The following is a 72,089-nucleotide window of genomic DNA, read 5'->3' as shown; positions in this document are numbered from 1 at the left end:
TGGCCTGTTCGAGAGCATTAAATCCATGCTGCGTTGTGGGTAAACGGTGACTGGCTGACTGATTTATAAATAATAATGATTAGTTATTTATGATGCAAGGTGATTTGTAAATTAGTCAGTCAGCAGTCAGCAGCCACCTGCACTGTCGGCTGCAATGTTGAACGAGCCCAATACCAAACCAATCAGGTGTTCGACGAAATTATTATTCAGACGTCGTTGATTACGTGCTGCTGATAAAGTGACACTGCTTTGAATTATACGTAGCGACTTCAGGACATGCCTCATAGCTCCAGTCTCAAACTTAACCCCGTTCCTGCTGAAGAAGAGGAGGGCTGCTGGATGGAGAAAGAAGCTCTCGTGAAAGAGGAGGAGGAGGAGGAAGAAGAAGAAGAGGAAGAAGAGGAAGAGGAGGCTGTTACAATACAAAAACAAGTAGAGGTTGAGGCTGTTACCGTGAAAGAAGAAGAGAAAGAGGTCTCAGTTAAAGAGGAGGACGACGACGTTTCAGTGAAAGAAGAAGAAGAAGAAGAAGAGGAGGGGGAGGTGACTGTCACATCGAACAATGAAGAAGAGGAGGAAACTGGATATCTGGGGCCGGTTTCCCAAACGCATTTTAAGGCGGTCGATGGTTCTAACGATGAATGTGCCCTGATTAACACTAGTAAGTACTGTCTTAACAGAAGCACAAACTCTGCGGTTGTTGAACTTATGTGTGGTGTTAAAGGGGAAATTTGCTATGGCTACATCTATATATTTAGACTTAAGTTATTCATTTATAGGCATTGATTCTTGAATAATATAACGCATGCCTCATGAACTTAGTTCAACTGTTATCAAAACACCAAATAAGCTTTTTTTTACTCCAATGTTTAGAATGTAAACCAACACTGTATAGCCTCAAAACATGGTTAAAACTAATGTTGATATCATGGATGGTGAGTCCTTGCATCCATAGGTCTGTCTATGAATTTGAGAGTAGTTACATTTCTCCAGCCCCATCCATCTTATTACCAAAACAGTGGTGGAATTACAGCTTTGTTATTGGTTGAACTGCAGATTGGTTGATCGATTGTGTGGCTTTTTTCAAGGGGCAACCTAGTTTTTAAACAAACAAAATGGCTGCCCAGAGACCTGAGCTGTGTTAGAATACTCATACTAATGTTAATTGAGTATATAGTTTGCTTATTATATTATGATGTAGTTAGTATGCCAAAAGTTCCCGGATGTCGTACTAAATTCTCCAAAATATGACACATACAGGCAGTACTTTAGGGCCTATAATGCAATTCTTCAGGAAATGGGCGTGGCTTCATATCGTTTTCAGATTTGAAGAAAATGGAGGAAAATATTCAGCCGAAGTCCAACGAGAGCGGATACAAATGAACTGCTTTAAATAATTATGACAAATGTTGAGCAATGTAATAAAGTAATGACTTCTCAAATAAGTTACGTTACACTTTGTTAAATACACTCCTTACTTGACGCATAGCAGTACGTATCGGTATGTAAACTAGCTACCTAACGTTAGTTGGCTTCTTATACACCAAACAGGCCAGTTTAGTAACTATATTCTAACTAACTACCCAATGTTTGACTTGATTAGAGAGCACAATAACTGATGAATTTAATAACGTTCAACACCCGTTGAATATGTCCAGGTGTCAGTAAACATCTGCAAAAAAAGCTCAAATTAAATTGTTGCCAGCAGCACAGTTAGTCACCAACGCTCTGGATAACATGAAAACAGCCTAACCAGCTCTGCTGGGGAAAGTAAAATGGTGAGTGAGGTTTTCCCTGATTTGTGTCTAGCAAGCTATCCAACGTTAGCCATTTAGCTTGGGTGCTTTACTGTCATTGTGAGGTCAGAACTCTTGGATCGACCCTACTCCTCAGCCATATAGTATTAGTTTACAAACAGTGGCGTTATGAGCTCATGTTTTGGTTTCTGGTGGGGTAATACGGTTGAAACATTTGAGGCATTGCTAAGTTATATTCTTCAAGAATCAGTGGAATCAATGGTTATATAGTAAATGTGTCTTTCTATAAACTGCCAGTGTAGATTTCCTGTTGGGGTCAAATTGTTAGAGCTGTTGATAAGTCATTATATAATATTCTGGCAGTTATTTTCATGCCATTACATTAAAGGCAAAATATTGTATTTTCTTAGCAAGGTGTTGCTCAAATAATGTTAGCAGCTAATCGCTAGTTAGCGGGCTAGCTAGCTTGCTAAATGTATTAAGAGTCAGAGCAAACAAAGCTAGCTAATACTGCCTGGTACCAGTGCTGTTGTCGGCCTAGATAAGCATGTTTGTGCAGCTATATCTTATCAGAGAGGAGTAAGCGAAGTATGAATATGTTGGCTAGCTAGCAGGCTACATGAAGTAAGAAAACAACATGTAATGTAACATCTAATTAGGGTCAACTGGAAACACTGACAACACTTTGGTTCCTACCATGTCTTCTTCGCTGAGGTTTATTGTCAGACTACACTCATCAGGTGTATTGCTGCCACCTACTGTACAGGGTTGTAAAAAAATAACCAAAACGCAAAATAAATTGCAATTAACAAATCATACTAATTACGTAAAATAAAAAATAAACACGAACCAAATCCACTCCAGTACCCTGAATTTTAAAAAAAATGGCACTATTCAGATCCCTACACAGGTTCAGGAACCTGGGAGGGGGGAACGTCTTCATTCAGTACTCCCTGTAACATTTCGTCTGAAGTCCTGGAATTCCAGAAATCTATTTGCTGCCTTCACAATGATGTCTAGCTTCTTAGATGTTTACCTTCTCCTGCATGGCTTCACTGCAGACTGTGGGACATGAGCTACCTTCTCCTCTCAACTCCTTCAGCTATTTTCACTGCCTTCACTTAGGACAACTGCTGGATGGGCCTGATCATCCTAGCTACTGTGATATCCTTCATCCGTGCAGGGCACTCCGGGAACTCGGGAACGTGATTCCCATCACAATTACAACATGCTTCATCTGACTACGACATATTTATTCCTTCAACAAACACTTGCCACATGTCCAAACTTTTTTACAATTGTAACACTGCAGCGGCTTCTGTATATCTCACTTACCCAGGTTTTACATAAGATGGAAGAACCACTTCACCAAACCACAGTAAAACCTTCCGTCTATCAGTCATTTTAATCAACGTGCGTCTACCTGAAATGTTTAACCTAAACCACACAAAGCTTTCTCCTTTTGCGCTGTTGACACACAATCATTATCATACCTCTCCTGGACACTCAAACCGATTCCACTTTACCCAATTCATCCTTCACCATCTTTGAGACCGTTAACAGGTCACCCACAAAAACATCCTTGCTGATGATTCCCACTCCGACCCTAAACTGCTGTTCATTTCCAACTTTAGCCCTTTTCACTCCACTGTTCTTCACCATTGTCCACTCAGTCTCAAACTGTACTCACGCTAAAATAATCCCTCAATGCTTCCTCCATTGCTCCTCCAGTCATCCCCCGGACTCCCTAGCTCTGTGCTGTGAAAGATGTGAGTTTGTGTTCTCAAAGTAGCATCTATATTGTTCTCATTCGATCTATATTGTTTTCATTCCTGTTGCTTCACCAACTTGTTATCCCTTTTGTCTGCACTACTTGCTGTCATTTCCCTTCCTGATTTTCCTCTCTTGGATGTCTCCACCACGCTCCTACTCTGAAAACAGAGTTTTAGTTATATAGTAAGCATAATCAAACTGCCTTACTGTGTTTGAGAACTGTACTAAAAGAATAGCCTCTTTACTTTAATTTCTCCCTGGTTTATTAATTAGTAGTCAAACAACAATATATTAAAGGTGCTGCACATTCTATTCCAAATCTAGAATTAGAATTGTCATTATGTTTCCATGATTTCAACAGTTCACCAGTTAACTAAGCCTATAATGTGGACACCAAGGATGTGGTTACCAAGGAACTTGAAGCTCTCAACCTGCTCCACTTCAACCCCTTCGATGAGAATGGGGGCGTGCTCAGTGTTTAGTCCCAGGGTCCTTAACTTAGTGATGAGCTTTGAGTGTACTATGGTGTTGAACGCTGAGCTGTAGTCGATGAATAGCATTCTCACATGGGTGTTCCTTTTGTCCAGGTGGGAAAATGCAGTGTGGAGTGCAATAGAGATTGCATCATCTGTTGGGGCGGTATGCAAATTGGAGTGGGTCTAGGGTTTCTGGGATAATGGTGTGGGATAATGACCAGCCTTACAAAGCACTTCATGGCTACAGATGTGAGTGCTATGGGTCGGTAGTCATTTAGGCAGGTTACCTTAGTCCCTGTGCCCAAGAACACTATGGTGGTCTGCTTGAAACATCTTGGTATTACAGACTCCGACAGGGGATGAAAATGTCAGTGAAGACCCTTGCCAGTTGGTCAGCGCATGCTTGGAGTACATGTCCTGGTAATCCGTTTGGCCCTGTGGCTTTGTGTATGTTAACCTGTTTTAAAAGTCTTGCTCACATCGGCAGCGGAGAGCGTGATCACAAAGTCGTCCAGAAAAGCTGATGCTGTCATGCATGTTTCAGTGTTACTTTCCTCGAAGCGAGCATAGAAGTAATTTAGCTTGTCTTGTAGGCTCGTGTCACTGGGCATGAAGTGTCTATTGATAAAGGTAAAGGGCCCTGTTGGAGATTGGTGGTTGGTAGCATATTCGAGGGAACAAGCAGGGTTGGACATGGCCATGTTATTATCCCACACAGTCTCTGTGGTTCATATGAACCACGTTCCTGGGAATTAGATTTGATTAGAAATCGTCCCAGTCTGTTTCCACAGAAGGGGTCCGTTTGTCCCATTTCCAGCTAGGTTACGAGGCGCTTTGTCATTTCCAGAGTCAGTTTATTTTGGTACTGTCCATATGTAGCTTGTTTTTGGTCACAGAATGGCTGAATAAGTGCAACATTTTACCTGGAGGTAACTATGCAGAGCATAGCGCATGTCGAATGACTTTAGCTTCCCTCCAGGCCTGAGGGCACACGCTCTCTACTAGGCTTAAATTAAAGATACAGAAAATAGGAGTGGCAATATAGTCTGCTATTATCCTCAGTAATTTTCCATCTAGATTGTCAGACCCCGGTGGCTTGTCATTGTTGATAGACAACAATAATATTTTCACCCATTCCACACTGACTTTACGGAATTCTAAATTACAATGATTGTCTTTCATAATTTGGTCAGATATACTTGGATGTGTAGTGTCAGCGTTTGTTGCTGGTATGTCATGCATACGTTTGCTTATCTTGCCAATGAAAAAATCATAAAAGTAGTGCGCTTTGTGATGAATGAGCCATCTGATTCAGTAAAAAAAAATAATCCCCAAAATTGTATGTAAGGTTCTAAAAAGCCTTTTACTATTATTCTTTGTCATTTATCTTTGTTTCATTGTTGTTTTTTTTATTGTTTTCCTTCAGTTTGTCACATGATTTCTCAATTTGCAGGATATTTGCCAATCGGTTTTACAGCCAGACTTACCAGACCAGCCATTCCTTTTGCCTCATCCCTCTCGACCATAACATTTTTCAATTCCTCATCAATCCAAGGAGATTTTAGTTTCTACAGTCATTTTCTTAATGGGTGCATGCTTATTAGTAACTGGAATAAGCAATTTCATAAATGTGTGCAGCGTCTGGTTGCTCCTCATTACACACCACAGAGCAGCAAATATTCTTTACATCATCAACATAGGAATCACGTGTTTTATTAAATAATTGAGACACACAAATGACTCGAGGAAACCAGAGATCAAGATAGCCTAACCATAAGAAAAAAACTCTTCCTCCTCCCGCTGCTGATGGCCTTTGTAAATTCTGATGTTTTGCTCCTGAAGTTTTCAGTAATAGACTACAACAGCAGTCAGCAACATTTTTTGGAGTGCAAATTTATCTGACCATTTCTACTCAACTGGTGCCAGTGATGATTTTCATATTCACATTTTACTGGAACGATTATAAAATAAACTATCTCCAAATCATTGTCTGTGATTAATCTACATTCTACAGTGGGGCAAACAAGTATTTAGTCAGCCACCAATTGTGCAAGTTCTTCCACTTAATGATGAGAGAGGCCAGTAATTTTCATCATAGGTACACTTCAACTATGACAGACAAAATGAGAAAAGAAATCCAGAAAATCACATTGTAGGATTGTTAATGAATTTATTTGCAAATTATGGTGGAAAATAAGTATTTGGTCAATAACAAAAGTTTATCTCAATACTTTGTTATATACCCTTTGTTGGCAATGACAGAGGTCAAACGTTTTCTGTAAGTCTTCACAAGGTTTTCACACACTGTTGCTGGTATTTTGGCCCATTCCTCCATGCAGATCTCCTCTAGAGCAGTGATGTTTTGGGTCTGTTGCTAGGCAACACGGACTTTCCAAAGATTTTCTATGGAGTTGAGATCTGGAGACTGGCTAGGCCACTCCAGGACCATGAAATGCTTCTTACGAAGCCACTCCTTCGTTGCCCGGGCGGTGTGTTGTGGATCATTGTCATGCTGAAAGACCCAGCCACGTTCCATCTTAAATGCCATTGCTGATGGAAGGAGGTTTTCACTCAAAATCCAACCCCATGCTTCACAGTAGGTATGGTGTTCTTTGGATGCAACTCAGCATTCTTTGTCCTCCAAACACGACGAGTTGCGTTTTTACCAAAAAGTTATATTTTGGTTTCATCTGACCATATGACATTCTCCCAAGCTTCTTCTGGATCATCCAAATGCTCTCTAGCAAACTTCAGACGGGCCTGGACATGTACTGGCTTAAGCAGGGGGACACGTCTGGCACTGCATGATTTGAGTCCCTGGCGGCGTAGTGTGTTACTGATGGTAGGCTTTGTTACTTTGGTCCCAGCTCTCTGCAGGTTATTCACTAGGTCCCCCCCGTGTGGTTCTGGGATTTTTGCTCATCGAACGGTGATCATTGTGATCATTTTGACCCCACGGGGTGAGATCTTGCGTGGAGCCCCAGATCGAGGGAGATTATCAGTGGTCTTGTATGTCTTCCATTTCCTAATAATTGCTCCCACAGTTGATTTCTTCAAACCAAGCTCCTTACCTATTGCAGATTCAATCTTCCCAGCCTGGTGCAGGTCTACAATTTTGTTTCTGATGTCCTTTGACAGCTCTTTGGTCTTGGCCATAGTGGAGTTTGGAGTGTGACTGTTTGAGGTTGTGGACAGGTGTCTTTTATACTGATAACAAGTTCAAACAGGTGCCATTAATACAGGTAACAAGTGGAGGACAGAGGAGCCTCTTAAAGAAGAAGTTACAGGTCTGTGAGAGCCAGAAATCTTGCTTGTTTGTAGGTGACCAAATACTTATTTTCCACCATAATTTGTAAATAAATTCATTAAATCCTATAATGTGATTTTCTGGGAAAAAAAATATTCTCATTTTGTCTGTCATAGTTGAAGTGTACCTATGATGAAAATTACAGGCCTCATCTTTTTAATTGGGAGAACTTGCACAATTGGTGGCAGACTAAATACTTTTTTGCCCCACTGTATATAAATAGAAATGAAAATAATGCAAATCTAAACTTTTATTGCCATTGCCAACTATGTAAAATAGCATACATAAAGCCAACAAATAAAAACAGCTAGAAAATATCCAGATAAAAATAAATCACATTGGCTGAGCATGGCCTGTCTACATAGTGGATATAATGTTTCAAGTTCTATCACCTGGGTCAGTCTGAAACTTGATATAAAATATTCTGGGCTCACAGTTTCCCGCGCCAGTGAGTTTGGGACAGACACAGCTGTAGGCTTTTGTGAAAGAGATGAGAAGTAATCAGGTATTGTATGACATTTCCACTGCATCAGAGCATTACATTGTTCCCTTTCATGTTGAGTGGTTATCAAGAGTGAGAGCTGGAAATATTTTACTAAAATCAATAGTTCCTCAAAGTATTTGTAAGACTTTGTTTACTTGCTGTTTGAGGTGAGGGAAAAAAAAATATTGCGTAAATACTATCAGACATCCCCAAATACGTGCATCGCTCTCTGCATCACTCTCTGCCCTCTGTTTGCTAAAATGCAATTTGGTTGCAGAAACTCTTCCATGCTAATGCAGAAATCTTTAGTTATACCAATACCATAGACCCACTGTAGGACCCATAACTTCACCTAACAACAACATAGACCCACTGTAGGACCCATAACTTCACCTAACAACAACATAGACCCACTGTAGGACCCATAACGTCACCTAACAACAACAACAACAGACCCACTGTAGGACCCATAACGTCACCTAACAACAACAACATAGACCTACAGAAAGGTGCCTATATTGGAGACCAAAAGTTGTTTGGCACACTGCTTAGGATTTCATCAACTTTAAAAACGTATTTCTAGCATACAATCGTCGATCTTACTACTAACGTGAAAACAAGACAAAATATGACTGTTGTTCACTTGACTGTCTTAAGACAAATGTCAAATAATTAACATTCATTACAGATGGCATTGTTTGTACAACATCATGGCTAGGCTGTTGGCATAAACTTTTTACAGTGGATTTATGCTGTTGTGGGCCTTAAACCATCTGTCTGACTTTGTTGTTCACACAGGAGAGAGACGTGACTATCCTGGATCCTCTGGGGGGCCTCAACAACCTCATGATGCTGAAGAGGCAGAGAAGAGTCTCTCCACATCAAAACACCCCAAGAAACATCAGCTGAGACCCACAGGAGAGAAACCATACTACTGCTCTGACTGCGGGAAGAGTTTCTTAAGATCACATTCACTAAAAATACACATGAGAATTCACACTGGAGAGAAATCTTATAGCTGCTCTAACTGCAGGAAGAGTTTCTTAAGATCAGATTCACTAATAATACACATGAGAATTCACACTGGAGAGAAACCTTATAGCTGTGATCAATGTGGGAAGAGATTTACTACATCTAGCACTCTGATTCGACACCAGAGAACACACACAGGAGAGAAGCCTTATAGCTGTGATCGATGTGGGAAGAGTTTTCCTACATCTAGCACTCTGATTCGACACCAGAAAACACACACAGGAGATAAACCTTTTAGCTGTAATCAATGTGACAAGCGATACTCTGATAAAAGATCTCTGATTAAACATCAGAAAATACATGAAGGAGTTGTTTCATGAAATCGATGAAATGATGTGACAATGTAGAATGTTTTATCATTGTAGTAGAAGTATTTTAATGATGTTCTACCTTACCATTTGCCCTGTTTAATTGATTGCATAATGATATGGATATTAGCCTCAGGGGAAAATCCAGGCTCTGAATTGAAAGAGTATTATTTAACAAAAAGTGACTAACAACAAAAAAAAAAGAGCTGTGTTACACTTACTGCGTTGGTGACCCACTTTAATCAAAATGCAGCACTTCAAAATGTAGCTAGCTGTTTTCTACAAGTTGAAAAAGCTGCTTGTTTAAAAAAAATACATGTAATATGATAATTGTTGCAGATGTTTGTGTACATACACACATGAAAGCAGTATAATAAATTGGTCTGTAATAAATTTTATTAACAATCTGACATCACTCCAGTATTTCTTGACAACATTCAAATGCTAATTGTCTTTATTCCACTACTGAAGAAGCATGACTCAAATCACCTACTCATATTTCAAACCTTCAGCCTGACAAAAGATAAATATTTTTTTTATATTGCCAACACATATTAACAAAGGGGTGAACATTTGGTTTTGATTTTCATATTTACAGTTTGTAACATTTAGTAATAATTATTTATGCAACCAGCTGACCATTTTTGGGTACAATTATATTGACAATGTTGCCCTGCTTTTAGAATATCAGGATTCATCCTCAGATGTGCCAACCCAAATGCATGACATTGGGGACTGGGCCCCGATCCAACAACATGCCTATCGAGTGAACCCTGAAAAGAGAAGCTCCACAGTGAGGTGGAAAGTTACTACGGATATTGCAGGAGTGTTAAGGACAACTTGGTTGCTGATCGTCTCAAGGGTAGGCAGTCAAAAATGTTTGCGTTTAGTCAGTGAGTTGCCATGGATCACAATTTATTTTGACTGCATGTTTATCCGTTTTGGAGATGAGTTTTGTTTTGGTTCGTTCCAAGGGGACCAGAGTTCTAGAAGCTAGTGTGTTTTAGGAAGACGAGAGTTCTAGAAGCTAGTGAGTTTTAGGAAGACGACAGTTCTAGAAGCTAGTGAGTTTTAGGATTCTATAGAAAGAAAAATGAGAAAAGATACGATTGTATATTATTTAGAAATACGTGTTTTTCTTGTTTTTAATTGTTGACAGCCAGACAGCATGTTTATATTGGAGAAGGTGAAGCATTGTAGTTGATTATAATGTCAAATGGAAGTTGTTTTCTGGTGGTGAGCAAACTTGTCTTAAGGGGGAAGGTGTTACTGGCTTTGGTTTTTCCATTTATGTTTTGAGGTTGGACTTTAGCACGTATAGCTCGTTAGCACGTAGGACGCACAGATTGGTGTCACCTCGTTAGTCAGTAAGTGTTACACCTGTGCTGGCTTGTCCATCTCGTTAGTGGGAAGGTGTTTCACCTGAGCTGGTCCAGGTTCTATTTAAGAGTGTCTGGCCCAGTGCTCCAGTTGTCTTGGTAGATGTGGAGAGTCAACACCTTTAGTTGCTTTTCTTTTGTTTGCCGCTTGGGCAGATTTAGTGAGTCTCATGGTGGGTGTCTTCTAGGTTCCAGTTGTTATTACTAGTCAACTTTCAGTGCCCCTCCTAAAAAACAAAGTTACATTTTGGATTGGATATTGCATCTGATTTAATAGTTTTAATCAATGGCATTTCCTTAGGATGCTCATTATTCTTTCAGTTGTTCGTCTTCTATTTGTTATGTACTAAGTATTTCTGTTTTATTTTCATTTTTTTAAATTAGTTTTTTTCCCCCTATGAAGCCTTTATTTCGCATCCATGTCTGAAATGTGCTGTATAAATGAAGATTTGATTTCAGGTCTTGATAGATGTGGAGAGTCAACACCTTTAGTTGCGCCACCTTTTTGGTTTAAGATGTTTTTCATTTCAGGTTGAAGCTTCTTTCTGAAGAGAGCTTTTTTTTTTGAAGAAAAATGAACACAAACAAGCAAACCTGGTCGGTTCCGGGGATTGGTATAGCAAATACCGTAAGATTTTCATGGACTGAAAAGGAGATGGAACCTTGGGGCAGGGAAACTTTTGAAAGGACCATATTGATGGGATGCCTCAGGATAGAGGTGAAGGAAGTACTCTGCCTTCAAGGCAACCCAAATGAAAAGGGTTTTGATCTGACGTTTCACAAGCAAGAGAAACATGATGATGTATTGAAGATGGCAAAGGAAGCGGAAAGAAAAGGACCCCTGTGCCATTATGCGGTGACCAGCCTGGCAAAGAACAACTTCAGGGTGGTCACAGTAAACATGTACAATCCGCACGTGAAGGATGAAGAAGTGAGGGCCTTTCTGGGGAGATACATGGACAATGTCTCCTCAGCGAGGTACCTCAGGGACTCCCTGGGTTTCTGGAACGGGAGGAGAGGGTTCCAGGCATTACTCAGGGAGTCCCCGAAGAGTGTGGATGGCTACCTCCATCCTCCGGCGATGTTCTCCCTGGGGGCTGACAGGGGAACACTCTACTATGCACGTCAGCCCCCGTTCTGCAGGCGTTGTATGGCCTACGGCCATATCCTGGCCTCGTGCAGCGCCAAGAGGTGTCGTTTTTGTGGGTCAGAAGAGCACGAGGCCAAGGAGTGTGACGAGCCCAAGGCTTGCCACGGGTGTGGCTCAAGAGCACACCTGTGGCGTGATTGCCCGGCTCGTCACAGGTCATACGTGTCTGCAGCTGGGGGGGGAGCGGGGGATGGGGGGAGGAAAGAAAGGATGCGTGCGGATTGCATGGATGGCACAGGAGAAAAGACGGCACAGGAGAAAAGACGGCGCAGGAAGAAGATGGGAAGAAGAAAGAGGCGAGGAGAAGAAAAGAATGGAACAGAAGGAGAGAAGAAAAAGGGGACGGAAGAAGGTGGAGGAGCTGAGAAGAGGGAGAAGGGGACAGTGGTACGAGAAGGAGTGGAAGAGGGAAGGGGGACAGTGGTACGAGAAGGAGTGGAAGAGGGAAGGGGGACAGTGACGGAGAAGGAGGGAGGAGTGGATGTGGGAGGGGGGGAGATGGGGGGGAAGGAGTGGGGGGACAGCCTGCCAGACTTCCTCGAGGTCGAAATGAGGGATTTGGTGGAGGGGTTAGCGGGGATGGGAGGTTGTGTCTCCCCGCTACCTCCTTCACCAAAGAAGAAAGGGATAAAGAGGGGGAGCTTGGCAGGAAGTGAGAGGGAGGGGGGTGTGGAGGGGGAGGGGGCGGTTAAGAGAGTGGCGGGGGGGGGGGGGGGGGGGGGTAATTTGTCCTCCCGGTTTGCCTCAGCCCCTTGCATTTTAGTGGATGACTCCAGTGAGGGGTCGGTGGGTTGTTTGCTGGAGGGATCCCAACTCCTGTTTGGTGAGATGGGGTCCCCTACATGCAGCCCCGAGGCAAACAGGGAGGGGGGGATGGTGGGTGGGGAGGGAGGACCCAACACACTGCCTGGATCATGGGTTGGGATGGAGGACGGGGGGGCGTCAGGAGAGGAGAGGACGTCCCCGCCGGTGGAGATGGACCAGGGGAGCATCGGGTGAGTCTCCTGGTTTTTTTGGGGGTTTTGAGGTTTTTATTTGTTGTAAATAATTAAATGAATAGTTCTGTTTCTTTTTTAGTCTAAATGTTAGGGGGTTAAGGGATAATGTTAAAAGGAGGGCGGATGTGTGTAGATTTAAGAGGGAGTGGGATAAGGGGGAATCTTTTTTGGGGCATAGGAGGGGTGCACTCAACAGGAGTAGGGATTTTGTATGGGCATAGAGAGGTTAAAATAGAGAACACTTTTGTAATAATGCAGGGTAGAGTTTTGGGGATAGATGTTAAGTTTAAAGAAGCTAGATATAGGTTAATTGGGGTGTATGGGCCACAGGTGGCGGCAGACAGGAGGGAGATGGTGGACTGTCTGGCGCCCCTGTGTGTTACAAACAGGCACTTGGTGATAGGAGGACTTTAATATAGATTTAGGGGTAGGCGGTGATAGCAGTGCAGGTGCCATCTCTGGGCTAATGGCTTGCCATGGTCTGGTTGATGGTGGCCTGCACACTACTCCGGCAATGGTCGGTCCTACATGGCGCAACTCCAGGGGGGTTGCGCGGAGGCTCGACTACATTTTTGTATCCAGGTCTTTGGGTCAGTTGTCTGGGCGGCTGTTGCCTGTTTTCTTCACGGATCACGACGGGGTGTTCCTGCAGGTGGGGTCGCCAGTCTGCCTCTTCGGTAGGGGGTACTGGAAGTTAGATCGGGATATACTGGAGGAGCAGGCTTTCGTTGACGCATTTTTTTGTTTCTTTCGGAGGCTTGACGGCCTCCGGTCCATGTGCGAGGGGGTGTTAGAGTGATGGGATTTAGTCAAGGGGAGGATAAGGGCTTTTATAATAGGATATTGTAGAAGGAAAAAAAGGGAGGAAAGGAGGGAGGTGGATCGTATCCAAAGGTTAATTGAACTCGAGTACGAGGCAGGCAACCTCGGCGGGTCAATTGACTGGGAGAGATTCGCAGCCCTAAAGGCGCAGCTCAGGGTGCTGCAGGAGCAGAAGGCTCGAGCTTTCCTGGAGCGTGCGCATAGTGGCTTTCTAGAACATAATGAGACTTGTTCCGCTATGTTCTTTAAGTCGGTTAGGGCCAGACAGAGTAGGAAGGTAATGAAGGGAGTTAGGGAAGAAAATGGTAGTATAGTAAGTACACCAGAGGAAATGGTCAGGGTGACAACTGATCATTTCCAAGGTTTATTTAAGGAAAGGGAAATAGATGTAGAGCAGGGAAACGTGTTTTTAGAACACTTGTCCCGGCGGTTGCCAGAGGACATTAGAGACGTGATGGAGGCCCAGATCTCACTAGAAGAGGTTAAGAGCGCTCTTAGGAGGATGGGAAAAGGGAAGGTGCCTGGGATGGATGGGCTACCGGCTGAGTTTTACCTCAAGTTTTGGGGTATACTTGGACCAGTGGTTCTCGAAGTCTTGAAGGCCATCCTTGAGACGGGGGTCCCGGGGGGATCAATGGCTGTTGGTGTGCTGTCACTTCTTTATAAGAAGGGGGAAGCAACTGACCTTGTCAACTGGCGGCCATTGACCATGCTGTGCGTAGATTACAAGATTCTTGCAAAGGTTTTAGCAGACCGGTTGCGCACATCCCTTCCCTACGTCGTCCACGAGGATCAGACGTGCGGGGTAGAGGGCCGCTCTATAAGATGGAACCTACAGTTGATCAGGGATTCCATCGCTTGGGTTGAAGATAGAGGGCTGCCTTTAATGGTAGCAGCGCTAGATCAGGCGAAAGCTTTTGATCGCGTGAATAGATCTTTTCTATTCAGGGTGTTAGGTAGATTAGGATTTGGGGAGAAGTTTATAGGATGGATCCGTACTTTATATGTCGGAGCGGGGTGTCGAGTTAGTGTAAATAGTCACTTAGGTGACGTTTTTGACCTCTCGTCTGGGATCAGGCAGGGATGCCCACTCTCGGCTCTCCTCTTCGTTCTGTACATGGAGCCTCTGGGGGCTGCCATTAGGGCAGACACAGGGGTGGAAGGCTTGTTGATCCCTGGAAGCGGTGGGCTGCGTGTTAAGATGACGCAGTACGCCGACGACACTTCCTTGCTGTTGTGCAAGGACTCGTGCCTGACAAGGTCCCTTGCCATCTTTGGGGATTTCACCCGAGCCTCGGGAGCGGTTCTGAACCATGCAAAGTCTTCCGTCAAGTTTTTCGGAAGATGGCGCGGTAGAACGGATGTGCCTGGGGGGTTATCTCTCTGTGAAGGGGCCCTGAGGATTCTCGGGGTTCATTTTGAGACCTCCGGCTCAGCGACGCTAAACTGGAACATGCGTATCGCAGTGGTACAGAGAAAGCTAGCAATGTAGAAGGCTAGGTATTTGTCTTTTATGGGCAAAGTCCTGGTCCTAAAGGTGGATGTGTTGCCGTCTCTTTTGTACGTGGCATACATCTATCCATTGCCGGCTTGTCTGAGGAGGCCTCTAGTGAGGCTTGTGTTTCAGTTTATGTGGAGTGGCAGGTGCGAGTGGGTCGCCAGGGCACGCATGATCTGTCCCATCGGGGAGGGAGGTTTGGGGGGTACCACATTTCCCCCTCAAGCTGGACGCCATTTTTGTTTCTTTCTTGTTGACGGAGCTTGCTCGTCCGGTTATACACCCGTCCGGTTACCTCCTGCGGGTGTTCTTCTCGTATAAGGCGAGAAGCGTAATGGTGTGGTCTAACGCGGGTCCTCGGGCGGAACAGCTGCCGTGGCATTTTGGCCATGCGGCCAAGTGGCTGCGTGCGCACCCCGAGGTTGAAGTTGCCCGAGTAGGTTTAGACCACAGGCACCTGTACGAGGAGGTCAGGCAGGCAGGGAGTCCTGCGCCTGTAGCGGGCATCTCGTCAGTGGTCTGGGAGGGAGTGCAGGCGCGGGGCCTGGACAATAGGCTCAAGGACCTGATTTGGTTGGGCCTCCATAAGTGCTTGCCGGTACGTGCCATCTTGTACCGGTATAGTTTGGTGCAATCCCCCTCCTGTCCAAGATCCTCTTGTGGCAGGGAGGAGACTGTGCGCCATGCCTTTTGGGACTGTGCCTTTGCCGGACTAGTCTGGGCTAGGGCACGAGTAATGCTAGGTGTGGTTAGGAGTGATTTTGTTTTGACATGGGCTAGGCTAGAGAGAGGCGTAGGGAGAGCAAAGGGAACGGATAGGGACAGGTTTCTGCTGTGGCTTCTCATGAGTCTCTTTACAAAGGGACTGTGGGAAGCCAGGCAGAATTTAGTCAAGACAGGGAGAGATTGGGGGGTGGAAGGGATAGTGAGAAGGGTGGAAGGTGATTTGAGGGGGAAGATGAAGAGGGAGGAGAGGAAGTGGGGGAAGCATGCGGCACGGGAGAGGTGGAAAGGGGGTTTAGGGCTGGGAGTGTTAGAGTGAGTTTGGTAAGGGGATAGATTAGGGAAGGGGAGATAGGGAAAGGGTTAGGTATTGGTTAGGTATGACGGGGAGGGACGATGCTCCCCTGAGGTTTGTTTTTGTTTGATGTTTTTGTAAATAGAATTAATTAAGAATGAATGAGAAATGATTTTGTAATAGTATGAATGGTATTGATTGTAATAAATTATTTTAACCACCTTTTTGGTTTGCTTCCTGTCTTTAAGTTTGGTGTGTTTTTCTTTTGTTTTCCTCTTCTTGGGCAGATTTAGTGGGTCTCATGGTGGGTGTATTTTAGGTACCAGTTGTTGTTACTAGTCAACTTTCATTGGATACCCCTATAGTGTCTTTCAGAGCCCATCCAAACAAAAGAAGCTTATATTTTGGGTTGGATATTTTTAACATTTCAATCAATGGTATTTCCTTAGGATGCTCATTAGTCTTTAAGTTATTGTTTTTTTTATCCTCTTATGTTTGTGTACTAAATATTTCTGTTTATTTTAATAGTTTTTTCCTGTGAAGCCATTGTGTTGCATCCATGTCTGAAATGTGCTGTATAAATAAAGCTTGATTTGATTTGAACATATTGCAAAACAAATTATCCCAATGACTGACCAATCAACAGACTCTTGGTCCATCTTAATATGAAAAACAGTATAAATCCCACTTTTCCAGCCCGCTGAAGGAGTGGTGGAGTGGTCAACACAACCCCCGGCTCTACCAGGGGCTTGAGGTGGTCTCCCACAGCTCTGCTTCTGTCATGTTCCAATTCTTGACTGCCCCTGCAACACAGAAACACATTTAGTCATATTATCTAGAACACTCAAAGTAATGGATATGGAGAATCTATGGCCTCAGTTAAACCTGGCACCTAAATGTGACTTCTGTCATCCGATCACTCCAAGCTGCATTAGGTTCAGATCGACCAGGATGGGTCTTTGACATAGTCTGGAAGTAGCCAGGCCACTGAATATGCAAAATGCAATGTCAAAAGATGAGTGGGGAAAAGTACAATTTACACAAGTGACCTTCATAAATCAAATGTTTTGTCACATTCATATGTTATTGCGGGTGTGGCGAAATGCTTGTGTTCCTAGCTCCAACAGTGCAGTAATATCTAACTAAATGCTTGTGTTCCTAGCTCCAACAGTGCAGTAATATCTAACTAAATGCTTGTGTTCCTAGCTCCAACAGTGCAGTAATATCTAACTAAATGCTTGTGTTCCTAGCTCCAACAGTGCAGTAATATCTAACTAAATGCTTGTGTTCCTAGCTCCAACAGTGCAGTAATATCTAACTAAATGCTTGTGTTCCTAGCTCCAACAGTGCAGTGATATTTAACAATTTCACAACAAATACCTAGTAATGGAATAAGAATATATAAATATATTGAGGAGCGATGTCAGAGTGGCATACAGTAGAATAGAATACAATATACATATGAGATGAGTAATGCATAGACATAGGATAGAAACCGATTATGTTCGTTATATACATCTACATGATGTATTGTTACACCATGTAGGAGCAGTATAGACCTAGTCTGTTCATTATATACATCTACATGATGTATTGTTACACCATGTAGGAGCAGTATAGACTTAGTCTGTTAATGATATACATCTGCATGATGTATTGTTACACCAACAAATAAAGGGAAATTATATTGTTTTATACTGATACAATTGCTCAGAGAAAGAGATTTAGTTTAACATGTAATTCTAAAAAGGTAGGGGTCTGAATTATTGCCACCCATGTTTTCAATACTCTAGCACCCTCCCCTTGTGAGGATAACGACACTGAAATGTTTTATGAGATTAGAGAACACATTGGGTGGGATCTTAGACCATTCCTCCATACAGAATCTCTCCAGGTCCTTGATTTATTTTGTCTGCGCTTATGGACTGCCCTGTTCAATTCAAACCACAGGTTTTCAATGGAGTTGAAGTCCGAAGACTGAGATGGCCGTTGAAAATGTTGATTTTGTGCCCAATTAACCGTTTCTTCGTGGGTGTTGATGTGTCTTGCTGGAAGATCCACTTCTGGCCAAGTTTCAGCCTCCTAGCAGAGAGGTAACCAGGTTTTGGGCTAAAATATCCTGGTAGTGGGTAAAGTAAAGTTTATTTATTTTATACAGTCATTTTTGCTCATCTTTATCAAGGGTATCAATAACTAGGTGCTTACTTTGATATCTAGTCATTTGACTGAATCAGAAATACACATGTGGAGTAGATGTAAGAGTCGGTTTTAAATTCTCGTAAAAAATGTTGTTGCTCTTTGTGCGTGTTGATATATTATTATTTTTTAATGGAGAGAAAAAAACGTTTCCCTAAACTGCTTTATAATATTATAATTAATTGAAGATAAAAAAAATACGTTTTCCCTCCAGACAGCAGATGGCGATATGTGTCTTTCAGGCGATGTTTCTACTGAGATGTATAATCTAGTGGACGGAACGCTTCTTCAACAACTGCAGCCACCTCGGTAGCTCGCTGGACAACAAAGTCGGAACATTCAAGTTCTTTAGACAATTTCGTGGTTTATTTGCCACTATGATTGTGGAAACAACTAGCTACCCCATTTAGTTGTAAGTCAACTTGCTGGCTGGTTAAGTTAGCACTAGTCTAGTCGCTAATGCTAACTAGCTAACATCTCCGACCATGAGTTCACTAAGCTACTCTCCTGCTGAAGAAAAGGAGGTCTGCTGGACGGAGGAAGAAGCTCTCGTGAAAGAGGAGGAGGAAGAAGAGGCTATTACAATACAAAAACAGGTAGAGGTTGAGGCTGTTACCGTGAAAGAAGAAGAGAAAGACGCCTTCAGAGTGAAAGAGGAGGAGGATGTTATTGTGAAAGAAGGGGAGGAAGATTCGGTTTTTGGAGTGGAGGATGAAGTGAAAGAAGATGAAGTTTTTGGGATGAAGGATGAAGAGGGGGAGATTACTGTCACAGAGGAGGACGAAGAAGAGAGGACTGGAGATCTGATTAACACCAGTAAATACAGTGAGTACTATTTTATAAAACAGGGACATTGATCTGATTAACACCAGTAAATATAGTTTTTATTTATCCTTTATTTTACCAGATAAGTTGACTGAGAACATGTTCTCATTTGCAGCAGCGACCTGGGGAATAGTTGCAGGGGAGAGATGAGCCAATTGTAAACTGGGGATTATTAGGTGACTGTGATGGTTTGAGGGCCAGATTGGGAATTTAGCCAGGACACTGGGGTTAACACCCCTACTCTTACAATAAGTGCCATGGGATCTTTAGAGACCTCAGAGAGTCAGGACACCCATTTAACGTCCCATCCAAAAGACAGCACCCTACAGAGGGCAGTGACCCCAATTACTGCCCTGGGGCATTGGGATATTTTTTTAGACCAGAGGAAAGAGTGCTAATGTGCAATTTTTAAAAGGGCGTTCTACACTTAGATATGTTTTTGTACTGTCGGAATTGTTCATGACGTCCTCCAGTGATTTAAAAAAACTTTTCCTGTTGAAAAGTGATACATTAAAGTATAAACACACTAAAAATAAACAAATAAATGTTTTGAGCAAAATAGTGTTTTTTTTTAGACAACTGCAAACTAGAAGGAGTGAGTGATGTCACAGTAAGGCATTCAAGGAGTTGGCTTGATGGGAAGTCGTGATGTCATCCAATAGGCGACTGATCTTCATGTGAATATTCATTATTCTTTATAAAATCCTTCATGTTCTGTCAATTTGGTTGTAGATCTAGAAATCAATTTTCAAGTCTTGCCATAGACCTACTGTAGGACCCATAACAATAACATAGACCCCCTGTAGGACCCATAACTTCACATAACAATAACATAGACCTTCAGAAAGGGGCCTATATTGGAGACCAAAAGTCGTCTGGCACACTGCTTTGAATTTCAACAACTTTAAAAACGTATTTCTAGCCTACAATCATTGATGTTACTACTATGTGAAAACAAGACAAAATATAACTTTTGTTGCATACTTGACTGTCTTAAGACAAATGTCAAATAATTTTAACATTCATTACAGATGTCATTGTTTGTACAACATCATGGCTACGCTGTTGGCATCACCTTTTACAGTGGATTTCTGCTGTTGTGGGCCTTTAACCATCTGTCTTTCTTTGTTGTTCACACAGGAGAGAGAATTGACTACTGTGGATCCTCTGGTGAGGCTCAACAACATCATGATGCTGACAGGGCAGAGAAGAGTCTCTCCACATCAGAACACCTCAAAAAACACCTGCGGAGATCCACAAGGAAGAGATCTCACTGCTGTTCTGATTGTGGGAAATGTTTAAAATCTTCATCAGAACTTAAAATACACCTGAGAAATCACACGGGAGAGAAACCTTTCTGCTGCTCTTACTGTGGGAAGAGTTTTACTCTGTCAACCCGCCTGATATCACACCAGAGAACACACACAAGAGAGAAACCTTATAGCTGTGATCAATGTGGGAAGAGTTTTACTCTGGTAATCAGCCTGATATCACACCAGAGAACACACACAGGAGAGAAATCTTATAGCTGTTACCAATGTGGGAAGAGTTTTGTTTCATCTGGTGGCCTGACAGCACACCAGAGAACACACACAGGAGAGAAGTCTTATAGCTGTGCTCAATGTGGGAAGACCTTTGCTTCATGTAGAGTTCTGACTGTACACCAGAGAACACACACAGGAGAGAAACCTTATAGTTGTGCTCAATGTGGGAAGAGTTTTACTATGTCTAGCAGTCGGACTAGACACCAAAGAACACACACAGGAGAGAGACCTCATGGCTGTATTCAATGTGGGAAGAGTTTTACTACATCCTGCTATCTAACTATACACCAGAGAACACACACAGGAGAGAAACCTCATAGCTGTGATCAATGTGGGAAGAGTTTTACTCAGTCAAGTAACCTGGTATCACACCAGAAAACACACACAGGAGAGAAACCTCATAGCTGTGATCAATGTGGGAAGAGTTTCACTACATGGAATTATCTGAAGATACACCATAGAATACACACAGGAGAGAAACCTTTCAGCTGTGTTCAATGTGGGAAGAGTTTTGTTTCATCTAGCCATCTGACTGCACACCAGAGAACACACACAGGAGATAAATCTTATAGCTGTGATCAATGTGGGAAGAGATACTCTTGTAAAAGATCTCTGATTAAACATCAGAAAATTCACACATGAAGGAGTTGTTTCATGACATCAATGAAATAATGTCACAATATAGAATGTTTAACATTGTAGTAGGAGTATTGTAATGGTGTCATAATGTACAACCCTATTCTATTGATTTCAGTTTGTTATGGATATGAGCTTCATCTGTAGAAACATCTTTGTACTTTGCTCTGTTCATCTTACCCTCAATCCTGACTAGTCTCCAGTCTCTGCCACTCAAAAACATCCCCACAGCATGATGCTGCCACCACCGTGCTTCACCGTAGGGATGGTGCCTGGTTTTATCCAGACGTGATGCTTTGAATTCAGGCCAAAGAGTTAAATCTTGGTTTCATTAGACCAAGGAATCTTGTTTCTCATGGTCTCAGAGTCCTCTAGGTGCCTTTTGGCAAACTCCAAGCGTGCTGTCATATGCCTCTATCCTAAAGGCCTGATTGGCGGAGTGTTGTATAGATGGTTGTCCTTCTGGAAGGTTCTCACATCGCCATAAAGAAACTCTGGAGCTCTGTCAGAGTGACCAGCGGGTTCTTGGTCACCTCCCTGACCAAGGCCCATTTTTTGGTACCCTTCCCCAGATCTGTGCCTCTACAGAATCCTGTCTCGGAGCTCTACGGACAATTCCTTCAACCTCGTGGCTTGGTTTTTGCTCTGACATGCACTGTCAACTGTGGGACCTTATATAGACAGGTGTGTGCCCAAATCATGTCCAATCAATTTAATTTACCGCAGGTGGACTCCAATCAAGTTGTAGGAACATCTCAAGGATGATCAATGGAAATAAGATGCACCTGAGCTCAATTTCGAGTCTCATAGCAAAGGGTCTGAATACTTATGTAAATAAGGTATTTCTGTGTTTCGCTTTGCCATTATGGGGTATTGTGTGTAGATTAATGAGGAACACACTATTATTTAATACATTTTAGAATAAGGGTGTAATGTAAAAAAATGTGGGAAAAAGTCAAGGGGTCTGAATACTTTCTAAATGCTCTGAATATGCTGTTGGTTTACTGTTATAATAAGTTGTATGACTACACCAATACTGTTCCACGATTCACAGACCTAGAAAATACATGGCCAACCTTGCTGCTAGAGATCTAGCTACTGGGTGTGCAGGTTTCTGTTCCAGCCCTGCACTAACATCTGCCATTGTGCTGATTATTTGGATTAGACACTATTCAACTATTCAATCTTGTCTTGTTTTGGAGTCAGATGGATGCCTAAACCCACTGCCCATTTCCACATGTGTTCTTTATGATAGGAAATAAAGGGCTGATTCACAGAACGAACTATAGTGGCCTTTTTGAGTCATTGAACATTCCCTGTTTGTCTATTTTATTGGGTTGTTACTCTAATTTAGTCTGATGATATTGCACAATCATTATTTAATTCTGCTACGTTTAAAAAATATTTTATTAATTTAAACTTTAAAGACAGTTAAGAACCAGTTCTTTACAATGGTGGCCTACCGGGGAACAATGCCTTGTTCAGGGGCAGAACGACAGATTTTTACCTTGTCAGCTCGGGATTCGAGCCACCAACCTTTTGGTTTCTGGCCCAATGCTCTAACCACTAGGCGACCTGCTGGCCCATAGACATGTCCAATGCAGACATGATGGATTAGTATTGACCTCATAGACGTGTCCAATGCAGACATGATGGATTAGTATTGACCTCATAGGCGTGTCCAATGCAGACATGATGGATTAGTATTGACCTCATAGACGTGTCCAATGCAGACATGATGGATTAGTATTGACCTCATAGACGTGTCCAATGCAGACATGATGGATTAGTATTGACCTCATAGACGTGTCCAATGCAGACAAGATGGATTAGTATTGACCTCATAGACGTGTCCAATGCAGACATGATGGATTAGTATTGACCTCATAGACGTGTCCAATGCAGACATGATGGATTAGTATTGACCTCATAGACGTATCCAATGCAGACATGATGAGATTAGTTTTGGCTTCATAGACGTGTCCAATGCACTTGTTCATGTGGTTTGTAATTTCGATACTGAAACAGGATTTGCTAATCCTCCCACATTGTTTCCATGTTGCTGAGTTGTTTTCTCCATTTAAAATGATACTGTTAGAAATAGGTAAAGCGCTCACACATCTGAGAACTTGTGTGTGCTAATCATTAGTTAATAACTTGAAAGAAAACAAAAGGCTGATTGATACTGATCAGTGTGTGGGTTTTCTTTTTCATCAGACAATTAACGAGGCTCATAATGAGGCTGACCATGTTGAAGGAGAGCAGTTAAGACTCATAATGAGGCTGACCATGTTGAAGGAGACCAGATTAGACTCATAATGAGGCTAACCATGTTGAAGCAGACCAGATTAGACTCATAATGAGGCTGGCCATGTTGAAGGAGAGCAGATTAGACTCATAATGAGGCTGCCCATGTTGAAGGAGACCAGATTGGACTCATGTTGAGCCTCACCATGTTGAAGGAGAGCAGATTAGACTCATGTTGAGGCTCATCATGTTGAAGGAGAGCAGATTAGACTCATAATGAGGCTCACCATGTTGAAGGATACCAGAATAGACTCATGATCAGTGGTGGAGAAAGTACCAAATTGTCATGCTTGAGTAAAAGTATAGATACCTTAACAGAAAGTTACCCAGTAAAATACCACTTGAGTAAAAGTCTACAAGTATTTGGTTTTAAATATACTTAAGTATCAAAAGTAAAAGTATGAATAATTTCAAATTCCTTATATTAACCAAACCAGACGGAACCATTTTATTTTTTTTATTTACGGATAGCCAGGGGCACACTCCTACACTCAGACATATTTACAAACAAAGCATTTGTGTTTAGTGAGTCCGTCAGATTAGAGGCAGTAGGGACGACCAGGGATGTTCTCTTGATAAGTGCTGAATTGGACCATTTTTTTGTCCTGCTAAGCATTCAAAATGTAACTAGTACTTTTGGGTGTCAACGAAAATGTATTAAAAAGTACATTATTTTCATTTAGAAATGTAGTGAAGTAAAAGTAAAAGTTGTCAAAAATAAATAATAAATACAGATACTACTTCAATAGTACTTGAAAGTACTTTTACTCAAGTACTTTACACCACTGGTACTGTGTTACAGCTGCCCTCTCCTCCTCAATGTTGTGAACTAGAGCAGGTACTGTGTTACAGCTGCTCTGTCCTCCTCAATGTCATGAACTAGACCAGGTAACACTAAACCATATTTAGATGTATTAATGTCATGTATTGTCATGTTGTGTCTTGTTTCTGTCCTTTCCTTTCACCCTGTCTCCCTCTGCTGGTCGTACTAGGTTACCGTTTCTGTCCCTCTTTCCCCCAGCTGTTCCTTGTCTTCTCTGACTACCTCATTCACCCCTTTTCCCACCTGTTCCCTTTTTCCCTCTGATTAGGTCCCTATATCTCTCTCTGTTTCTGCTCCTGTCTTTGTCGGATTCTTGTTTGTGTGTCTCATGCCTGAACCAGACTATCATCGTGTTTGCTGCAACCTTGTCCTGTCCTGTCGGAATCTACCTGTCCATCTGAGCCCACGTGTGTTCATCATTAAAGAAACTCTGTTTGTTAATTCGCTTTTGGGTCCTCATTCACGCACCTGACAGAAGAATCCGACCAAGAATGGACCCAGCGACTTCGGATCCTCTCCACTCAGCCGTCGAGATCCAGGGAGCGATGCTAGGCAGACACGAGCAGGAATTGTCTGCTGCTCGACATGCCGTTGAGACCCTGGCCACCCAAGTCTCCAACCTCACAGAACAGGTTCACCATCTCCGCCTCGATCCACCGGCCACTTCCAGGGCTTTCGAATCTCCGGAGCCCAGAATCAATAACCCGCCGTGTTACTCTGGGGAGCCCACTGAATGCCGCTCGTTCCTCACCCAGTGTGATATTGTGTTTTCTCTCCAGCCCAGCACTGCTCGTGTCGCCTACGTCATATCTCTCCTTACTGGACGGGCTCGTGAGTGGGGCACGGCAATCTGGGAGGCAAGGGCTGAGTGTACTAACCAGTATCAGGACTTTAAGGAGGAGATGATACGGGTTTTTGATCGATCTGTTTTTGGGGAGGAGGCTTCCAGGGCCCTGTCTTCCCTATGTCAAGGCAATCGATCCATAACAGACTACTCTATTGAGTTTCGCACTCTTGCTGCCTCCAGTGGCTGGAACGAGCCGGCTTTGCTCGCTCGTCTTCTGGAGGGTCTCCGCGCAGAGGTAAAGGATGAGATTCTCTCCCGGGAGGTTCCTTCCAGCGTGGATTCCTTGATTGAACTCGCTATTCGCATTGAGCGACGGGTTGATCTTCGTCACCGAGCTCGTGGAAAGGAGCTCGCGTTCTCCGTTGCCCCCCTCTCCGCATCACTACCATCTTCCTCTGCCGGCTCGGGAGCTGAGCCTATGCAGCTGGGAGGTATCCGCATCTCGACTAAGGAGAGGGAACGGAGAATCACCAACCGCCTCTGTCTCTATTGCGGTTCTGCTGGTCATTTTGTCACTTCATGTCCAGTAAAAGCCAGAGCTCATCAGTAAGCGGAGGGCTACTGGTGAGCGCTACTACTCCTGTCTCTCCTTCAAGATCCTGCACTACCTTGTCGGTCCATCTACGCTGGACCGGTTCGTCAGCTTCCTGCAGTGCCTTAATAGACTCTGGGGCGGAGGGCTGTTTTATGGACGAGACCTGGGCTCGGGAACATGACATTCCTCTCAGACAGTTAAGGGAGTCCACGGCCTTGTTCGCCCTGGATGGTAGTCCTCTCCCCAGGATTCAGCGTGAGACGCTACCTTTAACCCTCACTGTTTCTGGTAATCATAGCGAAACCATTTATTTTTTAATTTTTCGTTCACCTTTTACACCTGTTGTTTTGGGCCATCCCTGGCTAGTTTGTCATAATCCTTCCATTAATTGGTCTAGTAATTCTATCCTCTCCTGGAACGTCTCTTGTCATGTGAAATGTTTAATGTCTGCTATCCCTCCTGTTTCCTCTGTCTCTTCTTCACAGGAGGAGCCTGGTGATTTGACAGGGGTGCCGGAGGAATATCACGATCTGCGCACGGTGTTCAGTCGGTCCAGGGCCACCTCTCTTCCTCCACACCGGTCGTATGATTGTAGTATTGATCTCCTTCCGGGAACCACTCCCCCCCGGGGTAGACTATACTCTCTGTCGGCTCCCGAACGTAAGGCTCTCAAGGATTATTTGTCTGTAGCTCTTGACGCCGGTACCATAGTCCCCTCCTCCTCTCCCGCCGGAGCGGGGGTTTTTTTTGTCAAGAAGAAGGACGGGTCTCTGCGCCCCTGCATAGATTATCGAGGGCTGAATGACATAACAGTGAAGAATCGTTATCCGCTTCCTCTTATGTCTTCAGCCTTCGAGATCCTGCAGGGAGCCAGGTTTTTCACTAAGTTGGACCTTCGTAACGCTTACCATCTCGTGCGCATCAGGGAGGGGGACGAGTGGAAGACGGCGTTTAACACTCCGTTAGGGCACTTTGAATACCGGGTTCTTCCTTTCGGCCTCGCTAACGCTCCAGCTGTCTTTCAGGCATTAGTCAATGATGTCCTGAGAGACATGCTGAACATCTTTGTTTTCGTTTACCTTTCACCGTCACTCCAGATTCATGTTCAGCACGTTCGACGTGTCCTCCAGCGCCTTTTAGAGAATTGTCTTTTTGTGAAGGCTGAGAAGTGCACTTTTCATGCCTCCTCCGTCACATTTCTCGGTTCTGTTATTTCCGCTGAAGGCATTAAGATGGATCCCGCTAAGGTCCAAGCTGTCATTGATTGGCCCGCCCCTAAGTCACGCGTCGAGCTGCAGCGCTTTCTCGGCTTCGCGAACTTCTATCGTCGTTTCATCCGTAATTTCGGTCAGGTGGCAGCTCCTCTCACAGCCCTTACTTCTGTCAAGACGTGCTTTAAGTGGTCCGTTTCCGCCCAGGGAGCTTTTGATCTCCTCAAGAATCGTTTTACATCCGCTCCTATCCTTGTTACACCTGACGTCTCTAGACAGTTCGTTGTCGAGGTTGACGCGTCAGAGGTGGGCGTGGGAGCCATTCTTTCTCAGCGCTCCCTCTCTGACGACAAGGTCCACCCATGCGCGTATTTTTCTCATCGCCTGTCGCCGTCGGAACGTAACTATGATGTGGGAAACCGCGAACTGCTCGCCATCCGGTTAGCCCTAGGCGAATGGCGACAGTGGTTGGAGGGGGCGACCGTTCCTTTTGTCGTTTGGACTGACCATAGGAACCTTGAGTACATCCGTTCTGCCAAACGACTTAATGCGCGTCAGGCGCGTTGGGCGCTGTTTTTCGCTCGTTTCGAGTTCGTGATTTCTTATCGTCCGGGCTCTAAGAACACCAAGCCTGATGCTTTATCTCGTCTCTTCAGTTCTTCAGTAGCCTCCACTGACCCCGAGGGGATTCTCCCTGAGGGGCGTGTTGTCGGGTTGACTGTCTGGGGAATTGAGAGGCAGGTAAAGCAAGCGCTCACTCACACTCCGTCGCCGCGCGCTTGTCCTAGGAACCTTCTTTTCGTTCCCGTTCCTACTCGTCTGGCCGTTCTTCAGTGGGCTCACTCTGCCAAGTTAGCCGGCCACCCTGGCGTTCGGGGTACGCTTGCTTCCATTCGCCAGCGTTTTTGGTGGCCCACCCGGGAGCATGACACGCGTCGTTTCGTGGCTGCTTGTTCGGTCTGCGCGCAGACTAAGTCCGGTAACTCCCCTCCTGCCGGCCGTCTCAGGCCGCTTCCCATTCCCTCTCGACCGTGGTCTCACATCGCCTTAGATTTTGTCACCGGACTGCCTTCGTCAGCGGGGAAGACTGTTATTCTTACGGTTGTCGATAGGTTCTCTAAGGCGGCTCATTTCATTCCCCTTGCTAAGCTTCCTTCTGCTAAAGAGACGGCACAAATCATCATCGAGAATGTTTTCAGAATTCATGGCCTTCCGTCAGACGTCGTTTCGGACAGAGGTCCGCAATTCACGTCTCAATTTTGGAGGGAGTTTTGCCGTTTGATTGGGGCTTCCGTCAGTCTCTCTTCCGGCTTTCACCCCCAGTCTAACGGTCAAGCAGAACGGGCCAATCAGACTATTGGTCGCATCTTACGCAGTCTTTCTTTTCGCAACCCTGCGTCTTGGTCAGAACAGCTCCCCTGGGCAGAATACGCCCACAACTCGCTTCCTTCGTCTGCGACCGGGCTATCTCCTTTTCAGAGTAGCCTCGGGTACCAGCCTCCGCTGTTCTCATCTCAGTTCGCCGAGTCCAGCGTCCCCTCCGCTCAGGCTTTTGTCCAACGTTGCGAGCACACCTGGAAGAGGGTCAGGTCTGCACTTTGCCGTTATAGGACGCAGACTGTGAGGGCTGCTAATAAGCGTAGAACTAAGAGTCCTAGATATTGTCGCGGTCAGAGAGTTTGGCTCTCCACTCAGAACCTTCCCCTTAAGACGGCTTCTCGCAAGTTGACCCCGCGGTTCATTGGTCCGTTCCGTATTTCTCGGGTCATTAATCCTGTCGCAGTTCGACTTCTTCTTCCGCGATACCTTCGTCGCGTCCACCCGGTCTTCCATGTCTCCTGTATCAAGCCCGTTCTTCGCGCCCCCGCTCGTCTTCCCCCCCCCCCCCCCCATCCTTGTCGAGGGCGTACCCATCTACAGGGTCCGTAGGATTTTGGACATGCGTCCTCGGGGCCGTGGTCACCAGTACCTCGTAGATTGGGAGGGGTACGGTCCTGAGGAGAGGAGTTGGGTTCCCTCTCGGGACGTGCTGGACCGTGCGCTGATCGAGGATTTCCTCCGTTGCCGCCAGGTTTCCTCCTCGAGTGCGCCAGGAGGCGCTCGGTGAGTGGGGGGGTACTGTCATGCATTGTCATGTTGTGTCTTGTTTCTGTCCTTTCCTTTCACCCTGTCTCCCTCTGCTGGTCGTACTAGGTTACCGTTTCTGTCCCTCTTTCCCCCAGCTGTTCCTTGTCTTCTCTGACTACCTCATTCACCCCTTTTCCCACCTGTTCCCTTTTTCCCTCTGATTAGGTCCCTATATCTCTCTCTGTTTCTGCTCCTGTCTTTGTCGGATTCTTGTTTGTGTGTCTCATGCCTGAACCAGACTATCATCGTGTTTGCTGCAACCTTGTCCTGTCCTGTCGGAATCTACCTGTCCATCTGAGCCCACGTGTGTTCATCATTAAAGAAACTCTGTTTGTTAATTCGCTTTTGGGTCCTCATTCACGCACCTGACAATTAAGAACAAGTTGATTGACAAAGTCATGAAAAATTGGAAGAATTAAATAAACCACATTTTGGCAATGATAAAAGATATGCCTCTGGGGTCAAAATGATCCATGTCAGAAGTATGGTTCAATAAAAATATGTAGTGGTGTGTAAAGTTTGTTTTAAATTCTCACTCATTAAAAACGAATCAATCAACACATGCTTCTCTTTAAACGACTTAATATAATAATCAACGTTTATGAAATAAATGAAAAATAAACGTTTGGTTCCTCAACTGCGTTGCCCACTCCAGTCAGCAGATGGCGATGTGCATTTTTTTTTTATTCCGGCGACGTTGCCAGTGTGACGTATAATCTAGTGGACGGGACGCTCCTTCAACAACAACAGCTAGTCAGACACCTCGGTAGCTTTCTAGCAAACACAACTACAACACTCACGCTCTTTACACTGTTGTTGGTCTATCTTAGTCGCTGTGTATTAAACGGTGGTCTAAGGCACTACATCTCAGTGCAAGAGGTGTCACTACAGTCCCTGGTTCGAATCCAGGCTGAATCACATCTGGTCGTGATTGGGAAGCGCACAATTGGCCTGGGTTTGGACAGGGTTGGCCGTCATTGTAAATAAGAATTTGTTCTTAACTGACTTGCCTAGTTAAACAAAGGTTAAATAAAAATATATATTGGGTACAGGAACAATGGCGGACATTTTGAAGCATGTGGGGACAGTAGACTGGGATAGAGAGAGATTGAATATGTCTGTAATATTTTTCATAGCAACTTATGTAAAGAAGGTCATTCTGTTTTTTATTTGTATTTTCCGATAATTTCGAAAAACCTTTCACTTTGTAAAACAAGAAGTTGAGGGTGAGGCTATTACAGTGAAAGAAGAGGAGGATGCAGTTATTGGAGTGAAGGTGGAAGCGGAGATTACTGTCACATTGAAAGATGAAGAGGTGGAGATAGGAGATCAGATTAACACCAGTAAGAACCGCCTTAAATAGTTTTTTAACTTTGGCTCGTCAATACCTCTTAGACGGAGGGCCCTGGGATGATGACTGATATGTCTAGAATCAGACGACGTAGAGAGCAAGCTACCCCTTGTTTTCTCTGTTCCGTTTCCAAAAAGTGACTTAACATATATATTTGAGAAGGGTCTATCTGCTGACCGCAGACTGGGGGGCACGGCTTGTTGGGATTTTCATGTTGTGATGATTTACTACACACCGAGCCCCCCAATAGTGCCATGTGAGAGTTGGGTTGACTACACCAACGATTATGGATATACTGACAAAAACAGTTAACAAAAAGTTATGGGTCCTACAGTCTGTCTATGTTACCATTAGGTGAAGTTATGGGTCCTACAGTAGGTCTATGTTATTGTTAGGTGAAGTTATGGCTGATGTTAAAGCTAGCCAAAGAGCATTTTACTGGTTGTGTTTAAGTATTTAGCAGTTGATTTGCGACAGTAACACAAACATATTAACCAGGACATTCAAGCGAGCCTTACAATTATAATCCAAAAGTAATGTGAAATACACTCATACGCAACCTGTAAATGAAGGCTATTTTTGCAATCAGCCTATGAGAACTCCCCTGAGTTTTCCCCCACGGTGGTGAATTAGTGAATAGACACAGAGCTTAATGTGAGTTTCCTTGAGTAGCACTCCTGATCTTGCACTGATAGTGCACTGTAATATTCAGAATACATTGTGAAAATAACATCTTTGCGGTTTCCTCATTAGCAGATATACACTGCTCAAAAAAATAAAGGGAACACTTAAACAACACAATGTAACTCCAAGTCAATCACACTTCTGTGAAATCCAACTGTCCACTTAGGAAGCAACACTGATTGACAATACATTTCACATGCTGTTGTGCAAATGGAATAGACAACAGGTGGAAATTATAGGCAATTAGCAAGACACCCCCAATAAAGGAGTGGTTCTGCAGGTGGTGACCACAGACCACTTCTCAGTTCCTATGCTTCCTGGCTGATGTTTTGGTCACTTTTGAATGCTGCCGGTGCTTTCACTCTAGTGGTAGCATGAGACGGAGTCTACAACCCACACAAGTGGCTCAGGTAGTGCATCTCATCCAGGATGGCACATCAATGCGAGCTGTGGCAAGAAGGTTTGCTGTGTCTGTCAGCGTACTGTCCAGAGCATGGAGGCGCTACCAGGAGACAGGCCAGTACATCAGGAGACGTGGAGGTGGCCGTAGGAGGGCAACAACCCAGCAGCAGGACCGCTACCTCCGCCTTTGTGCAAGGAGGAGCAGGAGGAGCACTGCCAGAGCCTTGCAAAATGACCTCCAGCAGGCCACAAATGTGCATGTGTCTGCTCAAACGGTCAGAAACAGACTCCATGAGGGTGGTAATGAGGGCCCGACGTCCACAGGTGGGGGTTGTGCTTACAGCCCAACACCGTGCAGGACGTTTGGCATTTGCCAGAGAACACCAAGATTGGCAAATTCCCCACTGGCCCTGTGCTCTTCAAAGATGAAAGTAGGTTCACACTGAGCACATGTGACAGACGTGACAGTCTGGAGACGCCGTGGAGAACGTTCTGCTGCCTGCAACATCCTCCAGCATGACCGGTTTGGCGGTGGGTCAGTCATGGTGTGGGGTGGCATTTCTTTGGGGGGCCGCACAGCCATGTGCTCGCCAGAGATAGTCTGACTGCCATTAGGTACCGAGATGAGATCCTCAGACCCCTTGTGAGACCATATGCTGGTGCGGTTGGCCCTGGGTTCCTCCAAATGCAAGACAATGCTAGACCTCATGTGGCTGGAGTGTGTCAGCAGTTGCTGCAAGAGGAAGGCATTGATGCTATGGACTGGCCCGCCCATTCCCCAGACCTGAATCCAATTGAGCACATCTGGGACATCATGTCTCGCTCCATCCACAGACTGCCCAGGAGTTGGCGGATGCTTTAGTCCAGGTCTGGGAGGAGATCCCTCAGGAGACCATCCGCCACCTCATCAGGAGCATGCCCAGGCGTTGTAGGGAGGTCATACAGGCACGTGGAGGCAACACACACTACTGAGCCTAATTTTGACTTGTTTTAAGGACATTACATCAAAGTTGGATCAGCCTGTAGTGTGGTTTTCCACATTAATTTTGAGTGTGACTCCAAATCCAGACCTCCATGGGTTGATAAATTTGATTTCCATTGATCATTTTTGTGTGATTTTGTTGTCAGCACATTCAACTATGTAAAGAAAAAAGTATTTAATAAGAATATTTCATTCACTGAGATCTAGGATGTGTTATTTTAGTGTTCCCTTTATTTTTATGAGCAGTGTACTACATCCATAACTAGTGGTTTCCTCATTACCAGATATACTACATCCATAACTAGTGGTTACCTCATTACCAGATATACTACATCCATAACTAGTGGTTTCCTCATGACCAGATATACTACATCCATAACTAGTGGTTTCCTCATTACCAGATATACTATATCCATAACTAGTGGTTTCCTCATTACCAGATATACTACATCCATAACTAGTGGTTTCCTCATGACCAGATATACTACATCCATAACTAGTGGTTACCTCATTACCAAATATACTACATCCATAACTAGTGGTTTCCTCATGACCAGATATACTACATCCATAACTAGTGGTTTCCTCATTACCAGATATACTACATCCATAACTAGTGGTTTCCTTATTACCAGATATACTACATCCATAACTAGTGGTTTCCTCATTACCAGATATACTACATCCATAACTAGTGGTTACCTCATTACCAGATATACTACATCCATAACTAGTGGTTTCCTCATGACCAGATATACTACATCCATAACTAGTGGTTTCCTCATTACCAGATATACTATATCCATAACTAGTGGTTTCCTCATTACCAGATATACTACATCCATAACTAGTGGTTTCCTCATGACCAGATATACTACATCCATAACTAGTGGTTACCTCATTACCAAATATACTACATCCATAACTAGTGGTCACTGTGGGAAGAGTTTTACTACATCTAGCAATCTAACTATACACCAGAGAACACACACAGGAGAGAAATCTTATAGCTGTAATAAATGTGTGAAGAGTTTCTCTTCATCTAGCTCTCTAACGATACACCAGAGAACAAACACAAGAGAGAAATCTTATAGTTGTAGTCAATGTGGGAAGAGTTTTTGTGCAACTTGGTTTCTGATTGTCTCAAGGTTGGCAGTCAAAAAGTTTTGTGTTTTGCGTTTAGCCAGTGCGTTACCATGGATCTTATTTTGACTGCATGTTTTTCAGTATTGGAGATGAGTTTTGTTTGGGCTCATTCCAAGGGGACGAGAGTTCTAGAAGCTAGTGAGTTTTAGGAAGACGAGAGTTCTAGAAACTAGTGGGGGGAAAATATAGTTTAGCACGTCTAGCTCGTTAGCATGTATGACGCACTGTTTGGTGTCACCTCGTTAGTCAGTATGTGTTACACCTGTGCTGGCTTTTCCATCTCGTTAGTGTGAAGGTGTTTCACCTGAGCTGGTCCAGGTTCGATTTAAGAGTGTCTGGCCCAGTGCTCCAGTTGTCTTGATAGATGTGGAGAGTCAACAACATTAGTTGCGCTATCGTTTTGTTTTGTGTCCTGTTTTTAAGTTTGTTGTGGGGTTTTCCTCTTCTTGGGCAGATTTAGTGGGTCTCATGGTGGATGTCTTTTAGGTCCCAGTTGTGGACACTGAGAGCGAAATTGCAAGAGTATATTATAATACTTTTATTGCATTAAATGGTTGTTTTATGCAACAGAATAGAGGGTTCTTATAACTATTGTGTCTGTGTTCTACTGAGGATGGGCCTCTGGGAGATAACACTGACAGGAGATTTACAATGTCTTTTGGGTGATGAAACCTAAAGAGACCACATTCCAGAGCATGAGTTAATGTTTCTGTTCTATATGGTACCAGGGAGAGATTACCCCAGGGCCAGACCCTGGTCTCTACACAAAGTACTGTTTTTACAGCAGATACTGTCTGCTGAGAATTGTATGTATCTTTCATACATCTTATCCTTGTGACCCGTTATATACATCTGTTGTTCGTCATGTAGGTTGAAAGGAGAGTATCTTGGCTATAAAAGACCTTTGTACTTTTGTCCTGTGGGTCGACCAGCCATCATTATCGTAGAGACTCAATTGATTCACTTTATATGTGCACGTTGTATTGACCTGCTCCCTTATTAAGCGAATAAAGATTTAGGCATAACTCTGACTTGTGTGATATGTTTCTCTCCTCATTTGATATTAAAGAAGTTAACCACCACATTTGGCGATGGGGATGTTATTCTTCACTTGCTGACCGCTCCCGACGACCTGGGTAAATGGTACACGAGGGATTCCTCTAACTTGGAATCTCAGGGAGACCACACTTAAAGAACGGAGCAGATGGACCCACCTTTGATCTGAGAGGCAGCGAGCCGAGTGGATACCACACCTCGGAAGTATATATTTTTTAAATTAAGAGGTGAGAGCAAACTCGTTCCTGATAAATGGTGCTCAAACTTGGGATCTCAGGGAAAACATCCGGAATCTGTGCGAACTGTTTACCGGTTATGACCATTTATGATTTAGTATGAGCTAGTAAGGTGCACCTGTAATTGTTTTAAACCTGAACCCCATTTTAGAAGTATTGTAATATGTAAATGTATGAGTTGCATTATCCTAGGATCTAACCATGACATAGAAATGTGAAAATATTTCTGCAGGTTAAAATATTGTTGAAAAACAATGAATTGATTAGGTATGTTTGAAAATAGCATTGTGTGACTGAGATATGAGAGTTGCGTGACTGAGATATGAGAGTTGCGTGACTGAGATACAGTGCCTTGCGAAAGTATTCGCCCCCCCCCCTTGAACTTTGCGACCTTTTGCCACATTTCAGGCTTCAAACATAAAGATATAAAACTGTATTTTTTGTGAAGAATCAACAACAAGTGGGACACAATCATGAAGTGGAACGACATTTATTGGATATTTCAAACTTTTTTAACAAATCAAAAACTGAAAAATTGGGCGTGCAAAATTATTCAGCCCCTTTACTTTCAGTGCAGCAAACTCTCTCCAGAAGTTCAGTGAGGATCTCTGAATGATCCAATTTTGACCTAAATGACTAATGATGATAAATACAATCCACCTGTATGTAATCAAGTCTCCGTATAAATGCACCTGCACTGTGATAGTCTCAGAGGTCCGTTAAAAGCGCAGAGAGCATCATGAAGAACAAGGAACACACCAGGCAGGTCCGAGATACTGTTGTGAAGAAGTTTAATGCCGGATTTGGATACAAAAATATTTCCCAAGCTTTAAACATCCCAAGGAGCACTGTGCAAGCGATAATATTGAAATGGAAGGAGTATCAGACCACTGCAAATCTACCAAGACCTGGCCGTCCCTCTAAACTTTCAGCTCATACAAGGAGAAGACTGAACAGAGATGCAGCCAAGAGGCCCATGATCACTCTGGATGAACTGCAGAGATCTACAGCTGAGGTGGGAGACTCTGTCCATAGGACAACAATCAGTCGTATATTGCACAAATCTGGCCTTTATGGAAGAGTGGCAAGAAGAAAGCCATTTCTTAAAGATATCCATAAAAAGTGTTGTTTAAAGTTTGCCACAAGCCACCTGGGAGACACACCAAACATGTGGAAGAAGGTGCTCTGGTCAGATGAAACCAAAATTGAACTTTTTGGCAACAATGCAAAACGTTATGTTTGGTGTAAAAGCAACACAGCTCATCACCCTGAACACACCATCCCCACTGTCAAACATGGTGGTGGCAGCATCATGGTTTGGGCCTGCTTTTCTTCAGCAGGGACAGGGAAGATGGTTAAAATTGATGGGAAGATGGATGGAGCCAAATACAGGACCATTCTGGAAGAAAACCTGATGGAGTCTGCAAAAGACCTGAGACTGGGACGGAGATTTGTCTTCCAACAAGACAATGATCCAAAACATAAAGCAAAATCTACAATGGAATGGTTCAAAAATAAACATATCCAGGTGTTAGAATGGCCAAGTCAAAGTCCAGACCTGAATCCAATCGAGAATCTGTGGAAAGAACTGAAAACTGCTGTTCACAAATGCTCTCCATCCAACCTCACTGAGCTCGAGCTGTTTTGAAAGGAAGAATGGGAAAAAATTTCAGTCTCTCGATGTGCAAAACTGATAGAGACATACCCCAAGCGACTTACAGCTGTAATCACAGCAGAAGGTGGCGCTACAAATAATTAACTTAAGGGGGCTGAATAATTTTGCACGCCCAATTTTTCAGTTTTTGATTTGTTAAAAAAGTTTGAAATATCCAATAAATGTCCTTCCACTTCATGATTGTGTCCCACTTGTTGTTGATTCTTCACAAAAAAATACAGTTTTATATCTTTATGTTTGAAGCCTGAAATGTGGCAAAAGGTCGCAAAGTTCAAGGGGGCCGAATACTTTCGCAAGGCACTGTATGAGAGTTGCGTGACTGAGATATGAGAGTTGCGTGACTGAGATATGAGAGTTGCGTGACTGAGACATGAGAGTTGCGTGACTGAGATATGAGAGTTGTGTGACTGAGATATGAGAGTTGTGTGACTGAGATGAGAGTTGTGTGACTGTGGTATGAGAGTTGTGTGACTGAATCTTAATCTGAAGTTTGGATAGTAACATCATAAAATATCGCATGGTGGTTTTGAGAGCAGGATGATATTTTAGAAAGCAACGGAAGGTCTATAGTTCCTGGGAGGCTTGATTTTTGCCGTGGTCTCTGGGAGGTTAGAGACGATCTGGTCATTGACGATCTGGTCATTGTCCGGGAAATAAACGTTTATTTTTTGTTCTGCTGGGAGTATGTTTGGAGAGTTGCTTTGTAGCTGTGGAGAGTCCTTAAAAAAGCAAATAGATTGTTTGCCGTGAGTACCTGAGAATTTCTTACGTTTTATATGGATTTGTGAATAGATGAAAATATGATGAATTGTACGTGTTTTATGATTACTAGAGATTTGATAAAGTAATACTGGGAATATAATTAGACACAATTTAAACAACCCATCTGTTGACGAACGTAGGTTTTGAGTTGGTTTAAGCATTATTAAACAGTCTACAAAGTCTGGGCAGTTGTCTCAGAAACTGATGGGAGTGTGTCCACTTTAGGGGAAATTACCCTAAGGATGAAACTATAAAACGCTTATTGTATTTTCCCCACCCGGGTACTAAATTTGAAATAAACCTGCCCTTAAGGCCTGGGTGGGGGGTCTTCCCAGTATGACAGGAGTTGCTAGATGTATTGAATAAACCTTTTTCCATAAAGTTAGAGTGAACCAAGGTGGCTGACTAGCTGCTGATGTTGAAGAAGCGTCCCGTCCACTAGATTATACGTCACAGTGGCAGAATAACCTGAAAGACGCATATCGCCATCTGCTGACTGGAGTTGGTATTGTAGCTGAGAAATACTTTCAGACAAAAAGCTAAAAAAGCGACTGCCCCTAAAAACCAACGACTCCCTTTGAAAACGGGCGATGTGGCATCAGAAACATGTATCATCGTGTAAAAATGTACTACAAAGTGTAGCAAAATATAATAACTTTGGTCATACCCACTCAGCACGTGATGTCAATGGACGTCGAATTATGGGCGATATCAGGTCTGTCTGTTGTGGCCGCTACTTCACCCTAAAATAGTCATCCTAAATTGGCATGTGTATAACTCTACATAAATGTCTCTCAGACAAGGTGACTTTGACCAATATACACTCTAAAAAGTAAAGGTTCCTGGAGTATCCTTTAGGGTTTCTTCAAATGTAAACTGTGGGGGAACCCCTAAAAGTTATTAAAATAACCTTTTGTAGGATCCCCTATAAGTTCTTTGAAGAACCCCTTATCATGGTTCCTCAAAGAACCTTTTGGGGTTAATTTTTTTAACTCCCTGTCCTCCCTCCCTCCATTATTAAAAAAATATATTTCAATAATAATAATAACAATATTGATTTAAATAATTCATTGTTTATTTAGTGGCACCACAAATGTGAATTAATATTTACAAAACAATTTACAAAATTGCAACATTTCTGCAGACATGTCAGACCATAATAATTAATACATTTACTTTGTATGGTGCTTTCCATGACATTTAAAAAATATATAATTAATGATGTACAATAAAAACAACATACATTAAAAATTAATCATAGGTAAATATTGTAGACTTGATGCTAAATACAGATTTTTTTTAGCGTTTTTAGTGTGTATATCATATCCACTTAGTTATGTTAGGAAGTTTGCCATCTTTATGACCGGCCCTGGTAACTTCACCCCAACTTCACCCCAACTTCTCTTATCCCCAGAACACAGTAACTTAACAACATGTGTTTTTCTGACATTTTTGAGAAATTTAAGGGAAAATAAAAAATACAGCCCTAGCAGAGCCCCAAGTCCCATGGAGACGTCCTCGAGGACGTGGATGTTCTCCCCATCAAAGGCCAGTGGGATTTCACTCTCATGGTGAAATGGATTTCCGCTGATGTGCAGTAAAGGAGTGAAGAGCGGTGAAATCTGTGTCAACAAAAGTAAGAAAAGATTAATACACATACAATTAACAAATAACATAAATGTTCAGCTGTAGTTTTATATAAGCATGCACACCTATGTTTATGAAGAAACAGATGATTGGTGCATAGGCATACCTTGTCACGGACATAAAGGCCACTCGGGTCCTCATTGAAGAGGTTGGGCAAGAGCAGAATCGCTGCTGTGGTCTCCAGTCCTAGTAAAGTAAAGCAATGATCTTACTACACTTGCTAATTTTATTACAAAATACACTAGAGAAAGGGAAGGAATAAGAGCAAACACCTCTTCTGTATTGTCCTTCAGGGACTGTCAAAATAGTAGGACGATGTCCTCACCCCTGCCTCGCCTCTCTACCTCTGATAGTCCTTGAATTATCTTTTTGTCTATATCCATTCCATGGACTTGATTTATTTCTAAATAGATCTGAAAAGATCATTTGCACCCATTTGTATGCTAATAGATGTCAGTTTGTTTTGACTGCTATGTAGGTTAAATGTACACTTTGAATGCAGCTCTCCTACAACATATATTTTTATTTATTTTTTTCAATTGAAAGTTTTATTAAGTTCTTGTTTTTCAATCAACCAACAAAACACATTCCACATTCACAGATGTGACAGGCTTAAAAAAATGCATTTTAAAAATTGCACAGAATCTGGCAATCTCTCTATAGCTCCAAAATACATGCATATAGGTTCCACTTTCAGAGGTACATCTTTTACAGTTGGGAGACATATCTGTTTTCATTCTATGGAGTCTCAAAGGAGTATAATATAATTTGTACAAAAATGTGTAATTAGATTCTTTCATTTTTACATTGGTAGAGGAGCAGTATACCCTGTCGCAAACCTCCGCCCATAACTCATCACTGACAGTCAGACCAAGGTCATTTTCCCAGATTATTTTCAAAGGAGTAAAGGAGGAGCCTCCTTTCTCAGAAAGGAGTCTATAGATGTAAGATATTTTGCCTTTAATGGATTGTGCTGTGACAAGAAGGGTTTCAACTTCATTCAACTGAGTTCTAAACCTCCTCTTGGAGGTAAATGTGGAAATGACGTCTAATTTGAAGATATTTTTTTTTTTAAATGGATCTTGGCACATCAAATTCACTTCAGGGCTCTTGAAAGGATTTCAGTGTAGTGGTTTTCTGATGAAATAGGTCTAAAAAGGTCCTGATTCCTAGAGTATGCCAAAGATTAAAGTTGGCATCCCTCAGGGCTTTTGGCAAGTCTGGGTTGCCTACTATAGGCGAGTGAGAACATATTTGGGAGGAAATGCCCAGGTATTTCTTACAGTCCCTCCACGCTAGTAGGGTGCTGTAAATCACAAAGGTTTTGGCTATGTTGCCCACTTCACTAAAGTTATTAATGAATATAATTGAGCTTAAGGGCAATGAACCACAGGATTGGGCTTCTATCTGAATCCACGTTGACTCTTGTCTGTTTGTGATCCATGTTAGCATGTTGCGGATTTGGGCAGACCAGTAGTACAATTGAAGGGAGGGAAGGGCAAGATCACCCTTAGATTCAGGTTTCGATAGAGTGGATAACTTGATCCTAGGTTTTTTATTGCCCCATATAAATTTGGTGATGCTTTGGTTAGTTGTTTTGAAGAAGGAAACTGGGAGATAGCATGGGAGCATCTGAAATAAGTAGTTCAGTCTAGGGAGGACGTTCATACGGATGACATTAATTATTCCTACTAAGCTAATTGGGAGGGAGATCCAGGTTTGGAGATCGTTCTTGATTCGATCCAGGAGTGGAAGATAATTTTCCTTAAAAAGGCTATTCAGATCTGGTGTTATGAAGATCCCGAGGTATTGAAACCCCTGTGTTTTCCATTGGAAAGGACATAGTGTCTTCATAGAGCTGGTGAGTGTAATATTGAGAGGGCAGACAGTGGATTTGTTAAAATTGATCTTATAACCTGAAAATTTGCCATACTGAGCAATTGTGTCTAAAATGAGAGGGAGGGATTTCTCAGGGTTGGATATGTAGAGCAAGACATCATCCGCGTAAAGCGAAATCTTGTGCTGCAGGCCGCCTGCAGAAACACCCATAATACTTGGATTGCTCCTTATCAGCTCTGCCAGAGGCTCCGCCCCCAACAAGTAGAGCAGGGGGGACAGCGAGCACCCTTATCTTGTGCCCCGTTCCAGAGGGAATCTGTCAGAGTTCAGTCCATTAGTAGTCACCATGGCATTTGGATGAGAGTTTGATCCACCTGATTGATCCACCTGATTGAATTTGATCCATTTAATAAAATTTGGGCCCATATTGAACTTTTCTAAGACTGAAAACAGAAAGCTCCACTCCATCCTGTCAAACGCCTTCTCAGCCTCCAGTGAAGCCAGCAGGACAGGGGTCTTCTGTGCGTTTACTTGATCAATAATATCAAAAAGACGGCGAATGTTCTCAGAGTATCTGTCTCTAATAAATCCAGTTTGGTCCACTTTTATTATTTTGGGAAGAAGAGTGTTTAGTCTTTTGGCGAGCAATTTGGTAATTATTTTATAGTCAAAATCCAACAAGCTTATGGGCCGGAAGGACGAGCAGGATAGGGGGTCCTTGTCCTTTTTTAGCAACACTAATGCGGGCTGTGTGCATTGAGTCTGGGAGAACTCAGTTTTTGCAAAAAATCCTCCAGCATTGGCATGAAGATAGGGCGGAGCTGGGGCCAAAAAGCTTTGTAGAACTCTCTGGGGAATCCATCTGGGCCTGGGGACTTATTAGGTGGCATGGAGGTAATTGCCTCCAGGATCTCCTCAGGAGTGAAGGGGGAGTTGAGATCTTCTTGGTCGGTCTCTGATAGTTTAGGTAGCGAGATTCCCTTTAGGAAAGAGTGGAGTTCTGCTTCCGTGTGTTCTCTCTCAGAGGTGTATAGTTTGCAGTAAAAATCATGAAAAGTTAAATTGATATTTTTGGGGTTGTATGTGACCTCGTCCTCTGCTGTTCAGATAGCCATGATTGTATGCTCTGACTGCTCCTTTTTTAATTGGTAAGCAAGCAATCTACTGGGCCTATTGCTATACTCATGGTATTTCTGTTTAGTAGTCCAAATTCAATTTGGCTTTGGCTGCTTTAAGATGACTCCAGGAGGTGCTGTCTGGGGATTGTTTATGTATTCTTTCACAGCATTCCAGCTCCCTCTCAAGATCTAGCCTGTGTGCTTCCATTGCTTTTTTCTTAGAGGAAGCATATGCGATTAGATGACCTCTTAGTGTGGCTTTAGCAGCGTCCCACATTGTGGCCGGAGAAACAGGAGAATCTTTGTTGTCTTGTGTGTAGTTGTCTATCCATGTAGTTACCAATGTATGGAACGCTTCGTTTGATAGCATGGAGGTGTTGAATTTCCAGCTCTTTGATCTCGGGATGTTTTTGCAGAGGTCAAAGCGGAGGTGGTCAAAGCGGAGGTGGACAAAGGCGTGATCTGAAAGTGCTATGGGTCCGATTGTACATGTGGCTGAATTTATGAAACTCTTTGGGATAAAAATGTAATCTATACGGGAGTAGGTGTTAGTATGTAGTATGTGTAGTCCATAGATGAGCTATTAGTCTCTCTCCAGATATCTATCAGTCCCATCTCTTTAGTAAGACAGTTCAACATCTTTGCAGATCTAGGATTTGTGGTGGGGACTTGAGATGATTTGTCTAGGGTTGGGTTAAGGGTACAATTAAAATCTCCAGCCACCATGCCAAAGGAGACACAATGCTCATTGAACAGGGTTATAATTTTTGACATGAAGGCAGGAGTATCTGTGTTAGGGGCGTATATGTTTAATATAGTAATTGGTTGACCATATAGTGACCCAGTTATCAAAATAAATCTCCCCTCCGGATCAGATATGTTTTTGTCAATTATGAATGGAACATTTTTATGTATAAGTATGGCTGTGCCTCTACTGTTTGATTTGAAAGATGAGAAATACACCTGTCCCACCCAAGCTCTGCGGAGTTTGGCATGTTCAGCATCACAGATGTGTGTATCTTCTAATAGCGTGATGTCTTCTTTTTCCTTTTTTAGAGCACATAGTATCTTTTTCCGCTTTATTGCATGCCCTAGACCATGGCAGTTCCATGTCAATAGATTTAAGGTACTAGTCATCGTCATCGAACAGTAATCGAACTTTAGTGCAAGTCATCGCTGGGTAAAAATGGATAGTAATTACAGCTGCGTTCACATAAAAGGAAAATAAATGGTGTACATAAAATAATAATCTCTGAACACCCCAGCCGAGTTCCCAAACAACTCGACACATCCCGTTGGATCTATTACCACCCCCCCCCCCCCCCCCCCCCCCGCTCAGTCTCAATTCTGTGTTCCGAATAAAACAAAAACCGGGAACAGTTAGCAACGCACAACGTCTCCCTCTCCCCACCAAAGAAATGCCTCATCCTCTCCACCCCGCATTGAGTAAATGACACAGTTGCCCTTGTCCAGACCACAGTAAAAGAGGGGAGAAAAATAAAATCAATAGCCCAGCCTACATATACCTCCCCCAAGGGACATAGGGAACCCCAAGTAATAATGTCAACAAAAAAACAGGGAAATAAAAGTAGGCTGAAACATTAGTAGGCCTAGGTTACGCTATACAGCCCATCCCTCTCAGTTAAAGGAAAATAAATATAAATTGGACGGCTATAATGACATTTAGGGGGTGGGTCTCTGGATATCGGTTATATGTTGTCTTACCTCCTTTAGTAATGGCATTAATCGCATTTAGTCATTGGTCTGTTTCTCATTTACCAGGATTGTCTTTCAAAAAACGTTTTGCCTCTTCGGGAGTTTTGAAGTATCGCAAGGCTCTTTGGTGAAGAATCCTGAGCTCGTTTGGGTATTTGAATCCCCTGAAGATGCCTCGGTCAATTGAGTATTTCTTCACTTCGTCAAACTCTCGACGTATTCCAGCTGACAGGTCCTGGTGTAAATCGAGTTTGGCGTTTCCCACTGTGATGGTGTTGTTTTTCGCCGCCTGTAGGACTCGTTCCTTGTCGGTGAATCTCAGGAAACGTATGGTGATTGGGCGCGGTGGTTGTCTGGCTGCTGGTGGGGGCCTCAGTGCTCGGTGAGCTCTCTCGAGTTCTATGGGCCGGTCGGTGGACAGGTGGAGCCACTCGGGAAGTTTGTCTTGCAGGTAGCGGATCAGTGGCATGTTTCCCTCTTCTTTTTCGCCCAGATTGAATAGAACACAATTAATCCTTCGCCCCCTGTTTTCCAGGTCCTCTGTTTTCTCTTCCAGATGCTCAATTTTCTTTTTAGCATATGCTATTGTTTCCATGGCATCTGTCAATAAGTTTTCCATGGATAGGATTCGCCCCTCTGCCTCGTCCAGGCGCCCCGCGTTTATGATTATCTTGTTGTTGATGTCAGGCAAAGCGTTTTCCATGATTGTCACCTTCCCACCTATCGCACTGAGCTGACAGTTAATGGCATCCAATTTAGTGTTTAGTTCTGTACGTTGGGATTTCAACTCAGAAAGGATGTCTTCGACAGAGTGCGAGGTTGGCATTCGTTGTGCCTCGGGGGGGAGCGGGTTCTCTTGCTCCTGGCTAATGGCGCTAGTTTTTTCTGAAGCTAGCTTCTTCTTGGAGGCTTTTTCCGTCGCTAATACTCGAGTCCGGGTAAAAATGTCACCTGTTTGTCGCCTTTTGTAGCCGCCATTACTTTTTCTTACTAAAGCTAAATGAGTTTGAACTTGGAGTGGAGGTAAGATTAGGAATTGGAAACTACTTGTGCGGAGCTCTTAGTTCATGCGGCCATCTCGTTCAAGGGTCACGTGATCTCCCCCCCCCAATCCCCCCCCCCAAAATGGGATAGTATTGTACACGTAACATTATGCCCCCTTGTGAGTTAATAGTATTGCATGCAGCAGCAGGCTATTTAAAGACGAAGACCTCCATTGACGATTCAGTTCGTTGTAACATCTCGTCTGGATAGGTCATCGACCTTAGTTAGTTAGCGTTAGCTAGTTCATTCTCACAAAAGTGAGAACTGCTCTAGATTGGAAACATACATTAATGAGTGTAAAGCCATGTTGGCTTTATGGAAACGGTGAACTGACGTTGAACTGGTCAGTCAGCTGCTGCTGCTCCAATACAGTATGAGGTGAGACGGTGAACTGATGTTGAACAGGGCAGTCAGCTGCTGCTGCTCCAATACAGTATGAGGTGAGACGGTGAACTGACATTGAACTGGGCAGTCAGCTGCTGCTGCTCCAATACAGTATGAGGTGAGACGGTGAACTGACGTTGAACTGGTCAGTCAGCTGCTGCTGCTCCAATACAGTATGAACACACAACACTATGTGTGGAGAACAAAAGTTACAGCACACCAACATCAAAACCTCATCCCAACTGTAAAGTATGGTGGAGGGAGCATCATGGTTTGGGGCTGCTTTGCTGCCTCAGGGCCAGGACAGCTTGCTATCAGCGATGGAAAAATGAATTCCCAAGTAAATCAAGACATTTTGCAGGAGAATGTTAGTCTGTCTGTCCGCCAGTTGAAGCTCAACAGAAGTTGGGTGATGCAACAGGACAACGACTCAAAACACAGAAGTAAATCAACAACAGTATGTATATAGTCTGTCATTGTTGGAATTGAAAAAGCCTACTGCACATTGTGGTGGAAATTCTAACCAATCAGGAGAGACTTTGTAATTTCTTCAAACAATCAACCTTTATTTGATAAGAATTGCAATAATGTAGCTGGTCAGCCCTACACTCTGAGGTGGAAGGCCGAGAGCTCGATGACACAAGGAGTTCAGAAGCCTTATATATTCAAACTATCTTGTGCATATAGAAAACACATGATCTTGGTATGTGTACATGGGTGGAGAACGAGACACAGACTAACTGTGAATTGGTCGTCTCGTTCTGTAGCAACAGCTTGTTATTCTAGTCTTCTAGTGAGGTGTCAGAACAACAGGAAATCACTCTAGACACAGTTCCTCTGAAGTCAATCAACGGTTCTCTGAATTGGGCCAAGTGCCTTTGGCCTGTCTGTCCAGAGGGTGTGTGGTTGCACACCCACACAAATATACACACAAATATCTCGACCTTAAAGAGATCCTTGAACACATTAGATGTCATAAACTTAAAGTGGTTATCATAGATTTTTCCTTCACAACATTGATAAATCAGATCCAGACTGAACTGTGTGATGTAGTAGGGAGTTGTAGTTTCCAACAGGCCAATCAATATTCCTCATAGTTTAGCGCATAAAATGTAATTCACTACAATGACCATAATTCATTGCCTTGTCTGTTTCTTTTACACGTGTTATGTAAAAGAGACAGACGAATGCACGATGGTCAATGCTATCTGGGATCCTTGGGAAATCCCTATCCTAAACCCTACCTTAACCCCTACCTTAACCCTTTTAAATGTCAACTTCAATGGGCTAGGGACGTCCCAAGGATGTATCTCTACCTGAAAATACATTATCTAAGTAATTGATAGTTGGTATAAAGCCTTATTTATTGTAATGAACTACTAAAATAGTGATTTTGTCAGAGGGAATAAACAGCAGCGCTACACGTTATTCACTGACAGATCCATTCATCCTTCCATCCCTCCTCAGCCTTCCTCTCCTCTGAAGACCCAGTGAGGGTGGAGCTCAGTCAGAGAGCTGTTGAGGGACTGGTTAGGAAGAACACTTCTTCAGCCAGAGAGGTGAGAGGTCACACAAATATTTATGCCCCCTTAGCGGTTCATCACATCAGCAAAAGGGAATATGTTCCATCATCAATGTTTATTTACATTAGTCCAAATTGTCCACTGATATTGTTGTAATTTCTTACCCCTTTTGGCTGTATGCAAGTTAATTTCATCTCAGGCACACACATTTGTTCTTTGAAATTATGAAGGTCATTTATATTAAATGTACTTTTCTCCACTCATTCACCCCATCCTGGTAGAACCAAACCTAATCCAGCTTGGAGTGATCAGATGACAGAAGTCACATTTAGGTGCCAGGTGTAACTGAGGCCATAGATCCATATCCATTACTTTGAGTGTTTTATATAATATGACTAAATGTGTTTCTGTGTTGCAGGGGCAGTCAAGAAATGGAACAGCAAAGGAACATGACATAATCAGAGCTGTGGGAAACCACCTCAAGTCCCTGGTAGAGCCGGGGGTGGTGTTTACTACTCCACCTCGCCTTCAGCAGGCTGGAAAAGTGGGATTGATACTGTTGTTCATACTAAGATGGACCAAGAGTCTGTTGATCAGTCAGTCATTGCAAAAAAAATTATCCCAATATGTTCAAATCAAACTGAAATGAAAATAAACATATTTAGTACAAAAACAATAACTTAAAGACTAATGAGCATCTAAGGAAATGTCATTGATTAAAATGTTAAAATATCCAACCCAAAATATTAGCTTGTTTTTTAGGAGTGGCTCTGAAAGACATTATGGGGGTGTGCACTGGAAGTTGACTAGTAACAACAACTGGGACCTAAAAGACACCCACCACGAGACCCACTAAATCTGCCCAAGAAGAGGCAAACAAAAGAAAAACACACACCAAACTTAAAGACAGGACGCAAACCAAAAAGGTGGTTAAAATAATTTATTACAATCAATACCATTCATACTATTACAAAATCATAATTCTCATTCATTCTTAATTAATTCTATTTACAAAAACATCAAACAAAAACAAACCTCAGGGGAGCATCGTCCCTCCCCGTCATACCTAACCAATCCCTAACCCTTTCCCTATGTCCCCTTCCCTAATCTATCCCCTTACCAAACTCACTCTAACACTCCCAGCCCTAAACCCCCTTTCCACCTCTCCCGTGCCGCATGCTTCCCCCACTTCCTCTCCTCCCTCTTCATCTTCCCCCTCAAATCACCTTCCACCCTTCTCACTATCCCTTCCACCCCCCAATCTCTCCCTGTCTTGACTAAATTCTGCCTGGCTTCCCACAGTCCCTTTTTAAAGAGACTCATGAGAAGCCACAGCAGAAACCTGTCCCTATCCGTTCCCTTTGCTCTCCCTACGCCTCTCTCTAGCCTAGCCCATGTCAAAACAAAATCACTCCTAACCACACCTAGCATTACCCGTGCCCTAGCCCAGACTAGTCCGGCAAAGGCACAGTCCCAGAAGGCATGGCGCACAGTCTCCTCCCTGCCACAAGAGGATCTTGGACAGGTGGGGGATTGCACCAAACTATACCGGTACAAGATGGCACGTACCGGCAAGCACTTATGGAGGCCCAACCAAATCAGGTCCTTGAGCCTATTGTCCAGGCCCCGCGCCTGCACTCCCTCCCAGACCACTGACGAGATGCCCGCTACAGGCGCAGGACTCCCTGCCTGCCTGACCTCCTCGTACAGGTGCCTGTGGTCTAAACCTACTCGGGCAACTTCAACCTCGGGGTGCGCACGCAGCCGCATGGCCAAAATGCCACGGCAGCTGTTCCGCCCGAGGACCCGCGTTAGACCACACCATTACGCTTCTCGCCTTATACGAGAAGAACACCCGCAGGAGGTAACCGGACGGGTGTATAACCGGACGAGCAAGCTCCGTCAACAAGAAAGAAACAAAAATGGCGTCCAGCTTGAGGGGGAAATGTGGTACCCCCCTACCTCCTTCCCCGATGGGACAGATCATGCGTGCCCTGGCGACCCACTCGCACCTGCCACTCCACATAAACTGAAACACAAGCCTCACTAGAGGCCTCCTCAGACAAGCCGGCAATGGGTAGATGTATGCCACGTACAAAAGAGAGGGCAACACATCCACCTTTAGGACCGGAACTTTGCCCATAAAAGACAAATACCTAGCCTTCCACATTGCTAGCTTCCTCTGTACCACTGCGATACGCATGTTCCAGTTTAGCGTCGCTGAGCCGGAGGTCTCAAAATGAACCCCGAGAATCCTCAGGGCCCCTTCACAGAGAGATAACCCCCCAGGCACATCCGTTCTACCGCGCCATATTCCGAAAAACTTGACGGAAGACTTTGCATGGTTCAGAACTGCTCCCGACGCTCGGGTGAAATCCCCAAAGATGGCAAGGGACCTTGTCAGGCACGAGTCCTTGCACAACAGCAAGGAAGTGTCGTCGGCGTACTGCGTCATCTTAACACGCAGCCCACTGCTTCCAGGGATCAACAAGCCTTCCACCCCTGTGTCTGCCCTAATGGCAGCCCCCAGAGGCTCCATGTACAGAACGAAGAGGAGAGCCGAGAGTGGGCATCCCTGCCTGACCCCAGACGAGAGGTCAAAAACGTCACCTAAGTGACTATTTACACTAACTCGACACCCCGCTCCGACATATAAAGTACGGATCCATCCTATAAACTTCTCCCCAAATCCTAATCTACCTAACACCCTGAATAGAAAATATCTATTCACGCGATCAAAAGCTTTCGCCTGATCTAGCGCTGCTACCATTAAAGGCAGCCCTCTATCTTCAACCCAAGCGATGGAATCCCTGATCAACTGTAGGTTCCATCTTATAGAGCGGCCCTCTACCCCGCACGTCTGATCCTCGTGGACGACGTAGGGAAGGGCTGTGCGCAACCGGTCTGCTAAAACCTTTGCAAGAATCTTGTAATCTACGCACAGCATGGTCAATGGCCGCCAGTTGCCAAGGTCAGTTGCTTCCCCCTTCTTATAAAGAAGTGACAGCACACCAACAGCCATTGATCCCCCCGGGACCCCCGTCTCAAGGATGGCCTTCAAGACTTCGAGAACCACTGGTCCAAGTATACCCCAAAACTTGAGGTAAAACTCAGCCGGCAGCCCATCCATCCCAGGCACCTTCCCTTTTCCCATCCTCCTAAGAGCGCTCTCAACCTCTTCTAGTGAGATCTGGGCCTCCATCACGTCTCTAATGTCCTCTGGCAACCGCCGGGACAAGTGTTCTAAAAACACGTTTCCCTGCTCTACATCTATTTCCCTTTCCTTAAATAAACCTTGGAAATGATCAGTTGTCACCCTGACCATTTCCTCTGGTTTACTTACTATACTACCATTTTCTTCCCTAACTCTCTTCATTACCTTCCTACTCTGTCTGGCCCTAACCGACTTAAAGAACATAGCGGAACAAGTCTCATTATGTTCTAGAAAGCCACTATGCGCACGCTCCAGGAAAGCTCGAGCCTTCTGCTCCTGCAGCTCCCTGAGCTGCGCCTTTAGGGCTGCGAATCTCTCCCAGTCAATCGACCCGCCGAGGTTGCCTGCCTCGTACTCGAGTTCAATTAACCTTTGGATACGATCCACCTCCCTCCTTTCCTCCCTGTTTTTCCTTCTACAATATCCTATTATAAAAGCCCTTATCCTCCCCTTGACTAAATCCCACCACTCTAACACCCCCTCGCACATGGACCGGAGGCCGTCAAGCCTCCGAAAGAAACAAAAAAATGCGTCAACGAAAGCCTGCTCCTCCAGTATATCCCGATCTAACTTCCAGTACCCCCTACCGAAGAGGCAGACTGGCGACCCCACCTGCAGGAACACCCCGTCGTGATCCGTGAAGAAAACAGGCAACAGTCGCCCAGACAACTGACCCAAAGACCTGGATACAAAAATGTAGTCGAGCCTCCGCGCAACCCCCCTGGAGTTGCGCCATGTAGGACCGACCATTGCCGGAGTAGTGTGCAGGCAACCATCAACCAGACCATGGCAAGCCATTAGCCCAGAGATGGCACCTGCACTGCTATCACCGCCTAACCCTAAATCTATATTAAAGTCTCCTCCTATCACCAAGTGCCTGTTTGTAACACACAGGGGCGCCAGACAGTCCACCATCTCCCTCCTGTCTGCCGCCACCTGTGGCCCATACACCCCAATTAACCTATATCTAGCTTCTCTAAACTTAACATCTATCCCCAAAACTCTACCCTGCATTATTACAAAAGTGTTCTCTATTTTAACCTCTCTATGCCCACACAAAATCCCTACTCCTGTTGAGTGCACCCCTCCTATGCCCCAAAAAGATTCCCCCTTATCCCACTCCCTCTTAAATCTACACACATCCCCACCATCCCTCAGGTGAGCCTCCTGTAAAAAACAGAAATCAAACCCCACACCCTCTAAATAACAAAAAACCGCCCTCCTTTTAACATTATCCCTTAACCCCCTAACATTTAGACAAAAAAAAAAAACAGAACTATTCATTTAATTATTTACAACAAATAAAAACCCCAAAACCCAAAGAAAAACCAGGAGACTCACCCGATGCTCCCCTGGTCCATCTCCACCGGCGGGGACGTCCTCTCCTCTCCTGACGCCCCCCTATCCTCCATCCCAACCCATGATCCAGGCAGTGTGTTGGGTCCTCCCTCCCCACCCACCATCCCCCCCTCCCTGTTTGCCTCGGGGCTGCATATAGGGGACCCCATCTCCCCAAACAGGAGTTGGGATCCCTCTAGCAAACAACCCACCGACCCCTCACTGGAGTCATCCACTAAAATGCAAGGGGCTGAGGCAAACCGGGAGGACAAATTACCCTCCCCTCCCCCCCCCCCCGCCACTCTCTTAACCCCACCCTCCCCCTCCACACCCCCCTCCCTCTCACTTCCTGCCAAGCTCCCCCTCTTTATCCCTTTCTTCTTTGGTGAAGGAGGTAGCGGGGAGACACAACGTCCCATCCCCACTAACCCCTCCACCAAATCCCTCATTTCGACCTCGAGGAAGCCTGGCAGGCTGTCCCCCCACTCCTTCCCCCCCATCTCCCCCCCCCTCCCCTCCCACTCCTCCCTCCTTCTCCGTCACTGTCCCCCTTCCCTCTTCCACTCCTTCTCGTCCCACTGTCCCCTTCTCTGCTCCTCCACGTTCTTCCACCTTCTTTTTAATCTCTCCTTCTTTTTCCTTCTTTCCATCTTCTCTCCTCTTTCTTTTCGCCTCTTCGTCCTTCTCCGTCCTTTCCCCTGTGCCATCCGTACAATCCGCATGCGTCCTCTCTTTCCTCCCCCCATCCCCCGCTCCCCCCCCAGCTGCAGACGCGTATGACCTGTGACGAGCCGGGCAATCACGCCACAGGTGTGCTCTTGAGCCACACCCGTGGCAAGCCTTGGGCTCGTCACATTCCTTGGCCTCGTGCTCTTCCGACCCACAAAATCGACACCTCTTGGCACTGCACAAGGCCAGGATATGGCCGTAGGCCATACAACGCCTGCAGAACGGGGGCTGACGGGCATAGTAGAGTGTTCCCCTGTCAGCCCCCAGGGAGAACATCGCCGGAGGATGGAGGTAGCCATCCACACTCTTCGGGGACTCCCTGAGTAACGCCTGGAACCCTCTTCTCCCGTTCCAGAAACCCAGGAAGTCCCTGAGGTACCTCGCTGAGGAGACATTGTCCATGTACCTCCCCAGAAAGGCCCTCACCTCTTCATCTTTCACGTGCGGATTGTACATGGTTACGGTGACCACCCTGAAGTTGTTCTTCGCCAGGCTGGTCACCGCATAATGGCACAGGGGTCCCGTTTTCTCAGCTTCCTTTGCCATCTTCATTACTTCGTCGTGTTTTTCTTCTTTGTGAAACGTCACATCGAAAGCCTTCTCATTCGGGTTCCCTTGAAGGCAGAGCACTTCCTTCACCTCTATCCTGAGGCATCCCATCAAAATAGTCCTTCCAAATGTCTCTCTACTCCACGGCTCCATCTCATTTTCAGTCCAGGCAAATCGTAAGGTATTTGCCATACCAATCCCCGGAACCGATCTTGTTTGCTTGTATTGATTCATTTAAAAAAATAAGCTCTCTTCAGAAAGAAGCTTCAACTTGGAATGAAAACATATTTTAATCAAAAAGGTGGAGCAACTAAAGGTGTTGACTCTCCACATCTATCAACACAACTGGAGCATTGGGCCAGACACTCTTAAATAGAACCTGGACCAGCTCAGGTGAAACACCTTCCCACTAACAAGATGGACAAGCCAGCACAGGTGTAACACATACTGACTAACTAGGTGACACCAATCAGTGCGTCCTACATACTAACGAGCTATACGCGCTAACGAGCTATACGTGCTAAAGTCCAACCTCAAAACATAAATGGAAAAACCAGACTGTAACACCTTAAAAGAATGCGCACCACCAACAGAAAACAACTTCCATTTCACAATATAATCAACTAAAATGCTTCACCTTCAACAATATAAACATGGTGTCTACTGGCTATCAACAATTAAAAACAAGAAAAAAAACATGTATTTTTTCCCTTCCTAAAACCCACTAGCTTCTAGAACTCTCATCTTCCTAAAACTCACTAGCTTCTAGAACTCTCGTCCCCTTGGAACGAGCCCAAACACAACTCATCTCGAATACAGAAATTCCAAATAATTTGTGTTCCATGGAACACACAGGCTAAACACAAATCTTTTTGACTGCCCAACCTTGAGACAATCAGAAACCAAGTTGTCCTCTCCATGGACACAAGCACCAAAAACACTGTTGTTTTGACAAGTAGCAATAACTCACTGATATTGATTAGGGGGGAGATTAGGTTGTATTTGCTGTTGAAACTAACATTTAAAAATGGGAGATATCTTTTAGATCACTGGTTAGAAGACAACCTGCAGAAGACAGTCAGCTACATTTTGGAGTGATGCATTTATATGTAGGGGTCGCTAAACAAAGAACACAACACTTATTTGTCATAACTCATCGATATCGTGTTAAAATCAATTGTGCAAGATGAGGGAGATGAGGTTGCACATATAGATGAAACTAACAGCTCAAAAACCACACGTAATCTGGGAATAATGTGTACATCACTGGTTAGAGGACAATTTGTATAAAACAGATCTCTACATTTAGAAGTGTTGCATTTTGATTCAAGTGGGTCACCAACATGGTAAGTGCAACACAGCTCTTTTTGTGTTTGTCACTTTTTGTTAAATCACATAAATAGTACTCTTTCAATTCAGAGCCTGGATTTTTTCTGAGGCTAATATCCATATCATGTTGAAATCAAAAGATAAGGGGGCAAACGTTTAGGCTTCTACATTGTGACATTATTAAAATACTCTTACTACAAAGTCTTAACATTCAACATTGACATTAATTCATTGATATCATGAAACAACTCTTTCATGTATTTTCTGATGTTTGATCAGACAGAGTATCTCTTGTCACATTGATTACAGCTATAAGATGTCTCTCCTGTGTGTGCTCTCTGGTGTGCAGTCAGATGGCCAGCTGTAAAAATAACTCTTCCCACATTGATCACAGATATAATATTTATCTCCTGTGTGTGTTCTCTGGTGTACTGTCAGATTGCCAGATTGAACAAAACTTTTCCCACATTAAGTACAGCTATAAGGTTTCTCTCCTGTGTGTGTCCTCTGGTGTGACATCAGGCTGCTAAGGTTAATAAAACTCTTCCCACATTCATTACAGCTATACGGTTTCTCTCCTGAGTGTGTTCTCTTGTGTGATATCAGGCTGCTTAGCCGAGTAAAACTCTTCCCACATTGACCACAGCTACAGATATAAGATAACATTCCTGTGTGTGTTCTCTGGTGTGATGTCAGGCTGGTTTAATGAGAAAAACTATTCCCTCATTGAGTACAGCTATAAGGTTTCTCTACTGTGTGGATTCTCTGATGAATTATAATGCTTGCTGAGGAGGTGAATCTCTTCCCACCATCAGAGCAGCAGCGAGGTTTCTTCCCTGTGGATCTCTGCGGGTGTTTCTTATTAAGATGTTCTGATGTGGAGAGATTCTTCTCTGCCTTGTCAGCATCATGATGTTGTTGAGGCTCCCCAGAGGACCCACGGTAGTCCTGACTCTCCTGTGTGAACAACAAAGTCAGACAGATAGTTAAAGGCTGACAACAGCGGAAATCCACTGTAAAAAGTGATGCCAACAGCGCAGTCATGATGTTGTACAACAATTGACGTCTGTAATGAATGTAATGATTATTTGACATTTGTCTTAAAATGAGCAAGAACAGTAATTTTGTCTTGTTTTCACATTAGTATTAACATCTAAGCTTGTAGAATTGAAATAAGTTATTCATGTTGTTGAAACTGTAAGCGGTGTGCCAGACGACTTTTGGTCTCCAATATAGGTCTCTTTCTGTGTTTAATAAAATTGCGGCACGAGGGCGATGCAAACGCAAACAATCTGGTTGTAGAAACCCCTCCCTGCTAATGAGGAAACCACTAGTTATGGATGTAGTATATCTGGTAATGAGGAAACAACTAGTTATGGATGTAGTATATCTGCTAATGAGGAAACCACTAGTTATGGATGTAGTATATCTGCTAATGAGGAAACCACTAGTTATGGATGTAGTATATCTGGTAATGAGGAAACCAATAGTTCTGGATGTAGGTTGTATCTCTCTAGGACATGCCAGTAGGTTACAGTAGGTTTTATCTCTAGGTCATGCCAGTAGGTTACAGTAGGTTGTAACTATTTAGGTAATGCCAGTAGGCTACAATAGGTTGTATCTCTCTAGGACATGCCAGTAGGCTACAGTAGGTTGTATCTCTCTAGGTCATGCCAGTAGGCTACAATAGGTTGTATCTCTCTAGGTCATGCCAGTAGGTTACAGTAGGTTGTATACAAGGGGTTGTATAGGTCATGCCAGTAGGTTACATCTCTCTAGGTCATGCCAGTAGGATACAGTAGGTTGTATCCAAGTGGAAACAATTATCAACCCAATGTGGAAAGTGTCGAATTTGGTCAACAACCAAATGAATGGCTTATTTGCTACGTGAGGTTTACTTGATCTAACATAAGTTTCGTAAAGCTTAAGTTATGACATACCACAACTTTGATAAAAAAAACACTATAGGAGTTGTCTCCAGATCGCTACGCATATTCATGCTAGTAGCTTAGCATCTCTCTCCGTTGAATACAGGCGATTGATGTCAACAACCCTCATAGAATATAAACAATAGATTACAATAATTTGTATCCACCAATCCAAAGACAGGATAGGCGGGAGAAAGACAACCCACAGTGCCGCTTTGTGGACAACGACTCCCCTTGTTAGGGCGAAAAGACATCTTGTCAGTATATCTATAATCTTTGATGTAGCCAACCCAACTCTCACATGTCACTATTGGGGGGCTCGGTGTGTAGTAAAACATCACTACATTAAAATCACTACTTGCCGTGCCCCCCAGTCTGCAGATAGACCTTTCTCAAATATATATGTTAAGTCACTTTTTGGAAACGGAACCGAGAAAACAAGAGGTAGCTTGCTCTCTACGTCGTCTGATTCTAGACATATCAGTCATCATCCCAGGGCCCTCCGTTGAAGAGGTATTGACGAGCCAACTCCGAATATCGAAACTAAAAAACGAATTTAAGGCGGTACTCACTGGTGTTAATCAGATCTCCTATCTCCACCTCTTCATCTTTCAATGTGACAGTAATCTCCCCTTCCTTCTTCACTCCAAAAACTGCATCCTCCTCTTCTTTTACTGTAACATCCTCCTCCTCTTCCACTGAAACGTCTTTCTCTTCTTCTTTCACTGTAATAGCCTCACCTTATACTTCTTGTTTTACTGTGACATCCTCTTCTTTCTCCTCCTCTTTCACGACAATGTTCAGCCCCTGAGCTTCTTTCTCCGTCCATCCTCCTCTTCTTTAACAGGAGGAGAGTAGTTTAGGGAGCTCATGGTCGGGGATGTTAGCTAGCTATCATTAGCGACTAGGCTAGTGCTAACTTAACCAGCCAGCTACTATAGCTGACTAATAAAAAACTACGTAATATCAAATAGGTTAACAAGTAGATACGACAGAAGTGTGTACACCGAAAGCATATAAATACATCGAAAGCATATAAATATCTTGAATCTTTCGGCTATGTTGGCTAGCAAGCTACCGAGGTGGTTGACGAGCTGTTTCTGAAGAACCGTCCACTAGATTATACGTCACGCTGGCAGCGTCGCCTATTATATTGAGACATACAAAAGACAGGAATGTGTTGATTGATTATTGAGAATAAAAAATGTTTACTACAGCACATTTAAAGCAGTTTAATTAAGTCAAACTAAATCTAAATAAGTAGCTAGCTACTGTAGGTCCATGCTGCTCCTACATGGTGAAACAATACATCATGTAGATGTATATCATGAACAGACTAGGTCTATACTGCTCCTACATGGTGAAACAATACATCATACACTACCATTCAAAAGTTTGGGGTCACTTAAAAATGTCCTTGTTTTTTTAAGAAAATCAAATTTTTTCATTTATTTACATGTTTTTGCTTTGTCATTATGGGGTATTGTGATGTCATTATGGGGCAATGTGATGTCAATATTGGGTATTGTGTAGATTGATGAGGGTAAAAAATTGTTGAATCCATTTTAGGATAAGGCTGTAACGTAACAAAATGTGGAAAAAGTGAAGGGGTCTGAAAACTTCCGAATGCACTGAATATATAGGGGCAGTACTTAGTGACATCACTTCATGAAACAGGAGGTACAAATATATAACATAGATTCACAATATCAAGTAAACTCCAGCCCAGCCACAATCCTAGAGGTTCACTGATGATCAACCTCCTCCTTCACATCTGACTCCTGATGATCAACCTCCTCCTTCACATCTGACTCCTGATGATCAACCTCCTCCTTCACATCTGACTCCTGATGATCAACCTCCTCCTTCACATCTGACTCCTGATGATCAACCTCCTCCTTCACATCTGGCTCCAGTCATCAATTCAGAGCATCTTCTTTTTGGGGGGAATCCCGATGGATGACCTCATCCAATAGGACGTCATCACCAAATCAAATCAAATGTATATATATAGCCCTTCGTACATCAGCTGATATCTCAAAGTGCTGTACAGAAACCCAGCCTAAAAAGATGTAGTTAATGGCGATGGAGGTGTGTTCTAGTGGGTCTGGGCAGGTGTGATGTAGTTAATGTTTCCATGATGTTGTTTGTATGTGTATATTTTGTATTGTTTATAAAATATAAAATCAAATATTAAAACATTTCCAATGCAAAGTAACACCTCACAGTTCTATTTTTGGAATTATTACATTAAACCAATCAGAATTTAGAAGAATGCCAAAGTCAGGTGTGATGTAAAATGGAGGACCAGCCTATTCCCTACGATGTCAACAACATAAATAACTTCAAATGTAGAACTTCATATTAAACCAATCGTTTCCACTCATGACTTGAGTAATTAAAGTAAACCACAGTTTTGTAAATACATAAGGCCATCTAACCAAATATCAAAAAATGTTAGCTATATGCTGTTATCTTAGCCAGCCAGCTAACATTAGCTATATGCTGTTATCTTAGCCAGTCAGCTAACATTAGCTATATGCTGTTATCTTAGCCAGCCAGCTAACGCTTAGCCAGCCAGCTAACGTTAGCTATTTAGCCAACTACCTATTAGCCTAACCAGCATAGCCAATCAGCACGGTTATGGTCAGCGAGACCAACTACCGAAGACCAGTTAGAATCCAACTAACAGTAAGCCAAGTTGGAAAAAGTTACAAAACTCCCGTAGTCTAATTCACAGAAAACATGCTGAAAAGTAGTGATGGGGAAACAAAGCTTCCTGAAGCATTGGCTCTTTCCAGCCAATTGTGTAAAAAAAAAAATAGGTTCATTACTCAAGACTTTGAGCGACACTGAATTTAGAACAGACACATTATAATAGATGAAGTCCCGCAAAGTAGCCTTTACGTCATCTATTAAACCACTGGCCGTGTTCGAGAGCATCAAATCCATGCTGCATTGTGGGTAAACTGTGAATGGCTGACAGATTTATAAATAACAACGAGTAGGTAGGTATTTATGACGCAAGCTGATTTGTAAATTAGTCAGTCAGCAGTCAGCAGCCACCTGCACTGTCGGCTGCAATGTCGAACGAGCCCAATACCAAACCAATCAGGTGTTCGACGAAATGATTCTTCAGACGTCATTGATCACGTGCTGCTGATAAAGTGACACTGCTTTGAATTATACCGCTTAGCGACTTCAGTAAATGCCTCATAGCTCCAGTCTCAAACTTAACCCAATTCCTGTTGAAGAAGATAAGGTCTGCTGGATGGAGAAAGAAGCTCTCGTGAAAGAGGAGGAGGAAGAGGAGGCTGTTACAATACAAAAACAAGTAGAGGTCGAGGCTGTTACAGTGAAAGAAGAGAAAGATGTTTCAGTTAAAGAAGAGGAAGATGTTTCAGTTAAAGAAGAGGAAGATGTTTCAGTTAAAGAAGAGGAAGACGCATTCAGAGTGAAAGAGGAGGCATACGACGTTTCAGTGAAAGAAGAGGAGGGGGAGATGACTGTCACGTCGAAAAATGAAGAAGAGGAGGAAACTGGATATCTGGTCCCGGTTTCCCAAACGCATCTTAAGGCATCCAATAGTTCAAACGGTGAACTTAGCCATAATATGGTTTTGAGAAACCGTTCCCTGACTAACACTCGTAAGTACTGTCTTAAAACAGAAGCAAAAAAACTGCAATTGTTGAACTGATGTGTGGTGTTAAAGGGGAAATGTGCAATTGCTACATCCATATTTTTACTTTTATTTATTTATAGCCATTGATTCTTGAAGAATATAACACATGCCTCATGAGCTTAGTTCAACTGTTGTACCCCATCAGATTCCCAAATAAGCTTGTTTTACTCCAATGTTTAGAAACAATGTAACCCAACACGGTATAGCCTCAACATGGTTAACTATAATGTTGTTATCATGGATGTTCAGTCCTTGCATCAATAGGTTTGTCTATGAATTTGAGACTAGTTACATTTCTCCAGCCCCATCCATCATCTTATTACCAACACAGTGGTGGAATTACAGCTTTGTTATTGGTTGAACTGCAGATTGATTGTTGTGGCTTAGTTAATTAGGGCAACCTAGTTTTTAAACCGCAATAAAATGGCTGCCCAGAGTCCTGAGCTGTGTTAGAATACTCATACATATATAGTCTGCTTATTGGCCATAGTATGATATAGTTAGTATGCCAAAAGTTCCCGGATGTCGTACTAAATTTGCCAAAATACGAAGTATACACGCAGTACTTTAGGGCCCATAATGCAATTCTTCAGGAAATGGTTGTGGCTTCAACGGTTTTACATTTGAAGAAATTGGGGGAAAATATACAGCCGAAGTCCAACAAGAGAGCCGATACAAATTAACTGCTTTAAATAATTATGACAAATGTTGAGCAATGTAATAAAGTAATGACTTTTCAAATAAGTTACGTTACACGTTATGTTAGCTACACCATCCTTACAAAACGCATAGCATATCTTTACAGTAGTATGTCGGTATGTTAACTAACTAGCTACCTAACGTTAGTTGGCTACTTGTACATCAAACTTGCCAGTATACTAACTATATTCTAACTAACTACCCAATGTTTATTGACTTGATTAGAGCGCAGAATAACTGATTAATTTAATAACGTTCAACACCCGTTGAATATGTCCAGGTGTCAGTAAACATCTGCAAAAACGCTCAAATTAAATTGTTGCCAGCAGCACAGTTAGTCACAAATGCTCTGGATAACATGAAAACAGCCTATTCAGCGCTGCTAGGGAAAGTAAAATGGTAAGAGTGAGGTTCTCTCTCATGTGTCTAGCAAGCTATCCAACGTTAGCCAGTTAGCTTGGGTGCTTTACTGTCATTGTGAGGTCAGAATGCTTGGATCGACCCTACTCCTCAGCCATATAGTCTTAGTTTACAAACAGTGGCGTTATACGAGCTTATGTTTTGGTTTCTGATGGGGTAATACGGCTGAAACATTTGAGGCATTCATAAGTTAAATTCTTCAAGAATCAATGGTTATATAGTAAATGGGTCTTTCTATAACTGCAAGTGTAAATTTCCTGTGGGGGTCAAATTGTTACAGCTGTTGAAAAGTCATAAATCATAATATTCTGGCAATTATTTTCATGCCATTACATTAAAGGCGAAATATTGTCTTTTCTTAGCAAGGTGTTGCTCAAATAATGTTAGCTGCTAATGCTTATCTCTAGTTAGCGGGCTAGCTAGCTTGCTAAATGTATTAAGAGTAAGAGCAAATGTAGCTAGCTAATGCTGCCTGCTACCAGTGCTGGTGTAGGCCTAGATAAGCATGTTTGTGCAGCGGTATCTTATCAGAGAGGAGTTAGCGAAGTATGAATATGTTGGCCAGCTAGCCGGCTACGTGAAGTAAGCAAACAACATGTAATGCAACATCTAATTAGGGTCAACTGGAAACACTGACCAACACTTTGGTTGTTACCATGTCTTCTTCTCAGAGGTGTATAATCAGACTACACTCATCAGGTGTATTGCTGCCACCTACTGTATGGGGTTGTAAAAAAATAACAAAAAGCAAAAAAATTGGGATTAACAAATCATACTAATTACGTAAAATAAACACAAACCAACTTCACTACCCTGAATTTCAAACAAAAATGGTACTATTCAGATCCCTACACAGGTTCAGGAACCTGGGAGGGGGAACGTCTTCATTCAGTACTCCCTGTAACATTTTGTCTGAAGTCCTGGAGATCCAGAAATCTATTTGCAGCCTTCACAATGATGTCTAGCTTTTTATATGTTTTATTAGTTAATTATTAATGCAATTTATGACTGCCGCAGTGAGGGAAATGCAATTTTGTTCTAGAAACTCCTCCAAGCTAATGTGGAAATTCTAGTTTTGGATTAAGGTTACTAATAATTTATTAATGCAATTTATCACTTGCTCTATAAACACAACAAAGTCCACCTTGTTCACTATTAGTGTGTTGGTAACCTTCAACTGCATTGCAGACTGTGGGACATGAACTACCTTCTCAACTCCTTCAGCTATTTTCACTGCCTCCACATAGGACACCTGCTGGATGGGCCTGATCATCCTAGCTACTGTGACAGCCTTCATCCGTACAGGGAACTCGGGAACGTGATTCCCATCACAATTACAACATGCTTCATGTGACTATGAACACACAGAAACGTGAAAACCCGAAACAGTCCCGTGTGGCACAAACACTGACACAGGAAACAATCACCCACAAAATACCCAAAGAACATGGCTGCCTAAATATGGTTCCCAATCAGAGACAATGATAAACACCTGCCTCTGATTGAGAACCAATCCAGGCAACCATAGACTTATATAAACACCTAAAATGAACACAACCCCATAAATCTACAAAAAAAACCCTAGACAGTACAAACACCCTAGATGAGACAAAAACCAACTTGGTGGTGATCTAACATAATCATATGTTGTGTTTTCGCTGTAAAGCGTTTTTTAAATCGGACATGATGGGTAGATTAACAAGATGTTTATCTTTCATTTGCTGTATTGGACTTGTTAATGTGTGAAAGTTACATATTTCTGAATTTCACACGCTGCCTTTTCAGCGGAATGTTGTCGGTGTTCCGCTAGCGGAACCCCTGCCCCAGAAAGCTTTCTCCTTTTGCGCTGTTGACACACAATCGGTATCATACCGCTCCTGGCCACTCGAACCGATTCCACTTTACCCAATTCATCCTTCACCATCTTTGAGACCATTAACAGGTCACCCACAAAAACATCCTTGCTGATGATTCCCACTCCGATCCTAAACTGCTGTTCATTACCAACTTTAGCCCTTTTCACTCCACTGTTCTTCACCATCGTCCATGCAGTCTCAACAACTGTACTAACGCCAAGGAAATTCCACAATGCTTCCTCCATTGCTCCTCCAGTCTTCCCTGGACTCCCTCGCTCTTTGCTGTGAGAGTTTGTGTTTTCAAAGTAGCATCTATATTGTTGTCATTCCATCTATATTCTTCTCATTCCAGCACATCTGTTCCTTCACCAACTTGTTATCCCTTTCGTCTGCACTACTTGCTGTCATTTCCCTTCCTGATTTTCTTCTCTTGGATGTCTCCACAACGCTCCTACTCTGTCAGTAATTCCTCCCTGGTTTATTAATTGGTAGTCAAACCACAATATATTCAAGGTGCTGCACATTCTATTCCAAATCTAGAATTAGAATCGTCATTATGTTCCATGATTTCAACAGTTCACCAGTTAACTATGCCTATAATGTGGACACCAAGGATGTGGATAACAAGGAACTTGAAGCTTTCAAATGCTCCACTACAACCCCTTCGATGAGAATGGGGGCGTGCTCAGTGTTTAGTCCCAGGGTCCTCAGCTTAGTGATGAGCTTTGAGGGTACTATGGTGTTGAACGCTGAGCTGTAGTCGATGAATAGGATTCTCACATGGGTGTTCCTTTTGTCCAGGTGGGAAAGGGCAGTGTGGAGTGCGATAGAGATTGCATCATCTGTGGATCTGTTGGGGCGGTATGCAAATTGGAGTGGGTCTAGGGTTTCTGGGATAATGGTGTTGATGTGAGCCACGACCAGCCTTTCAAAGCACTTCATGGCCTTAGACGTGAATGCTACGGGTTGGTAGTCATTTAGGCAGGTTACCTTAGTCCCTGTGCCCAAAAACACTATGGTGGTCTGCTTGAAACATCTTGGTATTACAGACTCCGACAGGGGATGAAAATGTCAGTGAAGACCCTTGCCAGTTGGTCAGCGCATGCTTGGAGTACATGTCCTGGTAATCCGTTTGGCCCTGTGGCTTTGTGAATGTTAACCTGTTTTAAAGGTCTTGCTCACATCGGCAGCGGAGAGCGTGATCACAAAGTCGTCCAGAAAAGCTGATGCTGTCATGCATGTTTCAGTGTTACTTTCCTCGAAGCGAGCATAGAAGTAATTTAGCTTGTCTTGTAGGCTCGTGTCACTGGGCAGCTATCGGCTGTGCTTCTCTTTGTTGTCTGTAATAGTTTGCAAGCCCTGCCTCATCTGACGAGGGTCGGCGCCAGTGTTCAAGGGGTATATCAATCGCCCCGGGGTAGCAGTAATACGTTGAGAGATTGTCCGCAAAGTGTTACTCCTCCCATAGGTGGCTCATTATTGGGATTCATTGCTGATTCCTACCTGTAGCTCACTATTAAGTGTCTAGTGATACAGGTTAAGGGCCCTGTTGGAGGTTGGTAGTTGAGTCGAGGGAACAAGCAGGGTTGGATACGGCCATGTTATTATACCACACAGTCTCTGTGGTTCATTTGAACCCTGTTCCTGGGAATTTGATTTGACTACAAATCGTCCCAGTCTGTTACCACAGAAGGGATCCGTTTGTCCCATTTCCAGCAAGGTTACGAGAAGCTTTGTCATTTCCAGAGTCAGTTTATTTTGGTACTGTCCATATGTAGCTTGTTTTTGGTCACAGAATGTCTGAATAAGTGCAACATTTTACCTGGAGCTAACTATGCAGAGCGTAGCGCATGTCTAATGACTTTAGCTTCCCTCCAGGCCTGAGGACACACGCTCTCTACTAGGCTTAAATTAAAGATCTGGAAAATAGGAGTGGCAATATCGTCCGCTATTATCCTCTGTAATTTTCCATCTAGATTGTCAGACCCCGGTGGCTTGACATTGTTGATAGACAACAATATTTTTTTCACCTCTTCCACACTGACTTTACGGAATTCTAAATTACAATGCTTGTCTTTCAATTGGTCAGATATACTTGGATGTGTAGTGTCAGCATTTGTTGCTGGTATGTCATGCCTAAGTTTGCTAATCTTGCCAATGAAAAAATCATAAAAGTAGTGGGCTTTGATGAATGAGCCATCTGAGTCAGTTAATGATGAAGCAGAGTTTGTCTTTTTTCCCAAAATTGTCATTTATCTTTGTTTCATTGTGTCGTTTTTCTTCTTTTTATTCAGTTTAGTCACATGCTTTCTCAATTTGCAGGATGTTTGCCAATCAGTTATTTTTCCCTCATCCTTCTCAACCATACCATTTTTCAACTCCTCATCAATCCACTGGAATTTATCAGTTTTTACAGTCATTTTCTTAATGGGTGCATGCTCATTAGTAACTAGAATAAGCAATTTCATAAATGCGTGCAACGTCTGGTTGCTCCTCATTACACACCACAGAGCAGCAAATATTCTTTACATCATCAACCATAGGAATCCCCCGTTTTATTAAATAATTGAGATGCACAAATGACTCGAGGGAACCAGAGATCAAGATAGCCTAACCATAAGAAAAAAACTCTTCCTTAGCATTCTCCTCACGCTGCTGCTGGCCTTCGTAAATTCTGACATTATGCTCCTGAAGTTTCCAGTAATAGGCTACAACGGCAGTCTGCAACGTTTTCCATTTGTAGTGCAAATTTATCTGACCATTTCTACTGATCTGCTGCCAGTTATGATTTTCATATTCACATTTTACTGGAACAGTTTCATTTAATTTATAATAGTAATTATAATAGTCTTTGTATCTCATATTCATTATCTGTGATTAATCTATATTCAATATAAATCGAAAAAATTATCCAAATCTAAATAACTTTTATTGCCATTGCCAACTATGTAAAAAATAGCCTACATAAAGCCAACAAATAAAAACATCTAGAAAATATCCAGATAAAAATAAATCACTTTGGCTGCTTATGGCCTGTCTACATTAGTTGATACACTGTTTCAAGTTCTATCACCTGTCGGTCCGAGACTTGATAGTAGGAAACTCCTCCATGCTGATGCGGAAACTGCTAGTTATACCAATACCATAGACCTACTGTAGGACCTAACAACATAGACCTACTGTAGGACCCATAACTTCACCTAACAAAAACATAGACCTACAGAAAGGTGCCTATATTGGAGACCAAAAGTTGTCTGGCACAGCTGCTTAGGATTTCAACAACTTTAAAAATGTATTTCTAGCATACAATTGTCGATATTGCTACTAATGTGAAAACAAGACAAAATATGACTGTTGTTCACTTGACTGTCTTAAGACAAATGTCAAATAATTAACATTCATTACAGACGTCATTGTTTGTACAACATCATGGCTACGCTGTTGGCATCACCTTTTTACAGTGGATTTTTGCTGTTGTGGGCCTTAAACCATCTGTCTGACTTTTTGCTCACACAGGAGAGAGACGTGACTATCCTGGATCCTCTGGGGGGCCTCAACAACATGATGATGACGAGGCAGAGCAGAGTCTCTCCACGTCGAAACACCAGCAGAGACCCACAGGGAAGAAATCTCATTGCTGCTCCGACTGTGGGAAAGGTTGCAAATCTTCATCAGAACTTAAAATACACCAGAGAACACACACCGGGGAGAAACCTTATAGCTGCTCTAACTGCGGGAAGAGTTTCGTAAGATCAGATACCCTAAAAATACACATGAGAATTCACACAGGAGAGAAACCTTATAGCTGCTCTAACTGCAGGAATAGTTTCTTAAGATCAGATTTACTAAAAATACACATGAGAATTCACACCGGAGAGAAACCAAATATCTGTGATCAATGTGGGAAGAATTTTACTACATCAAGCCATCTGGTTGTACACCAGAGATCACACACAGGAGAGAAGCCTTATAGCTGTGATCAATGTGGGAAGAGTTTTCCAACATCTGGCCAGCTGACTTCACACCAGAGAACACACACAGGAGAGAAACCTTATTTTTGTAATCAATGTAGGAAGAGTTTTACTACATCTAGCCAGCTGGCTTCACACCAGAGAACACACACAGGAGAGAAACCGCATAGCTGTGATCAATGTGACAAGAGATACTCTGATAAAAGATGTCTGATCAAACATCAGAAAATACATACATGAAGAAGTTGTTTCATGATATCAATGAAATGTCACAACGTAGAATGTTTTAACATTGTAGTAGGAATATTTTAATGATGTTACAATTTAGAATGTTTTAACATTGTAGTAGGAGTATTTTAATGATGTCACAATGTAGAATGTTTTAACATTGTAGTAGGAGTATTTTAATGATGTTCTACCTTATCGTTTGCCCTGTTCAATTGATTGCAGCATGATATGGATATTAGCCTCAGGGGAAAATCCAGGCTCTGAATTGAAAGAACATTATTTAACAAAAAATGAATAACAAAAAAAGAGCTGTGTTACACTTACTGTGTTACACAAAATGCAGGACTTCAAAATGTAGCTAGCTGTTTTCTACAAGTTTATAAAGCTGCTTGTTTAAAAAAATACATGTAATATGATAATTGTTGCAGATGTTTGTGTATATACACACATGAAAGCAGTATAATAAATTGGTCTATAATCAATTTTATTAACAATCTGACATCACTCCAGTATTTCTTGACAACATTCAAGTGCTAATTGTTTTTATTCCACTACTGAAGAAGCATGACTCAAATCACCTCATATTTCAAACATCCAGCCTGACAAAAGATACGTTTTATTATTCCATGCCTCAACATTAAGTGAAGTATTACCAATACAAATTAACAAAGGGGTGTACATTTGGTTTTGATTTTCATATTTACAATTAGTAATCATAATTATTTTTGCAACCAGCTGACCATTTTTGGGTACAATTATATTGACAATGTTGCCCTGCTTTTAGAATATCAGGATTCATTCTCAGATGTGCCAAACCAAATGTATGACATTGGGGACTGGGCCCGTTCCAACAACATGCCTATCGAGTGAACCCTGAAAAGAGAGAGAAGTTAGGTGGAAAGTTACTACGGATATTGCAGGAGTTGGTTGCTGATTGTCTCAAGGGTGGGCAGTCAGCAAGTTCTGCGTTTAGCCAGTGCTTTGCCAGGGATCACAATTTATTTTGACTGTACGTATTTTTTGTTCATATTATTTAGAAATACGTGTTTTTTCACTATGTTTATATTGTAAAAGCATTGTAGTTGATTATGTGAAATGGAAGTTTTCTGTTGGGTGTGAACAAACTACCATTTATGTTTTGAGGTTGGACTTTAGCTCGTTAGTCTACAATCATCAATGTTACTACTAATGTGAAAACAAGGCAAATATGACTATTCTTGCTCATTATAAGATAATTGCCAAATAATTGTAACATTCATTACAGACATCAATTGTTGTACAACATCATGGTTACTCTCTTGGCCTCACCTTTCTTTTACAGTGGTTTTCCGCTGTTGTGGGCCTTTAATCATCTGACTTTGTTGTTCACACAGGAGAGAGACGGGACTATTGTGGATCCTCTGGGGAGCCTCAACAATCTCATGATGCTGAAGAGGCTGAGAAGAGCCTCTCCAGATCAAAACACCTGCAGAGATCCACAGGGAAGAGAACTCGCTGCTGCTCTGACTGTGGGAAGAGATTCACCTCATCAGGCATTAAAATTAATCAGAGAACACACACAGGAGAGAAATCTTATAGCTGTTATCAATGTGGGAGGAGTTTTACTACATCTAGCGGTCTGACAGTACACCAGAGAACACACACAGGAGAGAAATCTTATAGCTGTGACCAGAGAACCTGATAAAAGATCTCTGATCAAATATTAGAAAATACATACATGGAGTTGTTTCATGATTTCAATGAATGTCACAATTTAGAATGTTTTAACATTGTAGTAGGAGTATTTGAATGATTTCACAATGTAGAAGCCTAAACGTTTTCCCCCTTATGAATTGATTTCAACATGATATGGATATTAGCCCCAGGTGAAAATTGCAGGCTCTGAAATGGAAGAGTACTATTAAACTACTAAACCAAAGAAGATTTCAAATCAAATGTATTTATATACCCCTTCTTACATCAGCTGATATCTCAAAGTGCTGTACAGAACCCCATCCTAAAACCCCAAACAGTTGTTACTTTGGTCCCAGCTCTCTGCAGGTCGTTCACTAGGTCCCCCTGTGTGGTTCTCGGGTTTTTGCTCACCGTTCTTGTGATCATTTTGACCCCACGGGGTGAGATCTTGCGTGGAGCCCTAGATCGAGGGAGATTATCAGTGGTCTTGTATGTCTTCCATTTCCTAATAATTGCTCCCACAGTTGATTTCTTCAAACCAAGCTGCTTACCTATTTCAGATTCAGTCTTCCCAGCCTGGTGCAGGTCTAGAATTTTGTTTCTGGTGTCCTTTGACAGCTCTTTGGTCTTGGCCATAGTGAAGTTTGGAGTGTGACTGTTTGGGGTTGTGGACAGATGTCTTTTATACTGATAACAAGTTCAAACAGGTGCTGTTAATACAGGTAACAAGTGGAGGACAGAAGAGCCTCTTAAATAAGAAGTTGCAGGTCTGTGAGAGCCAGAAATTCTGCCTGTTTGTATGTGACCAAATACTTATTTTCCACCATAATTTGCAAATAAATTCATTAAAAATCCTACAATGTGATTTTCTGGATTTTTTATTTCTCATTTTGTCTGTCATAGTTGAAGTGTACCTATGATGGAAATTACAGGCCTCTCTCATCTTTTTAAGTGGGAGAACTTTTGGTGGCTGTCTGAATACTTTTTTGCCCCACTGTATGCCATTGGATGAGGTAATGTTTTTGGTTCTAAGTGGTACCAAGAACGAGATAAGAGCTTTGGTTTAGGAGACCAAACTGAACGATAATTTATAGCTAATGCTATAAATTATGGGATACTCATTTTTCTCGTAAAAGGTTATTTGTATAATGTTCCTAAGATCTGTTATTCGTCATGTGAGTTTTGATGGGTGTGTCTTGGCTATAAATGATACCAAGGACTGTTTTGTAAGCACTCTCAGAGAATTAATTCAATTTATGACACTGAATTGATCTGAGAGTCAGAGGGCTATGGTGAAGCTCATATATTATTAAAATATGGACTTTATGATAACTCTGACTTGTGTGTGGTTTGCTCTCTCATGATGTGGTAATACAGGAAATTTCCACGACACCAGATATATACTACATCCATAACTAGTGGTTTCCTCATTAGCAGGGAGGTGTTTCTGCAACCAAATTGCTCTCGTTCCGCAATTTTAACAACACAGAAAGGGGCCTGTATTGGAGACCACACTGCTTAGAGTTTCAACAACATGAATAACGTATTTCTAGTCTACAATCTTAATGTTACTACTAATGAAATTTTAGACAAAATATGACTTGTTGCTCATTTTAAGACAATTGTCAAATAATTTTAACATTCATTACATACATCAATTGTTGTACAACATCATGGCTATGCTGTTGGCATCACCTTTTACAGTGGATTTCCGCTGTTGTGGGCCTTTAATCAACTGTCTGACGTTGTTGTTCACACAGGAGAGATACGGGACTATAGTGGCTCCTCTGGGGAGCCTCAAGAACCTCGTGATGCTGAAGAGGCAGAGAAGAGTCTCTCCAGATCAGAACACCTCAAGAAACACCAGCAGAGACCCACGGGGAAGAGAATTCACTGCTGCTCTGACTGTGGGAAGAGATTCACCTCATCAGGCATTAAAATTCATCAGAGAACACACACAGGAGAGAGACCTTATAACTGTGTTCAATGTGGGAAGAGTTTTACTCAGTCAACCAGCCTGATATCACACCAGAGAATACACACAGGAGAGAAACCTTGTAGCTGTGGTCAATGTGGGAAGAGTTTTGGTCAATCTTGCCATCTGACATTACACCAGAGAATACACACAGGAGAGAGACCTTATAGCTGTGGTCAATGTGGGAAGAGATGTACTACATCTGGCCGGCTGACATTACACCAGAGAACACACACAGGAGAGAATCTTTACAGTTGTGGTCAATGTGGGAAGAATTTTGGTTGATCTTTCCATCTGACTCTACACCAGAGAAATCTTATAGCTGTGGTCAATGTGGGAAGGGTTTTGGTCAATCTGGCCAGCTGACATCACACCAGAGAATACACACAGGAGAGAGACCTTATAGCTGTGGTCAATGTGGGAAGAGTTTTACTACATCTGGCTCTCTGACTCTACACCAGAGAATACACACAGGAGAGAAATCTTATAGTTGTGGTCAAATTGGGAGGAGTTTTGGTCAATTTGGCCAGCTGACAATACACAAGAGACCACACACAGGAGAGAATCCTTTCAGCTATGAACAATGTGGGAAGAGATGTACTACATCTGGCTCTCTGACTCTACAAAAGAGAACACACACAGGATTGAAACCTTATAGCTGTGGTCAATGTGGGAAGAGTTTTGGTCAATCTTGCTCTCTGATCAATGTTACAAGAGATACTCTGATAAAAGATCTCTGATCAAATATCAGACAATACATTCATGAAGGAGTTATTTCGTGATATCAGTGAATTTATGTCACAAGGTAGAATGTTTTAACATTGTAGTATGAGTATTTTAAGGAATTTCACATTGTAGAACCCTAAACGTTTGCCCCATTCAATTGATTTCAACATGATATGGATATTAGCCTTGGGAAAAATCCAGGCTCTGAATTGAAAGAGTACTATTTATGTGATTTAACAAAAAGTGACTAACACAAAAAGAGCTGTGTTACACTTACCATGTTGGTGACCCACTTGAATCAAAATGCAAAAGTTCAAAATGTGGCCAGCTGTTTTCTACAAATTGTCCTCTAACCAGTGATGTTAACATTAGTCCCAGATGTCGTGTTAGTTTTAACAGGACGTGAAACCTCATCTCCCTCCTGTCACACAATTGATTTCAACATGATATTGATGAGTGATGACAAATAAGTGTTGTGTTCCTTTGTTTAGCGACCCCTACATTTAAATGCATCACTCCAAAATGTAGCTGACTGTCTTCTGCAGGTTGTCCTCTAACCAGTGAGGTAAAAGATATCTCCCATTTCCAGGTGTTTTGTTTAGTTGTGTTAGTTCCAACAGCACATACAACCTGATTTCCCCCCTAATCGATATCAGTGATTTATTTCTACTTGTCAAAACAACAGCGTTTTTGGTTCTTCTGCAGTTAATAAGGTGCTTGGTTGTTTTTTTAAATACGATTATTGTGGCAGATGTTTGTGTATATAGTACATTTTATGTTTTCAATTTATCACAAACTGCTTTTGCATTTGGACTATTGATTTGGACACGTTAAGACTGTGACATTGGGGCTATCCCACCTAGAAAAATGTTATTGAAAATAAGACTATGCCCAATCTACAATATAAGTTTGGTTTTAGTTGAAAGTGAAAGTTGAAAAGAAGACAATTTAATTTCAATGTACTTGCAGCCTATACACATGAACGCAGTATAATAAATCTATAATCAGTTTTAGGGACAGGGGTCCAGCTAGTTATACACATGGACGCAGTATAATGAATTGAGTCTATAATCAGTTTAGGGACAGGAGTCCCGGTAGTCATGGTAATATGGATCCGCTAGAGGGACAACTTCCTTTTGGAATAATTCATCAT

At 42.9% G+C, this 72,089-nt stretch overlaps 4 protein-coding genes across 5 annotated transcripts; 3 read left to right on the top strand and 1 right to left on the bottom strand.

Annotated features, from left to right (window-relative positions):
- Positions 1-273: 273 nt before the first annotated feature.
- On the top strand, positions 274-9,544 carry LOC118938443 (zinc finger protein 3-like). Its single transcript, XM_036942412.1, has 2 exons — positions 274-661; positions 8,596-9,544. The coding sequence occupies exons 1-2, from the start codon at positions 277-279 to the stop codon at positions 9,147-9,149; spliced, it is 939 nt and encodes a 312-aa protein (XP_036798307.1). The 5' UTR covers positions 274-276; the 3' UTR covers positions 9,150-9,544.
- Positions 9,545-11,327: 1,783 nt separating this feature from the next.
- Positions 11,328-21,446, top strand: LOC110485123 (zinc finger protein 180-like). The gene is made up of 2 exons (XM_036939729.1): positions 11,328-11,568; positions 20,164-21,446. Exons 1-2 carry the CDS (start codon positions 11,328-11,330, stop codon positions 21,207-21,209), a joined length of 1,287 nt encoding a protein of 428 aa, XP_036795624.1. The 3' UTR covers positions 21,210-21,446.
- A 12,064-nt stretch (positions 21,447-33,510) lies between these two features.
- LOC118938064 (zinc finger CCHC domain-containing protein 3-like) lies at positions 33,511-57,076 on the bottom strand. Its single transcript, XM_036939728.1, has 3 exons — positions 56,278-57,076; positions 51,750-54,734; positions 33,511-33,522 (listed from the first exon to the last, which is right to left on the bottom strand). Exons 2-3 carry the CDS (start codon positions 52,680-52,682, stop codon positions 33,511-33,513), a joined length of 945 nt encoding a protein of 314 aa, XP_036795623.1. The 5' UTR covers positions 52,683-54,734; positions 56,278-57,076.
- A 1,699-nt stretch (positions 57,077-58,775) lies between these two features.
- LOC110487382 (zinc finger protein 239) lies at positions 58,776-68,606 on the top strand. Of its 2 annotated transcripts, XM_036942400.1 has the most exons (3): positions 58,776-59,352; positions 65,879-66,019; positions 67,935-68,606. In XM_036942400.1, the coding sequence occupies exons 1-3, from the start codon at positions 58,914-58,916 to the stop codon at positions 68,240-68,242; spliced, it is 888 nt and encodes a 295-aa protein (XP_036798295.1). In that variant the 5' UTR covers positions 58,776-58,913; the 3' UTR covers positions 68,243-68,606. The 2 variants fall into 2 exon arrangements, with proteins under 2 accessions (XP_036798295.1, XP_021414988.2); XM_021559313.2 differs by lacking the exon at positions 67,935-68,606 and having other exon boundaries at positions 58,785-59,352; positions 65,879-67,048.
- The last annotated feature ends 3,483 nt before the right edge of the window (positions 68,607-72,089 follow it).

This window comes from Oncorhynchus mykiss, chromosome 13, assembly GCF_013265735.2.
Source record: "Oncorhynchus mykiss isolate Arlee chromosome 13, USDA_OmykA_1.1, whole genome shotgun sequence".
NCBI lineage: Eukaryota > Metazoa > Chordata > Actinopteri > Salmoniformes > Salmonidae > Oncorhynchus > Oncorhynchus mykiss.
Note: the sequence above shows the minus strand (reverse complement) of the source record. Positions and strands in the feature narration are given on the sequence as shown.

Bases quoted from the DNA above. Each gene is read 5' to 3' on its own strand.
- LOC110487382 (XM_021559313.2), top strand. From the start codon at position 58,914: ATGCCTCATAGCTCCAGTCTCAAACTTAACCCAATTCCTGTTGAAGAA. The intron at 59,353-65,878 runs GTAAGTACTGTC...TTGCTCACACAG, and splicing joins CCGTTCCCTGACTAACACTC to GAGAGAGACGTGACTATCCT.
- LOC118938064 (XM_036939728.1), bottom strand. From the start codon at position 52,682: ATGAATCAATACAAGCAAACAAGATCGGTTCCGGGGATTGGTATGGCA.
- LOC118938443 (XM_036942412.1), top strand. From the start codon at position 277: ATGCCTCATAGCTCCAGTCTCAAACTTAACCCCGTTCCTGCTGAAGAA. The intron at 662-8,595 runs GTAAGTACTGTC...TTGTTCACACAG, and splicing joins ATGTGCCCTGATTAACACTA to GAGAGAGACGTGACTATCCT.
- LOC110485123 (XM_036939729.1), top strand. From the start codon at position 11,328: ATGGCAAAGGAAGCGGAAAGAAAAGGACCCCTGTGCCATTATGCGGTG. The intron at 11,569-20,163 runs GTGTGGATGGCT...TTGTTCACACAG, and splicing joins ACTCAGGGAGTCCCCGAAGA to GAGAGAGAATTGACTACTGT.